The sequence below is a fragment of the Lagopus leucura genome, unplaced genomic scaffold, assembly GCF_019238085.1.
Source record: "Lagopus leucura isolate 7727_CA_CO unplaced genomic scaffold, USGS_WTPT01 Super-Scaffold_100014, whole genome shotgun sequence".
Classification (NCBI taxonomy): domain Eukaryota; kingdom Metazoa; phylum Chordata; class Aves; order Galliformes; family Phasianidae; genus Lagopus; species Lagopus leucura.
Genome location: NW_024962268.1, coordinates 1,094,271 through 1,150,856, shown reverse-complemented (window position 1 = coordinate 1,150,856; position 56,586 = coordinate 1,094,271). Strand labels below are relative to the sequence as shown.

General features: G+C 44.0%; 1 protein-coding gene across 1 annotated transcript; it reads left to right on the top strand.

The window, feature by feature from the left end:
• Window positions 1-357: 357 nt before the first annotated feature.
• On the top strand, window positions 358-54,399 carry DMRT1 (doublesex and mab-3 related transcription factor 1). The gene is made up of 5 exons (XM_042875396.1): window positions 358-645; window positions 2,482-2,668; window positions 20,611-20,894; window positions 30,670-30,832; window positions 54,263-54,399. Exons 1-5 carry the CDS (start codon window positions 379-381, stop codon window positions 54,397-54,399), a joined length of 1,038 nt encoding a protein of 345 aa, XP_042731330.1. The 5' UTR covers window positions 358-378.
• The last annotated feature ends 2,187 nt before the right edge of the window (window positions 54,400-56,586 follow it).

The following is a 56,586-nucleotide window of genomic DNA, read 5'->3' as shown; positions in this document are numbered from 1 at the left end:
CGGAACCACCCTCGCGCGCCGAACCCCGCGCGGGCAGCGGGGCACGAAGCGGGGCCGCGGAGCGCCGCCGGCGGGGGCTCCCGACCGCTGCGCCGTGGCTCCGCGGCAGGGTCGCCCGGGACGCCCCGACGGCGCGGCCGGGTTGGGCGCGCGGGGCTGGACGCGGAGGGCGGGCAGGGCGGCCCGCTCCGGCGCCCGGCCCGCCGGGGGCGAGGGCTGGTGGCTAGCAGCCCGGGGGCGGGGGGCGGCGGGCGGCGGGAGGCGGGAGGGGCGAGGCCGGGCTGCGGCCTCCCGCCAAAACGCGGGGGGTGGCGGGACGGTACGCGACGGGACGGGGCGAGGCCGGGCAGAGCCGCGCCGAAGCCTCGCCGGGCCGCCATGCCCGGTGACTCCCCGGCTGTCAGCAAGCCCCCGGACGGCGCCGGGCCGGGGGACAAGGCGGGCGGCCTCGGCAAGGCGGCGGCCCAAATGGCGGCCGCCCCGGCGGCGAGCAAGAAGCTGCCGCGTCTGCCCAAGTGCGCCCGCTGCCGCAACCACGGCTACTCCTCGCCGCTGAAGGGGCACAAGCGGTTCTGCATGTGGCGGGACTGCCAGTGCAAGAAGTGCAGTCTGATCGCCGAGCGGCAGCGGGTGATGGCCGCGCAGGTGAGACGCGGGGCGGCGGAGCGGTGCCCGCAGCGTCCGCAGCTCCGCGCCGCGCGGCGGGGCCGGGGGGAGCGGGGCAGGGGCCGGCCGGTGAGCGCGCTGCCCGCAGAGCCGGGGCCGGCCGGGTGGAGCCAGCCGCTGCCCTTCCCGACGGAAGCAGGCGCTCGGGCGCCGTTCGATGTCTGTTTGCACGCGGTGTCCTCGACGCTGAAGTCGGGCTGCTTCACCTCTGCGCTCCGAGTGGCAGCCGAACGCACCCGGCAGTGCTTGTAAAACATCTGACTGTGCTTCTGCTTTAAAAGCGGCTGAAACTGAAGTGCACTTGTGCCCTTCCAATAAGTGGATCTGTGCTAGAAGTTGTAGTTAACATCAAATTGGGCTTTCTCTCCTCTTTGACAACTTGCTTTTAGCCAGACAGTCAACCAGACATTAGTAGCTCTCTTCCACTTGCAGCTTTTGTGTTTGCTACATCTGAGCGTGTGTGTCTTTAGTTGAGCTCATTTCTAAAAAGGCAGATTTTTTAAACAGTGTTTTCAAAACTTTCTGTGTGTTGTGTGAAGAGGCTTGGTGTGTAGCCAGGTACACCTAAACCTAAGTGACAAACCTGTGGTGTTTGGCAGCAAAGCAGGCTGCGTCCTGTCCTGCGCAGGCCTGTTCATCAGATGATCACAGGGCTGTCAGACCACGCAGGTGACATCTGGGTTGCTGCTCCCTACCTAGCTGGGAGGTGGCACTGAGGCACTCCCTCCCACACTGAGTCGTGTTGGAGTGGGAGCCGCACTGCCTGTACTCCTTCAGATGTATCCCTGCAGCAGTCCTTCTGCACCAGAGGAATGCTGCAGGTCAAGGCTGTTGACTTGTGGGGTCAGAACAAGGAGAGGGGCTGAGTTCCGCAGTGTGCGCACACCTACATGCTCTGCTCTGAAAGTGTTTCACCAGCTGTCGCTGATTTCGCTTTGGTGGTATACTACATGTCTGTGTTAGAATGGCATTGCTGCTGAGAATGGCCAGGGGCCAGAGGGAAATGCTGGGGAATCATCCAGGAGAACTTACAGAAGTGGTTGCAGCCTGCAGCTTGGGGCAGATCACTTGGGATTCGGATGCAGGTGGAGGCCAGCAGCTGTGTGGCAAGGTAAACGGAGGTGGCTGTAGGCAAGCTGTCTGTCTGTGTGCTGGGGCTCGGCATGGGCAGAGCCATGCTGGACTGCCTTGCTGCCCAGAGGTCTGCTGGGGAGCCCTCATTGTCTATTGAGTACAGCACATACAGAGCAGCAGAGGCAGGAAGGAGGCAGAGAGCCGTCTTGCAGTGTCCCAGTGAGGACCGATGCACAGCACACAGTAGCAGCAGTTCCTGCTTTTTCCCCAGCACTGCTGTTGCTCCAAAGCCTGTTTTGCCCCAAGCAAGGTCTGGGTACATGGTTTCCAACAGGGAGCTGCAAGGCAGCCCAGCCTTGGGGCAGATCATTTTGGAAGAGCAACAGATTGCATGGATAAGCCCTCATGAAGAACTGCCTTAACAGTAAAGCAGACCCATTTCTTGTCCCCGAGAGCTGTTTGTCAGCAGAGTGGGGTGCTTCTAACAGTATACTCTAACTAAGAGCAGCTATACAGTCAGCTTTACTGTATGAGTAGCCCCAGCATTTCATGGGTTCATTCAGAGGTATTTGCATGGAAAAGGGGTTTTAAATGGCTTTGTAAGTTCTCTTTTATCTTCCCATACCCACTGGCTGGATCATGATGTCAGCACTGTAAAGTATAGAGAAGAAAAGCCTTGGGTTTGAGCCTTGCTTTGCTGCCATTATTGCTTGTGCTCTACATCTGCTTTCTCCTCCCCAGGTTGCACTGAGGAGGCAGCAAGCCCAGGAAGAGGAGCTGGGGATCAGCCACCCCGTGCCCTTGCCCAGCGCCCCAGAGCCAGCTGTCAAGAAGAGCAGCAGCAGCAGCTCCTGTCTCCTGCAGGACAGCAGCAGCCCTGTGCACTCCACAAGCACGGCAGCAGCAGCAGCAGCAAGCGCACCACCAGGTCAGTACCGGTGAGGGGCCCACTGCTCCTTGCTGCCCAGGCAGCACTGCTGCTCTGTATGCTGCCTGGTGCAGCTAGCAAGAAGGAGGAAGCCAGTGTTTGTCCATCGTGTTTCATTATTTCCACTTGAAAAATAAATTTAGCTCAGAATGGACCAGCTCAGAATAGCTCAGAATTTCATGGTGTGTGGACCTGCAAGTAGTGATTCACAAGGAGTTTTTCTCTTTTCTCCCCAAACACATTTCCTTCTCTGTTTCTGCCAGTCCTGGCAACCACTTACTCCCTGGCTGCTTGTCTGCAGAGATGCAAAGTTCCTTGTAGTGCAGGAGCTGTGTAAGGGTGCTGCCATCAGGTGTGGGTCCCCCAGTGCCATGCAGCCAGGTGCGATGAGCCACGATGGGCTGGTGGCAATCCTTCCACCCTACTGCACAATCTTTGTATTGCATTTGACCTTTGCAAAAACAAGCAAAAAACAAACTGTATTTGTTCACAGGTGTAGTAAAACTATGCCTGAGCACAACGAGGACTAAAAGGCGCTGACTCCAGGCAAGTCTTTTTTTTCTGCAGAGCTTCTGCCTGATAGGTAGAGCAGTGGAATATACAAGAGAACAATATTGACATCATTGACTTCTGTTGTATAGACAGTTGGTATTTCTTTTTGAAAAGAGTGGTGAAGCATTAGAATGGGCTGCCCAGGGAGGTGGTGGTGTTACCACCTCTGGAAGTATTCAAGAACCGTGGAGATGTGGCACTGAGGGCACTGAGGGACATGGTTAGTGGGCACGGTGAGGAGAGGCTGGTGCTGGACTAGGTGATCCTAGAGGCCTTTTCCTGCTTAATGATTTTGTGATAGGCAGAAAAAGGAAAAGAAAAAAAAGACATAAAAAAAAAGAAATGCAGTTCATTTTTAATCATCTGTGCGGATGTTAATAACACAGGTGAATATTCTTTTGAGCTAAAGAGATGTTTCTGAAGGGGTCAGTGCCTTGCATTAAGTGATAACAGCACAGCACCTGGATGTGTGTCCTGCTCCACAGGCCATTTCCAGTAGTATTGACTATTGGATTTAGATGATCTGAGAAGTCTTTTCCATGATTCTGTTATTCTATTATTCTTTCATTGCTGTTCTGTCATTTTACTGGTACTGTATACGTAGGCAAAGCAAGAGACCCAGTCTTTAGCAGAGAATGGAGGAAGGACAGTGGGAGTTATCTGCATATATTGAATTAAATTGACACAGCACCAAAGAAACGAGAGGTGGCTTGGTAGGCTAAGGTGTGCATTTTGTAAGAGCTGACAGTAGTTAACGCAGGCAGACTCCAACTTTTCTTGGCAGTGGGAGCCAGCAGCTCCCTGCCAGCCCTGGAGAGGTCTGGGGCTCCTGGGAGAGCTGCAGTCCCTGTATGACATGTGTTAGAGATCATTTTGACAGAAGTAATTCTCTTCCTTGGGTAAGTTTTCGGCTTCACAAGAGTCGTTTGTCTTTTGAAGTCCACCACGCAGAGCACTGTTTGCCACTGGAGGAGTAATGTATGAAGGAGTCACACAAATCAGACATAGTGCCAGGCAGAGAGTCTTTCCTCACTGTATCCATTTTATCAGCAAATCAGAAATATTGCAGCACCTGCAGAGGCCGGAGACTGTTTTTCAGATGCCTTTGTGACATGCTGTTTTTGAAGGGAGGAAAAATGAATTATTACAGTTGTTAACATAGGGGTTTGCCATTTTCCTTCTGAGGCTCAGCAGCCGTGCTTGCTCTGGAGGGGCAGACTCCTCCTGTTATTCCTCCTGTTTTTTTCCGGAGAAACAGCAGCCATCTGGACATCTGTAGGGTGTTGGGAAGGGGTGGCTGAACCTCCTGAAAATATATTTTGCAGTTTCTGTGTGTTTTCTCTAAAAGAGTTACAGGCTGTTTGAAAACAACGGCTATTTAATTATACAGGGCAACAAGTTGTGACTGCAGGGCATCTAAAGCAATTGTCTTTCTTCCTGTGGGGCAACTGTATTTGGTTAGGCTAGCAAATATGTGAAACCTCAGGAAAAGGTGGTAGAAAAGTACTTAAAATGTGCCCTCGAGACATCTCAGCGCAATGTTTTTAAGCCTGGATCCTTCTTAGTTCCATGTCCGTTTGGTTTTCCATCTCTGCAATTTCAATATTTAGAAGTCACTGAAGGACAAAAGCGTGGTCATTCATGGGGGAAATTCAGGCGAGAGCTGTGCACACTAAATGGAGGAGACATGCAGCTTTGTACCTTTCCTCCCTTTTGGTCACATGTGGAGAGTCATGTTTGGCCTCTGTGAGATGGGATAGCTGCAGGAGAGGTAATGGAGAGTTCTGGAAAATAGATCTTTCTTTTTTCTTTCTTTTTTTTTTCCTTTGCTTTCATTTGGCTAATTTAGAAGCACCCAGAATAGATAGAATTACTGTATGCTCCTACATACCTGCTTCTTCTTCTGTGTTCTGCAGGGGTCTGTTTGCTGTTGGCTTCGCTTACATTGTTTACGTGCCTTTGTACTATCATTGGCTGACCAGGTAAAGGTACTGTCAGCAACTACAAGTAATAACCCTGCACTTGTTATTTCCCTTTGTTACATTTACTATGCGTGATGGAAACAAAACAGTGTTGTTCTTACCTTGCTGTATGTAGTTTCTCCCTTCATATTGAAACTCTTTGAGGAATGGATGAGATTTTATCTTGATAATTTTGTCTTCTTTTCTCTTCCTTTGCTTTTCTGTTACCTTTTCAGCATGATTGTACCTAACTGGATATTCTGTTTTTCGTTGACCTCTTGTATGATTCTTGTGATTTCAAACACTGCTGCTACAGGCTTTTAGTCATTGTTGTCCTGTATTGAGTAATGGGATGAAAAAGTGAGCTACTATAGTTAAAAGATATAATGGTCTGATTAAAAAAAAAAAAGCAAAAAATTTTATTTTTGAAAGAAAATCCCTTCAAGTCTTTATAGTATAGCATTACATGCAGTCAGAATTTCAGTTTTGTCAAGTAAGACTCATTTTGATCAACTGATGAGCAAGATCAGGAAGGTGCCATAAACATTTCACCATGAAGAGTGCTGAAGTATGGGAACAGGTTGCTCAGGAAGGTTGTGGAATCTCCACCCTGGAGTAATGGAGACTGAAGTGGATGATGCCTAAGCAACATAATCCAACTGTGAAGGAAGCTCCAGAGGGCCCTTCCAAGCTAAATTATTCTATGAATTCTTCAAAATGCCTACTTTTTTTCTTGTTAAGTCAGAGTATTGGAGTCTGAAAGATGTTAGCTGCTTTGCCTATCGTGGAGGCTGCAGGTCTTGGTGAGCCTGCAGTAGTTACCACCCTGTGCCCTTTGTCATTGCTTCCTCACTGCGTTCCAGTTATCATTTTCTCCTCTTGTACATGCTGCCAGTACTTTACCAGTTTCATTTGCTGTCTGCCCTCTGGTTCTGCTGACTGTCCTTCAATACTGAGAGTCACGAAGACCCGTCCATTGTTTCTGGTGTTTTAACCTAGCTTCTCCCATAGCCAACAAACCTCTCTGTTCAAATGAAAGAGCAGGATTAACAGGTTATTTTCATTTCTGACTGATGTCATTTTGTAATGATCTCAGCAGAGCACTGACCACAGCTGTGATATGTTCTATTTCTACAGAAATCACAGGCATTCTGCTCAGAGTTCTTCAAAAAGGCATTGCTTGTTAAGCAAGGGGTTGTGTCTGCCTCTCTCCGGTGATGGCTTAGCCGTACTTGGGAGCACCACAGAAGAGTTTTGAGCATCTCATTATAAAAGGACATAGATAAATCTGAAAGGATAGAGGGAAGGGTGACAGAAATGATGTATGGCTCGTAGAAAAGGAGACTAAGGGTGGATATAACAGTCTATAAATATTTGAGAGGTAATAATATGGAGGAGGGGGAGGGATTATTTACAGTGCTTGAGACAGCATAACAAGAAGCAACGGCTTGAAACTAAAAAAGACAAAATTAAATTAGACAGTAGACACTTTTTCTCCTAACTAGAAGTGCAATTAGCAATGGAGTGACCTGCATAAGGACAAGGAGTTAAGTGAAGCATAATCATGAGAGGTGTTTAAGAGAGTGTTAGCCTGTGTTCTGAAGTGATTAATATGAAGGTAAATTCTGATCAACATGCAGGTTGAACTAGATGACGGAAATCGCCTGCAGCTTTGTCATTTCCTGCTTGATGCATTGCCTGTGGACATTGTTAGACTGTGTTAAATCATAGTGTTGCAGGGTTCTGCATCCCTGATTAGATGTTTCCAGTTAATTCTCCAGTTAATTCTTGCTAAGCTTGCAGCTCTCATTTGAAGTTATATTCTTCACTGTCTTTGCAGCTTCCCTTGTGTGTAGGTGCCTGTGTTTCTCTAACTTCTGAAGTGTCACACGTGCTTATTAATCAAAGCACAGACTGCTTATACGCTGCATTTCTTCTGTATCAGTGAAAGAGATGAAGCTAGCGGTGATTTTCAGAGATGAGTCGCTAAAAGGGCACGAATTATTTTTCCCTTCAGGCTTTTATTGCATCTGAAGTTTCTGTGGATGTAGCAGCGTGGAAAGATTTTGAGAACTCCAGAAACAGTTGTGTTTGTTCGCTTGTGCAGGAGGTATCAAAGGTCTCATCTGAGGCTTTCTGTACCAGAGTCAGGGTCTGGGAGTCTTCTACAGGAGGGAGCAGAGGAGGCTGGGGCCCAGTCTTTGCCCCACAGACCTGCTTGCTATGGAGCAGAGCTTCTGTGGCAGGCCTTTGGCTGGTAGAGTAGAAGTAGAATCCCACAGGCAGCTTGGAATCCTTCCACATTTCAGAAGAGCGCTTTTCCCCGGAGAATTGGAAATAGAAAGTTTTGATTTTTGTCTTCTCACGTGAGGCTGAGGTTTCTGGGTATATGTCAACCAGCTACAGGTGGACCCTGTGCTTTTGGCAGTTGTCTGTGTGGAATTGATGTTAGTAGCAGCTATGTGAATTGCCCAAGGAACTAGATTCTCCAGTCTTCTCGTCCTGCAGAAGGCAAGGGAGTTGTTTGGAAGCCCTTGTTCTTTGTACCTTGGACGTTCCTCCATCATAATACTGACATTTGCATACATGCATTCACAGTTAGAGAATTATCTGTGTTGGCTTGTGGTTTCCTTTAGTCATTACACACACCAGGATAAAGACTGGAGCAGGAGTGGATGTACTGAGAGTTTTCTATCCATGGGCACATAATTATGCTATCTGCAACTAACCTCTTGTTCCTTTCTTTGTCCTTGAAACAGTTATTATGGCTTATCTGAATGTGTGGGGCTTTCTTGTTTTGAGAAGAGATAGAAGTGGGGAGTGAAGACATACTGCACGCTTCCTTAACTGAGAATTGGTGTGATTCCTTTCTTTTTTCTCATGCTTTCTAGTACCTTAAAGACTGCATTTTTCTGCTTTATTTATAAACGTGCTTTTATGTTTACATTAGTGCCTCATGTTCCATTTTCAGTAGATTTATTGTTTTATGACCTGGCGACTGAAAATGCAGTTTTGAAGACTTCCGAAATTTTTAACCTGTTAACTTTGCTGTACTTTTTCCTGTATTTTAGAATCTGCTGGCCTTAGTCGCTGTTATGAATAGTTCCATTATATAAGTAAAAACGTTGTTGCACCTCTTTGCTTTGTTTTCTTGAAGAGCTTATGAAGGGTCACTTCAGTACTGAGCTTCTTTTCTTGTGAAATGAGGGTAGAAGCAGAAGGGTTTTTTTGTTTTTGTTTTTTAATCCTGACTCTAGTTTCTGTTCATACCACTTGTGTTGCTTACAGCTTGGCCTACCATTTGCTGTTGGAGCTCCTGTAGTTACGGCTTACGTACCAAGCTGTACCGTACTGCAGTGCTACTGATGTCCCAGAACTCTGGCTGATGTAAGCTTTTGTAGTTAAGTTGCTGTGCTTTTCAGTTTGTCAGCTGTGCAGAAACAAAATTAATTAGTGCTCAGTTTGCATCTTCATGAAGGCAGGTTTTTTTGGGTCCAAATGGTGTTATTTCCATGCAGTGATCCTGTGTAAGAGTGATGTGCATGCATAAGGTTTTTGTTCACGAGGCTAGGTTTGATGGGTGTCTCTAGCAATTCTTCTCCTGGAGGTTGGTTTTTCTACCATATCAAAGTTTATAGCCCTCCTGATTTTTTTTTTTTTTTTCATTTCTATTTGGTCTTATTTAGTAGAAACCTGGGTTTCTGTCATCATACGGCTTATAATCAAGTGTGGACTCTAGCTAACTCCAGCCATCATCCTACTCCCTTTAGCTTTTTAGTGTGAGCCATAATGATTTTATCCCAGTCGTATTTCTTCCAAGGTCTCCTATCTCAGATATTTGTAAAGCCTTGCCTCCCTTCCAATGTCTCTTTGATCTCCTGTTAATGACTTAGATCCCTTTACATTTAATCCGCACTGAGTTTCTTTCTCCTCCTCTCAGTTTTGCTTCTTTGGACCTGCAGGTGTCTGGGCTATTTGTTTTTCTTTTTTTTTTCAATGACTATCTACAATTCTAATTTTCTTCCCAGATTTCCTTTCTCTTTTAATTCCTTCCTCTCTTTTCTAAAGTTGAATGTAAGTTTTGCTTCTGTTATGCACATAAGTAGCATGTTGCATGCCTGTTAAATAGCAAGTTAAATGTTTGTACAAGAAGAGGAATATATATATAGATATATATTTACACACGTATTCTGCCAGTGGTTACACTGAACATTAAGAGGAGAGCTTGCTTTTTGTGCTGCTAGTTTTCTGAAGTGCTAACTTTATTTGTGCTGATCCTCTTAGCTGTCATTCATGGTAATAATTTTTAGATTTGTAAATTGATTTGCTGTCTCAGTTCAACAAGCATACCCTGTAGAATTCAAATAGTGTGTTTCATTTTCATGGATTCAGAATAATGTTCAAAGATTTTGAATGCTTTTTCTTTACTTTTTTTTTTTTTTAACTTTCTTTTTTTTACAAACAAATATTTGAGTATAGTTGCAGTGACTGTCCTAGAAAGACTGAAAGCGCACATAACAAAGGAGCAAGCATTGTCCCACAGCATTCTTAGAAACATCTGCTGCATGTCTCTGGTTGGCTGCAGAAGATTTTGGAAGTGAAATTTGCTGCCACAGACATCTTATTGAAGGCCTGAAGCCTGCTGTAAGTGTGGAAATAAAAATTACTTTCTGTAGATTTTATTTCTTCAGTCATAATAGGAGGATTTTTAAGTTGCTTGCTAAATGCTTGCAGCAGATCATTTTTATGAAGTGTGCACTAAATGTGAACAAAATGTGCCTTCTCAGTTCTGCAGGAGTTGATGGTGGTATTTTAGTTCCTCTTTAGCTGGAGTTAGATTGGGGTTTTGTGTGTAACTGGGAAATTTATTATGCCAAGCTGAAGTCTCCTAGCTGGGATTCTTCCTCCTCCTATTTTTTTTTTCCCTCTCAAATTACATTTTCCTTTGAAAGAATTGTTTTGTGTATAGTAAGAATCTTAAAATTGTGAGGTTTTAAAATTGTGTCAGGAATGCACGCACTCAGAGTTTATGGCGACTTGGTCCATTATGGGATAATAATTCTATATGTGGAAGACACGGTTAATAGAGATGCTGACATTCTGCTTTCATCCTCAGCAGTAACTAAGGTCAGCAGGACTGGATAACTTGCATGCATTTTTTTCTTAAAAAGTAGAGAATTTGGGTGAGGATCTCTCTGATCCATTAACAATGATTTCCTGTAGACTTTTAACACTGAGGAAATTCCTAAGGCCAGGAAGAAAGCTGGTGTCATGGAAGTGTTTAAGATAGCAATTGGGGATGGATGCATGTGTGGCTACAAACCTTAAGTCTGGTGTTAATTTTTGTGAAGGCAGTGGAATTGACCCCAATGGGCTGAGATTTGTGGTAAGGGGAGAAATACAGCCATTAAGAGATGTTTTCAGAATGTGTATTACCAGAAACGTGTATCAAAGATTCTATTAAGTTAGTAACCTTTTATCATTATAAAATTGCTTGACAGAGGGAAATACTTTGATGCGAATTCTGTAAAGCATTTTGTTTTGTATCTCCTGATATCTTAATTAAGAAACTGAATTGACAGAAGATAAAAATTGTGTGAGTAAAATGGTTTTGAGGATTATTCTGCTGGTCTGAAAGTTCTGAATGGGCAGTGGGGAGTCTAACACAGTGATGTTTATAAATAAGTCTCACAGGAATCCAGTCTGAGCTTTGAACTCTGCAACACTTTTACTGACGTTCTGTAAACAAACGTAGAATCACTGCAGTGGTGTTTCTAGGTGATAGAAAGGCACATGGGCTGGTGGGCGGGCAGTGCAGAGCACAGAGTTCCAATGCAGAAAAGCTTGTTAGATGTTCAGTCACATGCAAAGAGCCATTTTAACGTTCACCAGAAGTGAAAAATGGAGAATTCTGTCCTTTCTCAGCATTGCTGCTGCAGAAGAGCAGGTTGTATAATGGTGGTTCCTACTGGAAGTGTATGGCCAATGACTGACGTGTGATGGGAAGGAGAATTTCTCTTGTGCCTGAAGTTGGTGAGGTGGCTGTAGGACTTTTGATATTCCTTGCTGGCCAGTCCACTCCATTATCAGGAACATCACTGAGCTAAATAAGCTGGAGGCTGAGAGAGGGTGAGGGTGGTGTCCTTTTTGCTTGCCCTCTGGGTTTCTCTTATAGTTATGGGCAAATACATAGCTGTGGTCTAAACCAGCACACTTGTGCTGAAGCTTGGAAGGCTTCGTGGTGGACACACAGGAAGATGCAACAATTTACTTTGCCCTTCAGTGACCCTCTCCCTTAAGATTTAATGAATTTCCACTATGACTGTTCTGAACTGGTTGTGCCTTTGAAAGTTCAAGTTAGAGCTTTCTTTTCTTTTCACTAGACGGGTTTTGACTTTATCAACAAAATGGTACCTTGTAAAAACATGGTGTGTTAGGGCACAAGCAAGACAATGAAGAAAACTTGTAAGTCTGGAAACTCCTGAATTGTCTTGAAATGTGCTGTCTCTACAGCATCAGTTTTATTCTGCAGTGCTTCTTCCTGGCTAATGCTGTTTTGGGGAGATGCACCATCCCCATGAACCCTGTGGAGGTGGAACTGGAAAAGCTGAACCCCAGGCAGTGCTTGCTTGTATCATGACTCCAGAGTCATCCTTAGGAGCAGAAAACAAGTAATATTTGTTCTTCAGAAGTGAAAATGGGTATTGTTCTGGCAGTGGAATAAACCTTGAGAAGCAGGAGAGCCCAGCCATTGACGTTAGTGCGGATAAGGCCAGGGCTGCAGACAGAGCTCCATTATGCCTTGCTGCTGATAAGGCCTGCAGAGCAGTTACACAGAGCTGTGCAGGCAATGGGCAGGCCATGGCCCACTGCTGAATCTGGGGTGGTGGGAGGGGGCTGGAAGGGTAGGTGCCCTGATAAGGAGAGAGAGGAGGCACTGGGGTCTGTCTCTGTGTGGGAAAGGGCAAGGAGCCTGGGATGGGTGCAGGGTTGTTGCACTGCCAGTCTTTAATTTACTTTTAATATGCATTTGATCTTTAAGGAGAATAATGTATCTGTCCTGGTTGGGCCATGTTCTTGGGTATGGGCTGAGATGTTTTGGCTGTGGTTAGTCTTGCTAGCCAGGAGACACAGCTGCCTTTAGTACATTTGTCTGATACAACTGATAACAGATTTTTTTTCTCTCTCCCTCTGGTAGAAGTTGTTCAGAGTGTACCTGAGCATCCATGCTTCTTTGGGTGAGTGATACCCAGGAGGAAGGAACAAGAAAGGCTAATTTGACTTCTGAGGTCAAAACAAGGCTGCAGTTGTTGGCAGTTAGGGAAGTGAGGGAAAAAGCACACTTTTTTGAGTGATTTGTGACTGCAAACATGGAAGAACTGCAAGTTTTGTTTTCTCTAAGTGAATAAATGGGGTACAGCCCCGTATGACTCCAGAGCTTGTCTCTGTGGCAGTGGGTCCAGAGCAATCCTCCAGGCTGCTGTGTGACCTGCTCTGTGCATGCAGAACACCATGTCTTCCTTGTGCCACTGCTCCGGTCTGCAGGGCCCCATTGTTGGAGAGCTATGCCTGGAAGCTGCAGGGAAATGTTATCTCTTCACAGCAGAGGATCAGCAAGCCATCTCTTAGGGCATGCATTCAGGAATGTTTTTGGAAACCCCCATGCCTCCTTTTCTGCTGTACTTTTAGGGAGAAGTCTTAATCAGAAAGCTGCACCTTCTACTGAAATAATTTATACCATGCAGCTTTAGGCTAAAGTGCATATGCAGCCCTTGAAGTTTACTGATTGTTACCACAGTGGCATAAAAGATTATCCTGTATTTGAGAAATTTATTCTGTCATACAATTCAAAAGCTTTCAAATAATTTTCACTGGAATTACCTAAGGGATAATTTCTTGAATATCCCTTTCAGATAGGCATGTGTCTTGAGAACATTCAGTCACCTAAAAGAGATGATGAGGGATAAAGGCAGTCAGTTTGTCTTTTCTTGTTTCTCTCCAAGGGTCAGATCTCACCTTCCTAACAGAGCAGAGTGACATGGTGTGTTGATTAACTGAGACTTATCAGCAGAAGCAAATAATGCTGCCATGCGAGACAGCATCTGGTCCTTAGCTGGGAACTTTGAGGAAACGGGAGAAAAATACCTGGATCTTTCTGTACCCACCTCTAGATCTGATATTACTCCAAATCTGTCTGTAACACCCAGGACTTCATGCTGCATTGACAGAAGCTGTGTGTTGGGAAGAGAACATGTTTAAAGCCTCCCTCTCTGTTTGCTGAACTGTCAGCAGTTGGGCTTCTGTGTGAAGGAACAGTGGAGGAGAAGCTTTGATGGTAGCATAGGAAAGGATATGAGACCACAACAGGGAAGCCAAGACTTTCTCTGGAGGCCAGTGTTCAGAGTTAGCCGTTTGTTGCTGTTACTTCCTCAAATTCACACAGAGAGAATCTGGCCTTTTGCTTTTCCTTTCCTTCTCTTCCTAGAGAGGTTTCCTTTTCCCCCTCCTCTTTTCCTTTTAGTTGCAAGGTGGGGAGGGGGAGAGAGTAGAGAAGGTATCTTTGTAATATTTTGTATGGTATCAGTGTGCAGGGTATATACAATAAATCATGCATTACATGCTGAGACAATTTACAGCCAGCTTTCATAGGTGCTGTGACAAGTGCTCAAAAGGTCAAAAAAGCTTCCTTAACAAATTTGATAAGATAATGCAGTCAGCTGTAACAGCATAAAGTCCTGGGGGCCATAGACCAGAATAGAAGAAATAATTATGCATGGTAATGGGTAATTACAGATAATGGCCTTTTTTGGGGGTGGCAGAAAATACACAGCCCCTCAGCCTTGCCTGGAATGAACATTGTGTAGCACATTAACTTTATAGCAAGCTAAAAGTTCAGCACTGGAACCAGAGATTATCTGCAACTTCTAATGGAAAATAAAGAGAAATACTCCTCTCAACCATCTTGTGAATTTGTTTCCTGGAGGATGTCTCTGCAGAAACTAGGTAGCGATGCCAACTTTCTTTCACATCTGAAAGAGCTCTGTCATGATTGTCTGGTGGGAGAAACACACTGTTCCAGTGTTTCTGATTATTAAGTTAGGGAGTGATTTCACAGCAGCCTTATTCAAGGCTACTGTCCGAAATCAAAGCCAGCTCTGAATTGAATTAAGGCATTGCAAGACTTAATATTGCCACACCAGCTAGTAGAGTGTAAGGGTGCTTTGTGTGCTGAGCAAGGGGAAATAGTTGGGTGCAAATCCGAAATTTGTTGAGGTATGAAGGCAAATGTTTCCTGGCTGAACAATGGATTTTTGGAATTTTAACAGCATAGCTGTCTTTGGTAGCAGAGGCTGACTGTGCAGATAGATTGCAGACACTGCTGTGATGAATACAGTCACTCTGAATTGAAAACTACAGCAAATGTAAAGTACCAAAAGCTGGAACCCTCCTCACTGGAAACTCATTGTGCTTTCCTATTCCTCAAATAAATGTGCTACTTGAATAGTTGCATTTCTTTTGCATTTTCAGCAACATACCTTTGTAAGCGTAGTTTCTTTGCAAGTGGATAAATAAGAACTACTATCTCATATATGTATCAAAGAACTCATGTCAATTGATGCAGGCAGTGAAATTCTCTTGTCATACTGTATGCAGAATCTCCCTAATGAAATACATGACCAAAGGTAGACTAATCAGCAATTGCAGCCACATCAGTGAGTTAAACTGTGCTACTGCATGCTCCCAGGCATTGAAACTGTACTGTATGTGCTATCCTGATTTTTAAAATAGTTACCATCTTGCTTCTGTCTGTGCCTTGTACTATGCTACGAATTCCTAAATGTGGTCCAGTAGCCATACCCTATATGCAATGCAATGCTGCCAGCCTTCTCTAGAGGCTAAGAAAGTTAAATAGTACAGACCTGCTGTGCATTTGATCTCAGCATCAATAACTCACCCAAGCATATGTAAATTACCTGTTTCAGGGTATTGCACAATGTATAACTGGTCCATATGAGGATGAGCGTGAATTCAGTGTTTGCATTTCTTGGTTTGTAGGTTTAAAAACATGTTTGTGTATTTGAGATAGAGATATTAAAATTTCCTGAAAACTTCCTATCATCTCTTCTCTGTCATCTCAAGAAGTAAAAAGGGAAAGAATTATCATTTACAGGCTTCTGTGCTGATTTTGTCATGCATATTTGCAGTTTGTGTAAATTGCCATATTTTTTTGAAGTAGATGGTCTGAGACTGGCTTGCATTACCTGAGGACTGGACCACTGTTTTTCACCATGCTCTGCTAAGTGAAGGTGGTAGCCTGTCTCAGGTTATTGAACATATAAGATCCTTATCTGTGACTGACCCTGAGAACTCACCTTCCTTAAAAGACAATCCTAGCCATCCTGAAATGAATTACTGGTTAACTACTACTAATATGCCATAGAACTGGAGAGTCGCCTACAACACTGCAAGATCAATAGCAGTATTTACCATGCATCATATTGATCTTCTATGAAGGAGTGGGTCGTATTTCATACTGCGTACATAGTGCAAAAAAAGTAGCATCGGTTCTCTACATGAATTAAGATGTAGAGAAGAGGAAAAGAGCTTGGAAATGTAAAGGCACAACTGCATGAAGGGATACCATTATCTCATTGCCGCAGTACTTCTTATACAAGGAGGGCTTCAGACATCCCTGTGCTGTAGGCTTAGTGTCCCAAAGGCAAAGTGAGAATTCTAACAACTTTGGCTTTGTTTTACTTGCCAGTTTCTGCTCCTCCTTACATGAGCTCAGCCCCATAATTTTAGCCATGCCCTAGCTGCAGCTTGCAAAGTGGTAAAATTTGGGTCTGATGGCAGGTTTTTTTCTCCAGGTTGCTTCAGAGACCTGGAAGCCCTTCCTGGAGTTTTCTAAAGGAAGATGAAGGCCACCAAGACCAGTGTAAAGGCCTTGTTCTAAAAGAGCAACTAGAGGGGCAGAGTGGGAGTCTCTTGGCACAGCAGCAGTTCCCTTGTTGAGAGCTTAATTCCTGTCAAAAATTGCTCCCTTCAGAGCAATGAACCTCAGGGCTGCCCCTCACGTGCAGGTATTGTAATGCGGCAGGCTCTGAAGCAGGGGAGGACCTTCTCCTTGCAAGCGGAGCTATTCATCTGTGTTGAATTACATTTTAAAAAAAAAAGAGCTGAGAGCTGCCTTCTTGACCTTGGTATCCTCTCCTTGCAGGCAGAAAACGCAGGCAAAGCCTAGCAGCCTCCTTTCAGTAGGACAGATTGCTTGAGCCTTGCGCAGTCAGAGGTGAGGCCACTGAGGAGGTTCTCCCAGGAGGTGGATGTCATGTCCAGAGCTGCCCACAAGCTAAAGACCAACCAAAGAGCCCCGTGCTGCACAAATTTAGTTACAGCCAGTGTTAGAAGGAGATCTGCTCTGATCTACAGATTGTGTCCATGTTGTGGATGTTGTAGCCCAGAGCAGTGCATTTTCCCCACCTGCTAGTTTGCAGACTGCAGCTGTGAGGAAGCAGCGTGGTGCAGCAAAAACTCTATTGGATGTACAATAAAATTAAATCTTCTGGAGCAGGTCTCTAAATGTCTTTTTTATTGAAAGCATGGTTTGGTGATGCTCTTCAGCTGTTAATTCTGCTCCTGCTGGCTCTTAGCACTTCTTTGATGTACTGGCTGTTCCAATCTATGCTTCTTTCTGAGCTTGTATGGCTCAGAGAAATTCTTCAGGACTTGCAGAGCTTGATCCATTAGTAACAGAATTCTTCTGCTTAGCATGCTTACAGTTCTATATGTTCTATACACATTGTATATATAAAATATATTCATTAGTAGTAGGAAATAGGGATTATTCAGCCAGCCTGAAGGTGTAAAAGCATGGTGCTTTATTGCAGCAAGGCTCTCAACTGTGTGCTGGTAGTCATTGAAGAACTGCAAATACTGGCATGTTCAAAACTATGTTCAAGACTGTGAATGCTTAGAGTACCCCTGGAGTGCTCTGAACTTGCCTGACATGTCTGTGTGGATGGCATAAATATCATGTCTTGTATGAAATGTCTCTCTTCTTCCAGGTGAAGCATTGAATCTTTTCCTGATGCTGCCAAACAAAAGCAGAGACTTGTCATATGACATCAAAGAAAAACTCATCTCTTAAGTTCAGAAAGAAAATGTGAATTGTGGCGTGTGGCAGCTTTCTCTTGCTCCTTGGTGGATGTTGCCAGTCCATCTTCAGGATCGTAATGTGGCTTGGGATTTAGGAAGAATAAATTCTGGTCATCTTCGCAGCTCCATCACAGAAGTACTGAGATGGTGCTGTCTATCTCTTCAGTTGAACTTTTTCTTTTTCCATAGCTTTTGCTTTCTCTTCTTGTTTGTTGGGAGCTCATGTCAGTGGTGTGGCTATAGCTCAGACTGGATGTGTGTCAGAAATGTTGTACAAGGACTGTGGATTCCATTGTTTCTGAGCTCTGAACCACTGGGGGCTGCTCCACAGCTAGGTAAAAGAAAAATGAGTGACAGCAACTGAGCACGTACACACATCTGTAATTGTGGCCCCAACTACAGATAGAAGATAGAAAGAGATAAAAGGCAAAAGGCATATTTTTCTCATACTTATCGCAGCAAAGGACTGCCACCCCTGCTTTTTTCTACAGGAAGCAACCGTAGAGCTACCATCCAGCTGAAGATCACAGAGACATCAAGGATGCTTTTATGATTTTTAGGATGATTAGAAGCAGATCTCTCGTCTATGAAATATTTTCAAAGGGCTTTCTTAAACATAGCAAACTCTTCTACATTCTCATTTTCTTCTGCATCTCAGGATAGTTCTCCTTGGTTGAGTTTAGGGAGCTCCTGTCTTCCTTTTATCTCTCATATTTGTAGTATTCCTAAGGAAAAGTGTTATTCCTTCCAATGACGTATAGCAGGTGGAAAGGCTTAGCAGAGATTTTTAGAAGAGATTGCATATATGTGAAGCATGACATACAGACTTCAGGTGTCTCCATCTCATGTGAAGTCGGTATCCCAGCAGGAAAAATTTTACTTCTGTCTTCTAGTTTACAGCATGAAAAGCAGTAGAGTTGTACTGCAGCATTATTCAGGAGCTAACCCTGGGGAAAGGAGTCAGGCTGGTGCTCTGATTTATCAGGAAGAATTGCTGGCTTGCAGGTAACAGTGGTCTAAGTTCTGATTTTGTCAAAGATGCAGACAAAGTGGCCTTGAAGCAGAATGTCATCCATGTTAAAATTTCATTAAAATATGAAAGCACAAAAACAGTAAGAAGTCTTTAGTGGCGCTGCAGGCTCTTCTGTGTGCAAATGTGAGAGATACTCTGAAAGTAGCCAGCTTGCTGGGTTCTTGCTCAGTTAGGGGCAGGTGGTGGAAAGACCAAATGCGGGATACTCTTTGCTAATAAACATGTATAGTTCATTGATTTCAGCAAAAAATCAGCAAGAGCTGAACATGGGATGGTATTACTCATGACTGCAGAGATTTTGCTACAGCTGAAGAAATGAAAAAAGTTGGATCATAAAACAACAGTAATTGATAAAACTATTCATTGGATCTAGTGTACAGCTTAATACACAGTACCATGGAAACTGTTATTCCAACTGTGAGAGGCTGGTAAATGCGCAATACTGTTTTTACAGGTAAGTAACTAAGGTACACAGATAAAAAGAGAAAGGAACAATATGAAACAAACAAGACCTGCCTGACATCTGTCTCTCAGGCATTTTATTTGGTTGCTGGCTGTTCTCCATGCTGCTGCATCTTCATACTGACAACCCTTGATATCTCATTGCCTTTCTTTAATCCACATCCTTTTTCTCTTCATCATAGAGTTGGACAAGGAAAAGCACGTACATAGGTTGCTCGATAAGTAATGCCTCCTATTTATTTGCGTGGAAACTACAAAAGATACAAAGAGCATAATAATACTATTTGATAGAGCAAATTCCCAGCTACAAAGCACTATTTTTTGACATTGCCACCACCATTAGCTATTCATTTTTGCCAGTACAAACAAGAACAAGAGTCTGCATGCTGTGTTCCTCAAAACCTGCACCAGTAGAATTGACCCACTGTCACTTTCACCACTGCTGAAATGCCACCCACCACCTCACTGTGCTCACATCCACTGATTGGTCTCCACAAAAGTTCAGCAAGTGTCAGCGAGTGTCCTTAGGTGCCATTTTTTCCACATGGAGGAATTCAGTGGCATACCTTTTCTTCATACGCACTTCCATGTCAGACACCATTCTGTCAGACAGCCCCTCCGCTGCCATCTGTCACACAGCAACAACATGTAATGGAATATTGGTGGGAAAGTTCACCTTCTACTGCTGTACCACCAACATCTGCTTCTGTTGTAGTGAGCCAGCATCGTAACATAGGAGGCATTGCTTTCAGGGGAGCTCTCATAAATGTGCGTTTGCTATATGGTTAGAGATTCTAAGCTTGTAGCTGCTGTCTGTTCTATCTGGCTTGGATGGGCAGCTGATGGAGTGTGTCAGAACTGGGCTGCAAAGCAATACCATGAGAACTTTTTCATCCTTGAAAGTATCATAGGGCAGCAGTTGATATAGAAATGAAGAAAATGTGACTTGAGGCAGCCCCAAGGAGCTCCCCTTCCTTAGAGGATGCAGTGGAAATAGACCTTTGCTGAACAGGCTGCAGGAGTGTAGCTGGATGGCCTTCAGTCTAGAGGCACTGAAGAATGCAGGTAGCAAGTCGTGAGTAATTCCTCCTCTTCTTTTGCCAGTGGTGTGGGAGCTTGTTATGCTCTGTGAATTTGTAGTTAAACATTAGCTAAATTTGGGTATGGGGGCTGGCAAGGACTAAGGGCCTTGCTGCTCAGGGTTAGCATATGGGCTGCTGGGGCACCTTGGCTGATAGTGCTGTGCATTCCCTGCTGCAGTTTTGCTTAGCTTTATGGCTGTTTGCCAGTTCTAAGGACATGCTGATAAAATGTCTTCTTGCCTGCAGCATGCCAGGCAGAGAGGGATTAGTAAAGAAAGCATTTTGCATTAACAAGGGACTGACTTCCAAGGAATTCAGAGATGTGGCATGCAGTTATAATTCAAAAAGAATAGCAGGTTACATCATTAGCTACTGTATATTGTCATCGGTCCAGCTTATGCTGCGTAAGGACCCAGCATACTGTCTTAACCCTCAGTTGATTTTGCTTTGCAGCTTGTGCAATGTGTAGAAGTGTTGTTCTCAAGCTCTGAGTGAACATCAGCCCACTTGAGCCTTCACCAAATATGCAGCAGTGTTTCTCTTTCAGCTTCCATCTCTTCCTACGTGTTACCCTCTGTCCAGCCCTCGGGAGGAGCAGTGGTGTACAGTGGTGTATAGTCCACCAGAGGGTGGACTATATTGCTCTTCATGGAGCCTCCTGTTTCATAATTTTTTTAATTTTTTTTTTTCCAGAGGGACGGATGCTCATTCAGGACATCCCTTCCATCCCCAGCAGAGGGCACTTGGAGAGCACGTCTGATTTGGTTGTGGACTCCACCTACTACAGCAGTTTTTACCAGCCATCCCTGTATCCTTACTATAACAACCTGTACAACTACTCCCAGTACCAAATGGCAGTGGCAAGTGAGCCTTCCTCAAGTGAGACAGGGGGTACGTTTGTAGGGTCAGCCATGAAAAACAGCCTTCGAAGCCTCCCAGCAACATACATGTCAAGCCAGTCAGGAAAACAATGGCAGGTACGATGCTATGGAGGTGTTGTGTGGAGGAGTGAAGTGGATGATGATCTGATACTGACTTTGTGTGTTTAGTTTAATGGCAGTGCAAAACAGAAACAAGATTATGGGATGGGATTGGGACCCTCTGTAAGAAAGTTAGCCAAAATAGATGGGTTTGATGAAGTACAATGTAAGGCTTAGACAGAACACTGCAGACACAGGTTAAAGGCACCCTGTTGATTTTGTCTTATATACACCATAGTAGATGATGGGCTGCTTTCAAAAAACAAAAAAAACAATTCCAGAATTACCCATCATTGCATCCCAGGAGCTTCAACTGTCATTTCTGAGAGGCTTTGCTCTTCAGCAACCTCTTTTTTAATCTTTCAGGTTTCACATCCAGAACACTGAAGTAATTCATCCCATCAAGTTCAAGAGATCATGATATTCTGTAGCACTGGTGGCTGTCATTTGGATCTGGCATGAACTGTTGTTAATGGTGTATGCTGTCAGTGTCCTCTCTAAGGCTTGGGATTTCAGCTTTGATAGATCAAGTCACAGGCTGTATCTGATAGATTAGCACCAGAGCTTTTTATATCAGTTCAGAGTTCTTAGTGTATATAAGTTCAAGTAAGGTCTCTCTCTCTCTAGAATTTGATAATTATAGCATCCCACTCAGTACTTGTATAAGACTGAGATAAAGATGAAATTACCAAAGCATGGGATTCTTGTTAGAGTAGTTGAAGTCATTCCTGTGACCATGAGTGCTTTGTTTGGCCTTGGGCTGCAATTAGGCATTTTCTGTCTCAAATTCAACTCGGGAAGCTTCATCCTCTGTGTATGTCCATGTCCCTTAACTGAGAGCAGGAAAAGGGAGACATCTGCAGAAAGCAGGCATTGAAGAGGTACAGCTGGCATTCTGCGAGGGCTCTACTGTAAAACCTCTCTACAAAGTAGAATGAAACATCTTGTTTCTGAAGGGAATAGTTGGTATTCCCTTTTGGTGACCAGAGTTGCTCTAGCAATTCAAAGGACATTTTAGCTTCCAATATTGAGAAGCTGGAGCTGAGACTAGGGTTTAATTACAATTACCAGGTCACATTACCCTAAGTCAGGCTTTCTCAGCATTGGACACCTTTAATTTCCTGAAAAGGAGGAATCTCCTGGGGCAGCAGCTGATAGGACCATGAATTTTGAGATCTTGACTTTACAGCAGACTGCATTTAATGTTATTTCATGTTCCTTTCCATTTAGTATTATTTCATGTCCTCTTCTCAACATGAATCCAGTTGTGTGGGGAGAAGACATATCTCCATTCCTTCAGCTGTGTTAGCCCACACTGTAAGAGCTTTCTTTTTTCAGCGCATTGATTGTCTTCACCACAGTGACCTTCACATCTTTTCAGTAAGATTAATCAGTAGCAGCCTCTGTAGTTGCTGAATTTGGTCACCAGACCAAGGGGAAAATGAGTCAAAGCAATAGGATTCTGTGGGTGGTGATGAGGCACGCTGGCAGTCCTTCTTTAGGTTTAATTCTGATTATGGTGTTCTGGCATTGACCCCGCACACTGGAACACAGTAATTCAGATAAGAAAGTTATTTCTCTGGAGCTTTTACATGATGTTATGGTAGGAAGAGCCTGGTGCTGCTGCTTGAAGACACTGTTGCTACACAAATGAGGGGCTGTTTTGGCGTATTTCTGTGTGGTGAAAGTAAAGCTGTTGCAGGCTTAGTGCCTTGCTTCACAAGTCTTCCAAGCAATAGAAGAGTGTGTGCTTTTGCTTGATTAGCAAAAACAAAAGTAAATGCTATGTACTGACATGCTATACAGTGATCAGAACCCGTGAGGATGTGTTCTTATATGTTAAGTGTAGGATTGAAAGTGGTGTCCTGTCAATTCTGTTGACTTAATCTGAAGATAAAGCATTTGTGTAAGTCTTGGCCTAGAGTCCTTCAACTTACTGTGAGCCTGCCTGTTTCTTGACACCCACCTAACGTTTGACACCTACCATTAGCTTTTAATGTGACTGTGATGCACTGTAGCAGGTTGCCTAGAAGGGTGGTTGGTGTCCCGTCCCTGGAGACTTTCAAGGTGAAGCTGGATCAGGCCCTGGGTAACCTCATCTGGCTGTGGTTGTCCCTGTTCATTGCAGGGGAGTTGGACTAGATGACCAAAGAGGTCCCTTTCAATGCTACGGATTCTATCATTCTGTGATTCTGTGAACCTGTGAATCAAAAATAACCTGTTTTCTGATTCTATAATTTTGTGACTGAGTATCATAGACATTTTATGCGAATAGCTGCATTTGTTCTTGAGGATACCCACTAAAGAAATAAATGCAATTGCCTACTTTCTGTGCATTTTACTCTCACCTTGCAAAATCTGTAGCTAACTTGCACTTGGGTCCCATTCCAGTTAGAGGCATGTGAAGGAAATGATACGGGAAAAATGTGATTGTTGTTGGAGACAACTGATTTTCTTCCACCAGCAGGCTCAAATCCTCACATGCTTATTTCCAGCTTTCCAGCTTGCAGGAGAAATCATGTTTTACATGATTTATATAAATTTACTGTAATATCATCCTTGATTTGAATTTGTTCTAGGGCAGTGTTATGGGATTCCTTACACTGTTGTGATAACAAGTCTGTGCAGAGGGTCTAGAGGTAAGACTTAATGCCTGCAGCAGTAACATCTCCCCAGCTTCTAAATGGCCTGAAACCAGAACCCACGTCTGCTGCTCAGTAGCACTAGATCTAGTTCAGGGTCAGGGTTCTGCCTCTTACGTGATATTTCCCAGAGACTGATCTGCAAGAAAGATTGTCATTGCTGGGAGAGTTACGAATCACAGGATTTGCATAGCGTTATGCTAGCATAGCACTGCACAAATAATTATTAAAAGTTTTGCAGTGAGTGCTAGACTACTAATAGTTGATGACAGCGGGTGTGGCAGTGCTGAAATTGGAAACTCTGTGGGGTCCTAAATACATTTTGTTGTAAGAATGAGATCTCAGCTGCTAAATATGGTTAAACTAGCAAAGGAAGATCAGTGAGGGGTTTCAGGGAGTTTTAAAGCACAGTCTGTGAGAAGAAAGGAACTTGTTTACACTTTGAAGGGGCTTGCTGGCAGACTTATGCATGCTGCTTCTCTGTAGAGAAAACGCATAGCTGTCTATATGAGCATTTTTCCTGGACTGCTTGTACTGATTGGTTTGTTTTGGGATAGAAAAGTTTTCTTAACCTGTTCCAGTTATGGGTCTGCTCGTGTGGTTGGTGGTGCTGACTGCTCTGGTTAGGGTTCTTGTTTTTTCCTCCTTTAACCAAATAGTAGCTGCACAATGCCTGCCATGCAGTTTACTGGGCTGTAGTAGATATGTGTGGGCTGCATGATGGAAGGGCTCAGGCAGTATGGACAAGACTCCCACCACATGAGCTGGCAGATGCTCACTTGTCCTGGAATAGCTGCAGCTGCAAGGGGAATTGTGTACTTAAAATAATGTAACTTCTGGGTGCAGGCAGGCCTTGAGCAGCCTGGCTGTCTGCTGTCGGAGAATTTAAGGAGCAAGGGACAGAAGTCAGGGAGGAAACATGTGAGCGTATGTGGGAAGGGATGGGGATTAATGCATCATTGAGCCTTGGGAAATAAACTGAATCACTGAATCTTTAATGTAGATTAATGTCAAATTTCATTAGTCTTTGTTCTTTGCAGAGAGGCTCGTGTACTTCCGTGGATTTGCAGAGATGTACATTTTTGAGATATTTCTGTGTGGGTTTTATTCATTTGTATATAATCACGCCGGAAGTTGTATCCAGTGTGATTCGTTAAACGTAACCCCAACGTTGGGGTTGGACTCGATGATCTCTGGAGGTCCCTTCCAACCCCTACAATTCTGTGATTCTGTGATTCTGTAACGAAGCTGTAACCCTTCAGTCAGGTTCTGCTGCTTCTCCCAGCTCTAGAGCATGTGATGGGGTATGCTTGATGTTTGTTGCATCTTAAGCAAACACAGGCTTAAATGTGAAAGGAAGTACAGCAGATGTGGTTACTATGTGTCTCCTTTCCCTCTCCTTCTCTGTGGGCAACTGGACCCTGCCACGTGTCTCTAATTATTGTTCATTACCATAGGAATTTATGCGCATTCAGTCCAATTAAATTAAACAAGTTAAATGAGTTCCCTAACATGAGTATCACAAGTCAGTGTATTGATACGCAGTAGAAGCTGACGCTTCTGCACTCATCTGCTGGGACTGTAACTGGAAAAAGCTGAGGTGGCTCCAGCCTGTTTTTTAACCACAGAAACACAACAAAAACCTGGATGGCAAAATCCTAATCTAACCAGATTTAAGTTCTCTAGGGTGGCAGTAGCACTGGTGGCATGTGATCCACAATGTAAGGATAATTGTGACTCCTTGTGCATTGGTGTCCCCCTAAGAACTGTTGAAACCTTGCTAGTTCTAAAGATCTGTAAGGTGCTGAGTGTGCCCCCACACCTGGCACCAACGCAGGACTTTCTTGTGTTACCCTGGTAGTTACTCCTGTTGTTCCTACTTAGGGCAAGGCTTAAGGTTGGCCAAAAGGTTTTGGACAAATCTCAGAATTTAATATAGCTTGTTTAATGCTGAAGGTTTTTGTTTGGTTTCTTGATCTTTCTTTTTTTTTCTTTTTTTTTTCTTTTTTTTCTCTTTTTTTAATGAACTTTGTTTTCACTTCCAGAACCACTGTTCTTTAATTCTTTCTTTAAAACAGTTCAGAGGAAAACTATGAAAAACACATTGAGAGTCACACTGAGAAATTTGAATACATTTTCTAATATTATTACTATTTGGAAGTGAAATAATTCACATGGCTGAATTAAAGAACAGTTTTTAAGGATTTCTTAAGAAGACATGCAAAACTCTCTTTTGCTAAGTCCGAAGAAACATGTCTGTGGCAGGGCAACTAGCAATCTGAACTCCAATGGTAGCTACTTCTCTTGTAAAGAGGATTGCTCTTTTTGGCTTCCACAACCTGTTTCTGGCTCAGTTTTTCCCTCCAGTAAGCCTGGCCTTCTTAAAGAATTCTGCAGAAAAACTCCAGAAATACATGTGAAATGTGTAAAAATGTTTTTTTGTGCATGTGTGCATACATACACATTGCACAAGTCACTAGTCACAATCCTGGTTTTATGCATAAGCAGTGTATTATATACTGTATTCATAACATACCCTTCACAGTATAGATTTATGCTAAAAGTATCCTAATGTTTCTGACAGCTCATGTGTGACATGAATGTAATCCATATTTCTTGGAGGAGCTAATCTAAGCAGTTTGTTTTCCAATACTGCTGATAGGGCTATATCTCTAGATGTCACAGCAGTTGAGATTCTGATGGTAACATATTGTTTATGGGTCACTGCCTTTGTCTCAAAGAATAGGTTGGAACAGAAATAGCAAAGGTTAATTAGGTTTGTCTATCAAGGAGGGACAGATATAGATTTCTCTTGTATTTTCTATGCTAGAATCAAAGGAACTTGGGATAGAGTGTCGTAGTCTGTTTTTCCTCACACTGTAAAAGGTGCTTAGTTGGTTTTATGAATGAAACAAAAACACCTTGAGCAGTCTGAGTACAGCCATGTTTGCAAGGGTCGGCTCATGGGCAGTAGCATTACAGGTGAGAAAACAGTGGCACTCTGCTTCGCAGCTTGGGAAACAGAGGCACAGAACTGTTGTCCTGCCCAAGGTCACACAGCCAGCAAGTGATGGAACAGAAGTCCTTAGCATCTGGCTTTCTGCTCCGCTCCCCAGCAGCTGTCTTCTCACCTCGCAGTAAAAATTACCTTGTGAATCTGTTTACAAATAACTTGAAATAAATGCAACATGCGATTCTGTGCCCCACAAAATTGTCTTTAATTTTAAGACCAAGGAGGAGATTGTGCAAACTCTTAACAGAGTTCCTGTGGTGTTTCATTAATTTTTGTGTTTGTTCTAACTTAGCTGTTGATGAGTCATGGGTGATGCAGATGCCAGGAAAGCATGGGCCAACTTATAGAGCTCTCCCAGCTCATAGTAGTAGACTGTGACCTCTTGTTGTTCTGAATACTTTGCGCTGTTTATCACCCAGGTTTAGCGTCTGTGACTTCATACTTTTTCATCTTGAGAATAATGCATGTAGTCAGGACCAGTTGAAGGTATTCATATCATACTAGGTGTATCACTGGTTTTCTTGCAAGGCGGTTGCAGCTGCCACAAATAAAGAATTTATTTCACAAATAAATAATTGGCCATAGGTTGATCTGTCTGGAATCAGTCATCTGGGAAGAGAAGGCCATTTTCTTGCTGCCAAGGCTGGGAGAAGGAGCAAGCCAACAGCTGTGCCTGCCTCACCTCTTCTCTCTCTGTTTACCACCATCTTTGCTTATTTCTTGTGGTTATTCCTCCACAAGGAATATGTTCAGAGGTTGTGCAGATGCTGCCAGGAATCTGGGAGGAGCACCCTGCTCTCTCTCCAACTATTCAGCAGATTTTTTTTGCAGGGCTCTCTGGAATGTCCTGAACCATTGCAGGGGCATCCTGTTTGTGCTCCTCAGGCTTCTGATACATGCTGTATCACTCTTGGACACTGCTGTAGAGCTGCACTGGCTGTATAGTTATGCTTCTAGTGGACAAATTGCTGCTTCTTGTTTCCCCATACTGATTCTGCAAGCAGACAGAGAAGGAATTTCCAATGTGCGCATTCTTTTTATAAGCCCTCTTTATTTGTTCATAGGTCATAAGTGTATCACTGCTGCTTGCATATGTCCATTAATAAGTTACTGAAAGTACACTGTGTTGTACTGTTCAAGGGGACTTGTAAATGCTGATTGATCCAGGTGTGCTTCTCAGAGGACATGTGCCTCCCCCTGAAGTCAGTGAGGTGAATCAGCTCTTCATCTTGTGGCTGGGGCAAGGCATGAGTGGTGTGGTGCTGGAGGGAAGTGCTATGTAGAGGAGGTAGGCAAGGTTTCCACCCACCAGGCTGCCCAGGGCCCCATCCAACCTGGCCTCAAACTCCTCCAGGGATGAGACAGGGACAGACAATGTGTTCCAGTTCCCCACCACCCCCAGTGAAAAATTTCTTCCTAATCTCTATTCTAAATCTCATCTCTTTTAGTTTAGCACCATTCCCTCTGACCCTATCACTGTCAGACTGTGTAAAATGTCAGTGTCCGTTCTTTTTAAGCTCCCTTCAAGTATTGGAGGGCTGCAATAAAGAGAAAGCTTGAGCGTTCTCCAGGCTGAACAAGCCCAGCTCTGTCAGCCTGTCTTTATAGGAGAGCTGCTCCAGCCCTCTGATCATCTTTGTGAGCTTCTTCTGAACCCAGTCCAACAGCTCTGTGTCATTCTTGTGCCTCCGACCTGGATGCAGTTCTACAGGTTGTGCCTCATGAGGGCAGAGATGAGGGAGAGAGAATAGTAGTGCTGTGAGACCAGGCACCATGGGCAGCCATGGGTGTAACTGCCAGGCTTGTCAGAGGAGAGGAGGGAGTGGGAAGACATGAAGTTGCTTGATGAAAGGTGTCTGCTTGGAAGGCAGAGTGTGCAGAATTTGTGTTATGCCCTTTCACATCCAAAAGCACCCCTTGTTAATCTGGAGAGTAGCTGATGGTAGGATGGATCAGAGTGGTTCATGGGACCATCCAAGCCCTTGCCTGTTTTGACCTCATGGGAGGCAGTGATGAAGTCAGCAGGAGATGCCAGAGGGCAAGGCATCTCCTTCTGTCATCCATGCATGACCTGGAACTGAAACCCTGGTGTTTTCCCAAGAAATGACCTGTGGAGCAGCACCCATCACAGCACCCAGCTCCAGCCCTTGGAAGGCTGCACTGGCCTGAATTAAAAACAACCCACATAGCCGCTGGCCTCCACTGGTTCTTTTTTAACTCTCTTTCTGGCTGTAGCACTCAAAAAAAGTGCAAAGACTCTGCAGAGCTGCGGGAGTTAATACGGATCAAGTGCCCCTTCTCACTGGGTAATCATCTCCTAAACCCCTTTTTAATGCAGCACTAAGGTCAAGAATTTTTATGACTGGTTGTTTTTTTATTGTTACTGTAGAATAGGATTGCTAAGCACTATAAAAAGGAAACCTTATGGTTCAGATTTACTGTGGTGTGTATTCTAAACAGTTTAATAAAACAAAACCAAAAGCTTTTAGATTTTCTTCAGTGGTTAATACACAAGCATATTCTTTGCAGAGCCAAGCTTCTGACTGCCGGTCGGTCTGTGGTTCATAGACTTGGTGTGGGTAATAAGATTATAAAACATGTCTCTTGCTAGCCAGCTACCACACACTAATAATAATAGTAGTAATAATTCATTGAATCCAGAGATTTTAGGTGAGTTGTTTTTTAAGAAATGGAGAAAAAAACTCTGAAAAAAAGGTTTGAAAGGAAACAGGTCATTGCATATGCTCTGCAGAAAATGCAAGCAAGAATGTGATGGTTTCTGTGCCAGGGAGCCATTCCTCCATTTTGTTACAGCTAACATACCACCATCTCTATCAGGTTACCTTTTTTTTTAACTGTATGTATGCAAACATGCAGGAGAGGGAGGTGAACATCTTGAGAATGGGATGCTGCCCATAGTCCTGCCCCAGCAAGGGCAGAAGGACTGTGCGTAGAAATGCAGCAGAGAGGACTTTGCCTTGCAGAGGTGATGTCTTACAGCATAGTTGACATACTTTACTGTTGGCACTGCTACCTTTGTGCCTGATACAAAACTTCCCATCTTTCAGTTGTTCACTGGCCAGAAAACTTAGGGAGATATAATCAACTAGCATTAACTTTCCTCGTGAAAATCATCAGCTTGTGAAAAACTTGGTGCTTTTGGTTTCCTGAGCATTATGTGGCCACAGAATCACAGAATGGCCAGGGTTGGAAGGGACCTCAAGGATCATGAATCTCCAACCCCCTTGCCATGATACATTGTAAAGTTTTGGAACAAATAATAGTAGATGGTAGGTCTTCTGCAAAACAGAAGCTAAAAGCACTGCCGCCTCTCCATGAAGATGACTTTGAATCCTTTGAGGGTGTTGGAGTAAGGTTTGTTTTCTGAGTGCTGCCAACTTGACTGCCTGATCTGGGAAGGATGAGGGTTTGTCTGGCCATTGTCAGACTCTGAGGTGACACAGCACGGTGGTTTGTGCTGTTACGGCTTTGTCACAGGTGTACTCTGTAGGCTGCCCACCACTTGGTTGCACTGTGTAAGCAGAGAAGATAGTTCTTCATCTCACTGAATTTTAAAGAAAACACTGTGGCTGCATGTGCATAGCGCTGTGATTCAGTTGGATGTGTCTTGCACAAGTCAGTCAGCAGAACTGTCTTAGCTGTCCTGTGGGCTCCTGGTAGAGAAGTGTCACTGGTCTGGGACGTCTCTGTCTCCTTGGGACTGTAAGGCTAGGTGGACTCCTGCCCTTCTTTGAACACTGGTCAGTGCGTGTAAATGAAGGGTTTGGAAAATTTCCTGTGGCCCTGTTAGTGGTATAAGTGGAGGGCTTGTGAGGAATCTCACTGTGGTGTTATGTGTCCATGTGCCAGATGCAGCTTTAACTGAGGTAAGGTCTGCTTGCTGGCTTTACTGCTGCTAGATTTCTTATAGGACTGGGTCATCTCCCCTGGAACTGGGTGGCACTGACACACAGCAGAACTGTAAGGTCAGTGCATAGGGATTTGGCTTCTGCAGCCCCCGTAATTGCCTCCTTCAGAGATGTATGCCCATGGGGCAGAGGGTGTGGACACAACACTGAGGCTTTCATGGGCAGCTGTTGCAATTCTGTCTCTACAGATGAAAGGGATGGAGAACCGCCACGCCATGAGCTCCCAGTACCGGATGTGCTCCTACTACCCACCCACCTCATACCTGGGCCAGGGGGTTGGCAGTCCCACCTGCGTCACACAGATACTGGCGTCGGAGGACACACCCTCCTACTCAGAGTCGAAAGCGAGAGGTAGGTGGATCTGCTGGGGCTTCAGGTACCAGTTTGACCTGGCATAGGTATCCTCAAAATGCGGGTGGGTGGTGGGAAGGAAAGTAAGTGTCAGACAGAAGGTGCCACAGAATCTGTAGGAGCTGATTTATTTGTGAATGGTAGTGGTAAAGTGGAACTATTTCTATATGGTGAGGCAAACTTGTATTTCAGAAGTCTTGTAGTGTAGAGCAGTTAGTTACACAGAATCACAGAATTGTAGGGGTTGGAAGGGACCTCCTGAGATCATCGGGTCCAACCCCCCTACAGCAGGTAGCACAGGTAGGCGTCCAGGCAGGTCTTGAACATCTCCAGAGAAGGAGAGTCCACCACCTCCCTGGGCAGCCTGTTCCAGTGCTCCGTCACCTCACTGTACAGAAGTTCTTGCGCACATTTGTGCAGAACTTCCTATGCTGCAGTTTCCAGCCGTTTCCCCTTGTCCTGTCTCCATTCACCACTGAAAAGAGTCCATCCTCGCCATTCTGCCCCCCACACCGTAGATACTTATAGACCTGGATCAGGTCCCCTCTCAGTCTTCTTTTCTCAAGGCTGAACAGACCCAGTTCACTCAGCCTTTCCTCATAGGAGAGATGCTCCAGGCCCTTCACCATCTTCGTGGCCCTCCGCTGGACTCTTTCCAAGAGGTCCCTGTCTTTTTTGTACTGGGGAGCCCAGAACTGGACGCAGTACTCCAGATGAGGCCTCACCAGGGCAGAGTAGAGGGGGAGAGTTGATGTACATTTTGTGTACATTCTTTGTATGACAGGCCTCTAGAGGTGGTTCCTGTCTGTGCTCTTCACAAAGCTATTCCAAAAGAAAGATGCTCCAGCTGTCTTTCTCGTCTTTTCATAAACGGTGTTCATAATTTCTCCCCCTGGATCCACAAGCCCTCCATTGAGCCTCTGTTCTCTTCCTTCTGAACCACCTGTGGAAATTATTCTTGTATCCCAGCAGTATCATTACACCCTTTACAGACTCACCTCTGTGTTTGCTTTCCGACTCATCACATCATAATGCTTTGCTTGGAACTATTACAGATAAATGCTTTTTCACATCAAGTGTTCCTGGCTATCTCAGAGGTCCGAGTTCTAGAGACAAGTTGGTGAAGTTACACTGTGGTGTTCTGACAACATTTCTCTTGTTTCCTTAGTCTCATGCTCCTGCAGGGTAGAATGCCAACATAAATGAAGTGGTCCTTCTGCAGCAGACCAAGCTCCATGTAACTGCTTCCTTCTCTGGAGCAGGCGGTAAAGGATAATAGAGAAGAAGAAAAACAGAAAGAGTTGAGTGACTCTACTTCTTGTGTCCAGAATTCTCTTTGCTACAGCTTTTGAAGGTGTCCTGAGTTGATTGCTTTTGAACTATAATTTTCAGTTACCTGCATGGACCTACACTCCATGAATTGAGCTAATTCTTCCAGATGCTTTTTCATGCTTTTTGTCTCTCTGTAACAATGAATTTGGCAGTTTAATTTTATGTGGTCTATGGGAAGTATTTCCTTTGGTTTCCTTCATGCCTGATGAATTTTTGTGACGTTTATCCTTCGTATGAAATGACAGCACTGACAACGGCATCCAGACCCATTTGCTTCTTTTATGCACTTATACATTGAAGATAATTTTATCACAGAATCGCAGAATAGTTCAGTTTGGTGGGGACCTTAAAGATAATCTAGTTCCAACCCTCTTCATGCGTAGGGCTGTCACTCACCAGATCAGACTGCCCAGGGGCCCATCCAACCTGAATTTGAACACCTCGATGTTTGTGGCATCCACAGCTTCTCTGAGCATCCTGTGTCAGTGCCTCACAGGCCTCAAAGTATGAATCTTCTCTTCACACGTGTGTGTGGATCCTTTCTTAATGTCTGATGAAAGGATGCATGTTACTTAAGTCCCTTAACTGTTACCAGTCATGACCTTTTTGTTGCTGATGTTGTGGTGTCTGTTGCATTTGATTTGTGGTGAAAAACTTTGTTGTGGTTGTCTCCTTAATGACTCAAAGTTTTGGAAGATGAAGTGTATTTAAGTTGTATTTGTGGCTGGTGTAAATCAGCATTGAGCCCTTGAATTCAATTCAATTCAATAAGCCTGGGATGATTTATGCGAAAGTGGTGGCTGCTGTTTCAGAGTGGCTGTTTTCTGAAAGTCTTCCAACTAAATATGACGTATCAGATAAATGGAGAAACAACACATGGTGTGATAAAACCTGAGGCTTTTTTCTCCTTCTCCAGTAGTTCTAAATGGCTTAGAGAAATCAGTGATCCTTGGTTCATTTTCCTTCTCTTTTCTTCAGTTTTATTTTCTTCCCCTTTCTCTGACCACCATTGAGCAATGACGTCTTTCTTTCTGCTGATTGGTCAAAGAAGCATTTGGCTTTATGCTCAACTGCAGTTGACACTTTTTCTTGCATCCATCACTACTAACTCACTAAGAAGTCTTACCAGTTGAGTGTTCTTACAAATAGACAAAAGACCTTATACCCTTTGTTCCCAAATGCACTTCAGTAATTTTTCATCACTCTAGAAAAAAGTTGTGCGTAATGTACCACTGATTTTTAAACTGCATAAATACTGTATTTTCAATAATCCTTGACTGCTTCTCCAGACAATATTCCCCACACAGATATTGTTCCCTAAGTTACACCATCAATCAGAAACCGACAAGCAGTGAGATGTAATTTACTGAGATCAAACAGCATTTTCCAGACTCTGAAGAAGTGTTTTTCCATAGCAGGGAGGTAGTGGGTGAAAGAGGCACAAATATTTTTGTGAGAAAGTTGAGCGTGTGAGTAGGACCATACCTGTTTCGTGGCCTTCTTAGAGACATCCTCTTTTTCATTATGCCTATTCTTGGAGGAAATGACTGCTTTTACTTTTTCCCTCTACAAATAACATAATATTCTCAGGCTGTTAGTCAGTGATTTACTTTTCACAGCCCCTAGAGAGCGTGAGGCTTTTTGCCTCTTCGTTACCATTTGTGTGGATGCTGAGTCAGCCAGCAGACTGTCAGTGGAAGATCCCTTAAAGTACTGACTATCCATGCTACATGTCATCCCATTTAGAAGGCACACATGCATTTCTCCATTTATTGCTGGACTGGTCTTTCTGTACAATGCTAGACTACTTTATATGAACCTTCTATGGTGTTGGTGATTGCTACTTTTTAAAGACAACTCTAGAGCATGTTTTAAATGAGCAACTTACATTTTACTCTTTTAATTTTCTGTGATTGAAGTGATGACCATGCTCAGAACCATGTTTTCTTTCTATGAATTTATATGCATAGATTTTAGGTCCAGAGTGTAATATTAGGAGCATCTATTCTTACACATTCTATAATGCAGACTGTACAACTTCACTTAATAGCTCTTGCAGCAAGCTTGAAACTATTTTTTAATAAGATCTGTTCCCATAGAAACTTTACAGGAATGCAGTAATACGGATGAAAAATCAACAGGTCAAAAGAAAAAAATTAATTTTGCAGCCACATTTTTAAAACTTCTGAAACCAGTCTCTGCAACACAAATGGTTATTAAATTCCCAACCACAGATCAGAGATTGTCTTAGACTACATGCAGTCTATTACCCACACTTCAATTGTAACTTCAGGTTTATGGAGATTTTGCCAGTTCATATATTCTCAGTATTTTAGCCAGACCATTTCATTAATTTTGTTCTGCTAAGTTAACTGTCTTTTTAGTCATGTTGAAAGGAAGGGGAAATGAGCTAGCAGACCACTGATTTACACTTTCTTTGTTTTTACAAATGATGCAAAATTCTCAGTAAGCTCTTGACATTTGTATATGAGGTCATACCATGTTACAGAGTGTTGCATATCGTAATGGACTGACATTTGCTGAATGGCAAAAAACCATCACTCAACTGCCTTGCAATTTGAACATGTTCTAAGTAAAATGGCTTTGCTTCCAACCAGCACAGCTGCTACCCTTCTGCAAACTGGAAAAAAGAGGGAGAAGAAATTACAGAAACCAGTGAGAAATGACAGAAGGATGTTTTCAGAAGGCTCTCTTAGATCATGAGGTTATAACATGTACATAATAATTTCTAGATAAAAGAGGAATTTTTTAGTCTACTTTCCAACGTTTTTCTTTTCCTTTTTTTTTTTCTGCTACCTTGCTAATTTTTTTCAGAATGAGCAATTAGAAAAGAAGGTATATGAGTGGTTTTTACCAGTCTCTGTGTATACAGATCATGCTTTAAAGCATGTCTTTGTTTTGCAAGCCAAGCTGAGAGCTATTTGTACAAGAAGTAGAGAAATGAGAATGCGTATATGGCAGGCACGACAGAGTGTCCGACTTATAAGAGCCAGTTGCCTTGATCACATTTTTTCTGTGAAATACTTGGTTTTGGTTTTGGTGGGGCTTTTTCAGGATTGGATCAGTGCCTAGAATTGCCAGGTACCTTCAGCTGGCTTTGGATGAGGCCAGTCCTGTCTTAGATTTGTGAAATACCTGCACAAGACCTTAATTCGAGACGTCATGAGGTGTATGCTTAGATCACAGCTGGGTGCCTAGCTCTGGACCCTATTTCCACTGAATTAAATGTGAGCCTTTGCTTACCAGTATGAAGGTGTTTTCCAGGTTTGGGACAGAGGCAGAAAAAAAAAACATTTAAGTAGAAGGATGCGGAGGAGGCACATCATTTTATTTGCAAACATCTTTTATTTGATAACATTGCATTCTCTTAAAGTTAGCACAGAAATCAAACTCATTTTTGTTAATATTTAGCAAATATGCTGAAGAAGGTGGCTTGCATTTAAAATGTTGCTTTAGTTGCTGAATGGAGTTGAATTTTTGTTTTCTCAGTAGTGTCTCAGGATAGCTGGAAGCGTGTAATGCAGCACTGAAGCATGACTGTGTTTCCAGCTTGAACATAAAACAGGAACCACATAAAGCAAGAGTCTGAAACTCCATCCAAACACAAATGAAGAAAGCTCACATGAAGCATTCGTTTTGATATAGAAAATGTCAAAATTTTTGCTTAAATCAGCAAACAGTGTTTGTTTTTCAGGGGAAAACATTTCTAGTAACAATTGTTCTTCTTCTTTTTTTTTTTTCTTTGTCACCAGCACAGTTCAGACACTTTCCAGATACTTTTCAAGGGGTCAATCCTACCTAGAGTCTAATAACTGTTTAACAAACTCACTAGTTTTACAGTTGCAGAAACTAAGGAGTAGTGATTGAACACCAAAGCAGAGACTTCTCCGGGGTCTTTGTAGTACACTCCTGCTTCTATGTGGCTAGGTGCTGTACTGGGAACACCAGTGAGCTGTTGGAAAAGCCCACCCAAACTATGAAGCAGTTCTGTAGAGTCTCTTCCAGTGGTTAAACAATCAAGGGTATGTCGGAAATTGGCTCCCTGCTTAAGCAGAAAAGTTCAGTAAGAGAGATGCTGAAATGCAGTGAATGTAATATGCCTGATAAATGAGAGATGCCCTGGGTTAGGATATCTCTCTTCAAGTGAGGTTGCAGTGTGCAAGAGTTATGCCCCTTTTTTAGGTTTCTTAAGTACAGTCGTCTTCCATAAATATGTGCCCTTGAAATTCTGTGCAAGATAAGAATCACATTCATAGTCACAGACAGCACCTGGTTGTAGGATCAGAGAGTTCAAGAAGTCCTGGTATGCAAAAGGTCTGAGACAGTGCCCTTGCATTTGTACTGTTTCAGTGGATGTTTGAGATACGGAGGCAGCATGCTGCAGCAAAGCAGGCTGATCTGCTATGACTGAGAAATAGCTTCAGAGACTGGGGAAATACCCTTGCATTTAATTGCTCTGTTAAATTTGCTGCCAGCTGACAAGATGCACTGGCAGAGCTGTGGCAGTAAATGCTTGGAGAAGTGAGGCAGGGCAGTCAGAAACAGTCCAAGTTTTTCTCTGTCTGGTCTGGAACAATTCTGTGTAAGTGAAGAGTGACTCTTGCTACCCACAGGCTCCAGGCCTTGTAAGTCTGAGGGATACCACTTCTGCTCCTTTTCTGCACATCCCTTAGCAGAATGCCAGTAGAAATGCATCCTGGATGCAGAGGGGCTTCAACAGCAGAGTATGTGAGGAGTATATCATTTTGCTCCTAGAATGGATGCAGTTCAGCAGCATTTAGCTTGTGTGTATTTCTTATGTGTATGTTCGTGGATCTTTTTCTTAAAAGCTGACCTTCAAGATGGTCCAAGAGTGTACCATCCCTTAGGCACGAGGAACAAGCAGTATTCGCTGAAACTTGAGTCTGTTTGCTACTAACTATCCATCTTACATCCAACTTTTACAAATAAATATTGATACCAAACAAGAAAGGAAGAGATAATAATCTAATCCTGCAGATCCTTAACAGTCAGTTGAAAGATCTATTTTTGTCAGCAGGTCACTCCATTTTGTGTAGTTGTTTCATCCTTTTTGTGCTTTCTCATTGCTGCTGTTCACAGTCCCAGATGGCTGTTCTGTGCTCACCTTCCCTTCGGTGCCCATTACAAGAATGCTAGGAAGGCTTGCAAACTTTGGACCGCTTCTGTGTGCCGTGGTTTACATTTCTGTTTGCGTTCATGCAAACCACAGCCTTGTCTGCTCTTCTTGCTTGCAGCAGTCTCGTTTTTGTGTCTTGTAACATATCACTGTTCTGTGGCTTTTTTAGAGTGGCAAGGTACAGTATGTTGGGGGCCACCTGTGTATGTGTGTCGAAATATACACAAATAGATATGTAATTAAATAGGTGTATATGTATTCCTCTGCTAAATAAATCTGCTGTACTCAGACACTTCTGCCTGCTTTCACAGAACTTGGGCTGCATGGATAATCTGTGGAATTAATTTGTTGTCAGTATAGTGTGAGAGCAGAATTGTGTGAAAGCTGGACAATATGCTGTTATTCTTTGATTAGATCAGAATAGATTTTGGGCAGTTTGTAACATTTTACAGATGTTTTTAGGGTAATGACATTTTAACATGTCATTTTCTTTCTCAGTGAGAAGCTGAATTTTAGACTTAGCTTGGGTTTGGAAATATTTTTTTTAAATCAAGCAAGTTGCTAACCCAGATTTGTGACATTTGTACTCATGCCTCATTGTTTCGTTAGCTGTGGCAGCAGCATTCAAAATACATTTGAGAATGTGAGGCATATTTAATGTAAACTCGAGTGATCCATTTTTTTTATGTGTGGTTAAGCCTTTTTGTAAATTATTGATCTGTGTTGTGAGGTTGGATTGGTGAAGATTTGGCCAATGTAGTAAGTATGTAATAAGTATCCAAGGTCTGACTGACAGAGAGGGAAAATCCTGGAAAGGAATGAATTTAAGCATCTGCTTACATTGTACTCTGCTTCGGTTTATTCTTGATTCAGAGAGTCATTTTAGTAATTTCTTCTTGAAACACCTTTCTTCTCTGCTCACTCAAAACCGCAGAGAAAGAACACAGTCATGCAGCAAACTTGTCGTTGTGTGGTTGCAGAGTTATAGGTTTGATTCATGAAACCTGCTGCTCACTGTGGGGAAGAAGCTGGTCCTGTGGCAGTGGCTGCAGGGGCTGTGGTTTGTTTTTTTTCATGCTTAAAGGATGCTGGATCCTGTTCTAAAAGCTTGCACCATGGGATTTGGGCTTGGTGCTCTGGTTTTATTATGGAACTTTTTCCCTAAGAACAGAAATTCATGGCAATCGTTAGTAGTAGAACAAACTTTACCACAGAGTGGTAAAACAAGTTGAGATGTTTTGTCACAGCAGTGACAGCAGCGTGCTTACCAAGGTGTGGTTGGTAGCTGTAACAGTGAAACTTGCTCCTCTCGTTGCTTTGCTGTCATATGCAGCTGCATCCTCCTAGCCCTGGTTAAGAAAAGGGAGAACTTGGGCACATTCTGTGGCACATTCTGTGCAAAAGCGTTTACAGAGAGTATCTTGCCTTTCATGCCAGCTTATCAGAGCAATGACCTAAGCTTCTGCAGGCTCTTTGACTAGTATAAGGCACTTCTGTTGGCAGCCCTGCTGCAGATTGTGAGAAACTCGAGCAAAAGATGTGTTTGCTGCTGATTTCCTAATAAGAAAAAAAAAAAAAAAGGCAAATCAGAGTTGCTAAGTTTCTGAAAGCAGCCTGGATGGCAGGAGGCAATGAGCCAGACTGTGGCTCTTGGCAAGAGCCCACAGCACTGGTCCTGTGCAGAAGTGATTTTAGGAAGGAAGGTGAGGGTTTCCCCTCTGTGCAGGTCTCCTGGCCCTGTGCAGCACTCTCTGGGTGAGGTGAGACTAGGTGAGGGGACCAGGGGGAACAAGGGATGTGGGCACAGTGGCCCCTTCCTCCATCTGCGTGGCCACCAGTGCATGTTTGCACGGCCCATGTAGGGGGATGCCTGCATAGGGTTTGAGCAGGCCTGCACAAGTGGCGCTGGCTACTTGATAGGCCTTCTTAATTTGGCAGCTATTGGCCCTCCCACCCAATACTTCTAATTCTAAGCCTGGGTGTTACCGATGGGTTTATTTCCAGTGCTCCTCGCAGGCATAGCTTAGGCCAAGTACAAGTTGAATAACCTTCAGGAAAGCTGTGCTGTCCTTCTGTCGGCCGCTGTCTTTGAAAATTGCCTGCAGAGTTAGTGAGCAGGAACAGTTAAGATTTACAAACAATGATGAAGCTTGTCATGCATCTTTCACCATTCATCATCTGGGTGCCGTGGCTGGGCGGTGAAGTGTTCTTCATAAAAACCAGCTCAGTGTGAAATACACCTCGCAGCAATGTTTACTGCTCTGAAACTCGTCAGCAGCCCTTTATAGTAAATCCAGATTGCGATGTGACATTACAGTATATCATTGCAGAGCACGCTGGGGTTTACACTAGGAATGAGTGCAGTTCACACCAGATGAGATGTCGAAATTGAGTTATGTAGGAATTTGGCTGTTATATGGGGATAGCTTTTGTTTTCCGAGGACTGAAAGTTAGCTTTATATATATAATATATATAATCTACACATACCTGCACCTGTGTGTGGATGCATATATGGATACAGACATACGTACACATAGATATATGGATACACACATGCTATGCACACATTCTCTGTGCAAACACTGCAGATGTACAAAGAAATTACTCTGACAGGACCCTGCCTTTTTTTTTTTTAACTGTCTCCCTATTTTTTAGAAGTGTTGCAACTTAGCTTTTCAGTGAAGCAGGCTTTTATTTTCAAAAAACACTGTTGAAAATACCATTCTTGGAACAACATAGTTTGATTATTGCTGGTTGAAAATTCAGAGTGATAAGTTTTCTTACATTTTTCAATTACTTGTGTTATGTTTTTTCTGCTTGTTTTGGGTTAGCTGTTATTTTAAAGGCATGGGGCTCCTATGAGGTAGTGCTCCTGGGGCCAGCCAAGGGAGGTGGCTCCTGAGACAGTGTGGCTGGATGGGGACCATCAGCATGGAACTGCTGGGCTGTGCTGGTGGTTTCCTCCCACTACCTTGGGCAGAAGTTCTGGGGGAACTTAACCAGAAACTTGGAGATATGGAAGAGCAGAAGTATGTTTGGTTGTATGCTGAAATGGTGGTTCTTCCAACTAACTTCAGTGCCTTCATCTACAGTATTGGCTCCAGGTTGCTAAGAAAGGGAAAAAAGAAAAGGAAGAAGTGAGATAGTAGGCGTTTTTGTCCAGCTGTGTGAGAAAGATGGCAGTGCAAAAAGTAAATGGGATATTTTGTATATGAGTATATATGAGTAGAAGGCTGTCTAATGTCTGGATTATCCTACAGGCAAGGACAGCAACCTTCTTCAGTGGGAGTTAGGTACTTCGGTGGTAGTTACCTGATTAAAAATAAATGAAATGAAAGGTGGGAGATAAGGAGTTTCTGAGTGCACCTCGTGACATTGTTATTTCACTGTTATACTGCAAAATCTGGAAGTTAAGTTGAATTTCCTTGTCTTTAGTGTGCCGTGACTGTCCTCTGTCTTTGAAGCATAGGTGTCATGTTCTGGACTTGTGACAGAAGTCTTTTGGCTTTACTGTGTTGCAGTTCAGCCAGAGGGAGAGGAGGTGTGTTTGAAATACTGTTACATTTCATTTTAGATTTTTGGGATCTATGTTGAGTGTTAAATATAGTACAGAAGTGGAAAAGGGAGTATGACTGCAGTTGGCACTATCAAAAAGAGAAGATAACTATATTTCATTTGTCCTCCTTGCTTATTTTCAGCTTCTGTCGTTGTTTTTCCATTGAGTGCTCATTCTGCAGTGAAATCGTACTTTCTGGCTGAGAACATTTTCCACAAATGTGTTTATCGTTGCTAATTTTGCTCAGTTGATTTGTTAGGCTTTTTTTTTTTTTAACTATAAAGTTTATCATTTGGCCTGCTGCAGACAGCATAAGGCTAACGCCTCAGATACACTAATCATGTAGGTCTGTAGGCTTCTAGGCATACAAATAGCATTGGAAGCTTGTTCATATTCAGAATTAATTTCATGATACAGTGTTAATCTCACCTGCTTCTGCATCAGAGGCTTTAAAGGATCCCAGCAAGTTTCTTAGAGATGATGTGGAAATGAAAGTTCAGAGGTGTTGAGCGTTATTTAGGAGTATTTTTACTTTCTCCTTTTATTTTGAGCGGGGAAAGTTTGGACATCTTTTATGTTACTCTTGTGGCTTGAATTAGAGAGGTGTAGAGTAAAGCTGTCACTTATAATGTACTGTTTTCAAGCACCAGAAAAGCATACAAAATCAAAGGAACATATTTCTTCACAACCCAGACTGCTTTATGTGCCTGCTCAGTTTCTAGTAACTTTGCTAAGCCGCAGTCTTCAGATATTTGTGGTAAATGGTGGCTTGACATAGTGAAGCTGTAATAGCCTCAGGGAAGTGGAGGCCCTCAGTAATACATATTCAGGATACTCTTGTACAGATCGTCATTTTATTTGCCACATCTCTGGCTTGCCTCATTTCTCATCTGTAGTAGGTTGTACGTAGATTTAAAGACACTTGCCAGTATTTGGAAAAATACTCTTGAAAGGTGCCACATAAAACAGGTGGGCTCGTGGTATATTGTGCAGTGATTGTGTCTGTTGTTGCTGCCCAGACATCCCCAAATTTGAGTTAAATGGAGAAACGCTGGCTTGGACCAAGAAAAAAAAGTATGCTGCATGTCGGGTTAAGTCACTTAATTTTATCTTGCTTTCCCATGCACGTACAAAGGTCTCCGGTTGGGGGTGGCATTTCTAACAATGTCCCTGCAGGAAGCAAAGCAAACATGCCTGTAGCGCGCTGTAAAAATACTCCAGAAGGAAATTGCTGGGAGTAGGGGGGCTGGGGGGCGAAACATCACAAATAAGCCAGCAGTACGTTGGCTGATTATAATGACTGCCTTGTAGCATCCAGGAGTTGTCAATCATAGCTTAACGTTTATAGAAGTGAAAAGTCAATGTCTAGTTGTTTAATTTGACATGGCTCTCGGGTTGAGAAAGTGTAATCGCTGGAGGGGACAGTTAAGTAGCTGTGCTCCGTGTCAGCCTGTCTCGCTCCGACTGCTGCACTAAACGCTTTCCTGATGAGCGATAGATTTGGTTAAATACCAAGATAATTGCTAGCTACAGCATCCAGCACTCTTTTAATGCCTTGTACTACATCTGTATTAGCTCTTGCCCGAGGCTGTTTGAGGTTTCTGCAGCAAAGAAGGCATGTACGCTCAATTACATTACTCTCCTTCGGTTTTTGAAGGGCAATTGTTGCAGAGCTAAATAGGTTGTAATAAATTACATTCTTTTCTTCCAAACCTGTTGCAGTAAATCAGACATGCAAATGTTACAGCTGCTTTTTCCTTTTAAGTGACATTTTGTTAGTCTGCCTTAACACCCAAAGGATTATTTAGACAAAGTGGCTTTTCATATGAAAAATTAAAAACTACCAGACTTTTAAAATTGTCTGGCAAAACCAGCAAACTCGTTTTGCGTGCTACAGAAGTATTTGCTTTTCCTGGTTGGTTCACATCTATAAATCAGATCGCGGCGCAAATGCACTTTGCTTCTCAGGGTGCACCATCAGAAGGGACTGGAGGGGCACTCCCACTGCAATTAGGTGGGTGTCAGCATTTCCACTGCCCTCATAACACGCTTGGTATGGTAAGGAGACTTGAAATGTCCTCGCTACTTTTGTCAGAGTGGCTCAAGGCAATCTTGTTGCCTGCTTATATCTGCGGGTGGCTGCATGGCGGTGATGCAGTGCTGTGATGCTGCTGCACAGTGATGCTACATGGATGCTGCACTGCCTTGGTGCAGCTCTTGCCTTCTGAGCGTGCTGCTGCTGCACCAAGCACATGCCAGGTGCTCCCTTCTATCTCTTTGCAGTACAGCCTACGCTGCACCAAGAGAGCCTGCACGTCTTGTCACCTGCAGAGGTACAGTTCGCTTCACAGATGTACGAAAGGGGCTAGCTGAGGCAGAGGAGAGCATTTGTTTTTGTCCACATGTTTTATCTTAAAATTCTGAGCAGATTTGAAATTATAGAATCACAGTATCGTAGTGGTGGGAAGAGGCTTCTGGAGATCACCTAGTCCAACCTACTGGTAAAGCAGGAAGTACCTTTGGTAGTAGCTTGATGATTGAGCACTTCATTTTGCCAAGATTAATTTTGGAATGTAACGCAGAAAAAGCAGAAGCCTATTTACCATTTAGAAGTAAAACTAAAAATTGTGATTTTGCTTAACACCTTCAAATTAATTCCCACTTTTCCATAGTTTTTTACAGTGTTTATATTATTGCGCATTTACAATGCCCTATGCTTGATATTTGTCCCACAGTGCCAGTTAAATCAGTTAAGCTTCGTAGGTTTGCATCCCCGTGCTGGGGGTAGCATGCTTATTTACCCCAAGCATACCACTAATCACTTAGTTGGTTGCTGAGATAGAAGAGTGCTTTTAGTCCAGTTTGTCACTAGTTTTGTTTCTTTTCTGGACGTGAAAGAAAAGGAAAAATCAGTGAACTCTTTCTCCTGTTCCTTTATAAATCATTTTCCCTTTCAAGTTCTGTCCTAGAGCACTTGCAGAAACTGCAAAGAATATTTTCTTTTCCCGCTCTGAAACAACAATTTGCACACAGTTTTTAGCAGATTTTTGTATTGGCTTTTGGCTATGTAAAACACATTTTGATAGGGTGTAGTCTGAGCCAGATTTGAGCTAGTTGTATGCCCTTAAGTATCATTTTAAAGCTCCTGAATACTACAAATCAAGACTTTACTGTCCTCATTTTTTTCTCTCCCTCCCTTAGATAAATACAAACTTGTAGCTCATTAAACTGTGTTTACCAAGTAAGTCATATATATTTTGTCCCAGCTCTTTGCTGCGGTGCAGGTGTGCCTAGTGATTTTAGTTTGGTTGGATTTTATCACTAGTACTTCCCAAGACATGCTGCAGGCGGATTTGTGCGAACGAGGGAGGCAGCACCGGCCTGCTGAGAGGGGTCTGCTGTTCTTTTATGTGGATGCTTCTGCAGGAGGTAGCCGAAATGAAGTTGTAACATAATGAACCCTAATAAAAAGAGGTGAGGAGGGAGGAATGCATGTTGGCTCTTGGTTTGGGAGTAGTTCACCCCTCCTCAGCCATGCTCTGACCTTTGCGCTTCTTGCTCTAAACTGTCCAGCTTGGATCAGGGGGCACCCGGACCTGCTGATCTGCATTCACCTGCATTTTTGGGTACTTGAAAACCCATCCTTCCCTGCAGCCTAGAGCAAGTCCTTCTGTCACCTCATCCTTGCAGCCCAGCTGGCCAAGCTGAAAAACCTCAGGGGGAGCATGCAGAGATGCTCCTCTGCACAGCCTCCCTGCAGGGGGCTTCCTTCCCCCAGAAGGCCCAAGGGACCCCAGTCAGCTCCTGTGAATGTGGACAGGCCTGGAGCCTCGGGCTGCTGCTTCCGGAGAGCTCTGGATGAGGACCAGGCATGCTGGGAAGACACAGCTGTTTTCATCAAATGGGTTTTGCTGCATTCATCTGCCGTGTGCCCACGGTGGCATGGCTGGGAGCAGGCCTTCCAGCAGTGCTGGCACAGCCAGCTGGGGCAGGCCCCACCTCAGCAGCACAGGGCTCTGTTGCACGCCGGCATTTCACAGGGTGCATTTAATGCTGCTGTTGTGTTAGTGGAAATAAATATAAATATAACACAGTGGGTCTGTCATAAGCCTAATGTTGTGTGAAACTTCATTTAACTCATTTGACTACCTTAAGAATGCTTTGTGTTCAGTTTTTGTCCCTATTTTCTCAAGTAGAGTGACTTATTGTGACAAGGTTCCTAAACTTCAGAGTGTATAAATCTCACTTTAAAATAAGTAGCAACATTTTTACTCTGTTTATGTATATACCTCTCTTTTGCTGCAAATTTAACCAGTACTTGTTGAACCATTTGACAGCAAGTCTGCTTGACTGGCTTCTACATTAAAGTTAACACTGAAAAATAGTAATGCCATGGTAATACTAATTCACTTTAATGCCTCCTCAGCATTTAAAACTGTAGATTCACTTGAATTCTAACCTGTACGTGTAAAGGCTCCTTCATTTTTCCCATTTACTCAGTTTTGAGTGCAGTTGTTTGTGAGTTTAGTCTTGCTCATGCTGAAATCAGTGGCAAGCCTCCTGCAGCTTTTGCTGGCATGGTGTAAGTTGCGGGTCCTTCTTTGTTCCTTCCCAGCAGAGGAGATTACATTATGAGAACATTAAAAAAAGTCTGTTCTTGACAAGTGAAAAATCCATTGAGTCTACTGCAACAGATCACTTTCATTAGACTTAGCATTTTCTCTGATTATCTAGTAACCTCTTGATTTCCAAAAGCTTGCAAGTCATATTCAGAAAAGATAATTAAGCCATACAGTATTGCATTTTATCACTGAGCCTGTATTTTCTACAGTTAAGAAGGTCAATAAGGCTGAAAGAGCTGAAGCCATCATTATTAGCTGCTTGGTTACTCTTTGAGTGTTGTGACTGATGACAGCTGGCATGGATTTTGTCCTTGTTTTATAGGTTGAAAGTGACATCATGAGCAGTAAAAGTGTAAAGAACTGTGACCAAAATTAAAGCTTAAAGTTAAAATTTATTTGGCTAGTCTTGATGTTGCACAAACTGTGATAGACTTCTTGTTGTTTTTTTTTTTCTGGGACACCAGTAAAGATTAACAGCTTTTCTGGCACAGGAGCTGGGAAATAGTCAGCCAAAGCAGTGTTAGATTTGGATTTCTGCATGGGACACCAAGAAGTTATTAGTGGTTATTAAAGCTATTTTCTTTCTCTAGTATTGCTACATAGGGAGAAAACTTGTGCCTTGTCCTCTGTCTTGCCATGTATTCCACTGCTTGATAACGTTAATCTGAGTCTGAAACACTCTTTTCCCTTAAAATTACCATTGCTCTTCAGTCAAACATTTTCCTGCCACACTATTGTAAATTGCAGTGTGCTTTCTAGGTGAGATAGTTATTAACAATGAACTTGTTTGGACGATCTTTAAAGAGGTACACAGAGCAAAACAAAGGCAAGATAAGCTGTCATGATGCACGGGGACGAGTGAGAAGGGAGAGTCACTCTCTGTCTCCTCCAGCATGCACTGACCCAGATCTGCAAGGTGGATTGCTTCAATATTCACAAAAAGAGCCATCCATGACTGGCTTCTCAAAAGATGGGGTTGGTTCCATGGACCTGGCTTTGCAGGTGGCTGTGCAAAAGGGTGCCAGGGCGCTGTGTTTCCTGCCTTACTGCTGTGCCTGGGAGTGGTAGAGGCCAAGATGTTGCTGACCTCCTAGCTCTGCAAGGCAGATTGGTGCAAAACTAGTCGTGGTGGAATGAAGTACCTACAATGGGTGTTTGGGCACATGTTCCTTCCTCTGGCAAAATACTTGTATGTTTCATGAAAGTGATTGATAGATGCAAGTTTCAGTTTTATTTTAGAACAGAGTTCTTAATTCTTTCAAGAATGAGAAAAAACAGTCCAGAAAGTGGATTCAGAGCCCTTTTTTTTTCCCTATTGTTCTGTCTTGTCCTTTGAATACAACACATCAATGTGTATCTCTTTGCTGTTGTGTGTAGAATTGTATGTGACCTTTAGGAACAAAAAGATCCCAGCTTTGTCACAACCTTGTTTAAGTGATGAAGTAAATGGCTTTTCTCTGAGGTTCCATGCTGCTCACTTCATCCCTCATAGCCACATTTTTTTACATCTTTCTGGGGCACTAATACCTGCTTGTATGTTTGGGTGGCTACTCTCCCATCTTGAATCTTGAACTGATTTGGTATTTTTTTCCAACATAAATTCCTCTCAAAGCATTGTCCATTCAGTGATTTACAGAACAGCCTTGCAAACCAGTGGGTTTGCCCAGCAGTGGAGCATGCTCCCTGGTGCTGAGGGACCATGAATGTCTGAGGGAAGCTGGGATCTCTGAGAGCGCATCTGCTGATGGTCGTAGCGAAGACTTGTAGCCTGAAGAAGCATGTTTATCTGTGCAAAACATAGGGAGCTGGGTATTCTGCAGTAGAATAATTTCTCTGGTGTAATTCCCAGTCTGAGTGCACAAATACATGCACAGGACAACACAGGGGCTTAACTAAGTGAGGAATGGAAGGGATGGAGAAAAAAGATAACTATTTTTTTGTCACAGTGCCTTTTCTTTGGAGGATTAGTACTAGTTTAGAAATACCTCAGCCTGTGCCTTCATCTTTGCTCCTTTGTGATGGGGAAATTGTTGTTCTGTTGTGTAGTCATACAGAATGTTTATACTTACAGATGACCCAATCAACCTTCCATAAAGGTGCACATTTTAGCCATTAACTAGAGTGGAAGAGGTTTATTTTATGTTGAGATAACCAGTTCTTGGAGTGTGATTTCCTTCATGTCTTCCAAAGCACCAATTTTCTGTGTTAAACCATTAAAACTGTATGTCTTTAAGGATGAAACTATTAATCAGAATTTTGGAGTTGAATATAAGATTAGATGCTTTGTGTGGGATTGTACTGATTCATACCCTGCTGGGACGTGGCTCTGGTAGAGTGAGCATTTGTGGTGAACATCTTGCCCAGGAGGTGTGTGACCACTCAATTCTGCCAACCTAGGCTTAGCACTAGCAAGCTTTTTCCTGCTGGGCTTTGCACATTGTCTTCAGATCAATTCAAAGCAAGTATACTCATCTTCATATACCTGGTTTTCCTGAGTGTTTTGTGATAGTTCCTCTGTTCTCTGCCTTTCGTAGCCTCAGGCACCAGCTTAGTCCCATCAAGTTCACCATGTAATGTAAAACTGGTAGAAGTAAAAGGTGTTGGTCAGTCAGTACTGTTTCGATGCATATTCTGTCTGCAGGTTCTAATGGCAGTTGCTTTGTAATTGGTTGATATTGTTGTGAGGTAGGATTTGGAGCCTCAAATAAAAACCCAAAACCTGTGCTTCCAGAATGTCTTCCTTGCATCCTTCCTGACCAGCTGGAGGTGGGTGAGGACTGGAAAGTCTCTTTTGATTGTTTCTCTTATTATTGTAAGAGAATTTAAAGGCAGGGGTGAGGGAGTTCAACAAGAGGATATTTTCTTCAGCTTCTGGTTTCTAATTACATCAAGTTATAGCCCCACCTTTTTAGTTGCTAAAAGTACAAGCAGGAACTGGAAAAGAATGAGATAATCCATAGTAAAGCATGCTGAATAAAGATCTCCATTCAGATCTTTACCTCTTATCCTGAGCTTCTAATGCCAAGAATTAATGCTATTTGAAAACACACAATGAATGTGTCCTACTGTGGGCATAAAAGATAATCCTAATTATTTTAAATGTTAGGAAGAAGGGTAGGCATTTGAGAAGGGGAAAAGGGCTTTACTGTGAAATAGTATATCTGTGCTAAGAGACACAGGCTGGACTTGGTTTTGATTGCATTTCCTTAGGCATGTTTTGTCTTTTTTTTTTTTTTTAATGAAAAGGCAGCTCTGCTTGTTCGTGACACTTCTTACAGCAGGATAATTTCCATTGGCATGCATTGCTGGAACTGGACTATTTGCCCTTGTATTAAAGGCATGCAAAGCAAAGAGGGAGCACCGCTCTCTTTTTGTTTTTAATTTGTCTGCATTACAGTCAACGCCGAATAGTCCACAATGAATTGATCAAAATGAAAACTGCAAAGATATTTCAGCTGAGATGTGTAACATGGAGTAACTCGCATTTCAAGGCAGATCTATAACTGAGTTTTCATTAGTGCCTCATTACTGTTTTAGCATCAGTCTCCCTGTTAGACCAATAGCTCATCTTACTATGTGCTCTGCATAATGCTTCTCTTAAGGAGCCTACATCCATGCTAGAGTGTGATAATGAGCTGTAGCAAATAGAAACTGCTGGTGTCAGGGTGAGGTTCCAGAGTTTCACCCTTTTGGAAGCACTGTCTACTCCAGGTCTGAGAGGAGGGCCAAAGTATGAGAGGAAGACAGTCACTACAGCACACCTGTGGTATGTGAGGAGGTATTGGTTAGAATTCTCAGTCAGTAAGAGATATTTAGTCTCAACATTCATGCGGAGACAGAGTAGCACAAAACAGCTAGGAAATACTGGGGATTCATTGAGCATTCACTGTGTTCAGTAACATGAATTTCTGCAGCTTTAAAAACATGATTCCTTTTGTTCAGAAGAAATTTTAAAAACAGCTGACATATGTTTTTCTCAGCTAAAAACTTTCCTCCGTTAACACTGGTTTCTTCATTATAGAGTAAAACAGTCAGTCCTCTGTCCTTTCAAACAATGCATTCATGGCATACATGGAAAGTTCAATGGGGACAGATCTTTGTTTTGGCCTTCTGTCACCTAACTCTTTTAGAGCTGGAATGCTTGCAGCGTTAGGCACCGCGAAGATGACAGGTAGCAGAGCGCAGTTGGTCTGGGAGAACTGAGCTTGGTATTTTTGTGTGTGCTTGCATTGGGATTTCATTTGGCCCATCTTGAGATGACATACAGCAAAGTCAGGACACTGGCACTCCTGCTGCTCCTCTAATGTTTCCTTCACAATAGGAAAGTAGTGAGTTTCTCTGTCTTTTCTGTGTGTTTCTTTCTCCATAGCCGAGCCAGTGTTCATTCTGATGATCCTCTGGTTTTGCAGGAGTTACCAATTTTGTGTTCTGTTTTGTTCTTTGAATGAATGCTTTGTTAAGCAGCTGCCACGTGTTCTTGCATTTGATGTACCTTTGCAGGCTGTTTACTGGCAGCAGGTGGTAGAGCCAGCCCTGCAGTGTCAGTATGAGCTGTAGAGTGATGATTACCACCAACTTGAGTGCAGATTGAGCAGTATCTTCCAACAGAGTCCCATCCACAGTATTTCCAGGACACTAACCCAGCATTCCCTCAGAACATTGCCAATCACCCCAGTCGCCACCCATTGCCAATCGTAGCTGCATGGAGATGCGTGTGCCTTGAGGTGGTAATCTGAGGGAAATGCCCCAGTTCTTTTTTCTTTCCGTCTACCCTTCACACAGCCAGCAGGTCTTGCTTCTGATTATCATTGTCACTGATTTCTTAGGCCTGCTGGTTGCTAAAGACACTTCATATAGGATTTTCAGGGCCTAGAGTAGCAATCACTTCTTGCACATTCATTTTCAGTGGTACTTACGAAAGGAAAATTATTTTGCTGTAGAAAGGAAGAGACCATGAAAGACTGAAAAGTTCCATTTCTGCCTCAAATCAAAACCCTGGCCTGCTTCAGTTGTGCTCCACTGCCTCAGGACAGCAGCAACAGCTTCGTTTGCCCTTCTTCCTCTGAGGGTGAGCATGGATGTGCAGGTTTAGGTCTACACACTAGGAAGAAGTATATAGTCCTTAGGAGCAGGTGGGAAAGGCATACATATTTTTCTTTTCCTTGAAAAAGGTGAAAAAGCTTTAAAAAATGGATTGTAACTCTCAACCTTAAATCTTTTAAAATTGCCTCCTACTGAGAGTTTAATAGTTTTTTAAATGTAAGCTCAGGAAAATACTTACTTTTCAAGCTTGAATATCCTTCCGCTTTCTCAGATCACTGAAAGTGTATTATTCTTTTCAGTCCACTGAATTACAGGGATCACTCATGTTAAAAGTTAATGCAGTTTCCAGTGTCAGAAAATGTAAGGTTTTGTGGTTTTGGTTCGTATCCCTTCTCACTTCTTTTACTGTGTGATATTAGCTGATATTTTTTTTCAGATTCATATGGCTCAAAAGTATTCAGGTTTCCCAAGTGTAAAAGGTAATTAGATCAAGGAGTGATCTTTAAAAACCATCATAGACCCAATTCTGGTGCTGTTATTTACACAGATAAGGGCTGTGTAACTACAGTGGGAGGATCAGCCACAAGCCTCAAACAGATGAAGCTCGTACATTTAAATCAAAAAGAACATGGGTTTTGTTTCTTTGAACTTGGAATTTTTACATTTTATTGCCGTGTGATTAAAACACTGGAACAGAATTGCTCATTTCTTTCTTGCTGCCTTTTTATGGCTACAAGTCCCAAATCAAGTATCTTGCTCTCATTATCAGCTACCAACCTACCTGTTGGCTGACTTTGATATCTCCCACTGAATGCAATGGAAGTGAGTCCAAGCAAGCAGTGCAGGCTGGGATACAGGGGTAGGTCCCATTTGCAGAAAAGAGACCTCTGTAGTTCAAGGTTATGTTTAAAATCTGGGTGGCTCTGCTTACATCCTCCTGTGCACGTTCAGAGATTAACGTAGCTAGCCCAGGCTTCACAACTCTGAAAACCAGAACCATTTTGACTGTCACTAGAAGAGCTGCCTGTGTTATTTAGATCAGTTGCCTCCAAGCTCTGAGATGTTTTGTGAAACCAACCAACCCAGTGGTGACTGGGAATGTTCCTGTGCTAATACCCCTTCCATCTGAGGTTTCATTATGATGTCAGGTACCTCATGAGAAATGCTGGGAGACTGGTGGAGCTCCACTGGTCCAAAAAGCTTAGGAACCGCTTCCTGGGGTGCTGAGAAACAGATGTGGGTGCCTGTCTACAAAAAGGCTGACGTCTGTATCATTCTCCATGTTTTTAATAAATTAATGTAGAGCTGCTGGGTAAATAGATCATAAAAATGAAATTGCAGTTTTACTGTCATAGGGTTTTAACACTGGTGCCATGTAGCATGTTGGGTGGGTTTCTCACTGCACTCCCTCCCTGTAGGAAAAAGCTTTCTTTATGTTTGTCAGAAAGATTTATAAATTTTAAAATGTGCCTTTCCGTCACTCCAGGCACATGTGTACTAAAGATATTAACAAATCCTGTCAAAGAAATAAGCCACTTGCCCATCTGGCTACTCAGGAGTTAACAAAAAATTATCTCTAACTTTAATCACTTCTTTTATACTTCCTGGAGCTTGAGAACAGGGGGATTCCTTATTGCTTATCCTAAGTATGTTGGGCTTTGGTAGATCAGGGCAGAACGAGGTTGCAGAGTTGGAGATTTGAGCCACTGAGGCAGTCATTGGTGGTCAAGCCAGACTTCTACTTGTTTGCGTCATAATGCAAGGTGCCTTGTAGAGAAAGGGACATTTCCTGGTGCCAGATATGGCCAAATTCAGCGGAAGCTTGTATTGCTGACTGGCAACAGCTGTGGCATTGTGTGACCTGTGAGGAGCTGATCTCTGGAATGTTTACACCAAGAGAGATATGGACTGCTATGTATTCTGTAGGAGCTTTTGCTCTTTGGCATCCTGGTGCAGACCTATGTAGAGAGCACCTGTGTTCCACCATTACGCAGTGGTCAAAGCATGAACCACTGCAACAAGCTACTAGCCTGAAGTGTTAAGTGAGGTGTGCTTCAGACCAGGGGAGTGTGGGCTGCCCAGTGAGTATGTTTGGGCTCTGGTAGCCTGTCTGACCAGGTGAGCCTGCTTCCCTCCCACAGGAACAGGAATGCTCCTCCATTCTCTGCACTTTTCCCCTAATCTGCATGTTTACATCTGGTTCAAGTAATGGGAGCTCCTCGGCAGTAAGTCACAAGCAGAGGATTAGCAGAGGAGGTGAAGTGGAACGCTGACTGCATCCTCATCCAGAGACTGAGAAGCTTATGTCTTCTCTTCCTTGGGCTCTGCCACTAGCCCTGCTGACAAGTGAGGAGATGGGTAGGAAACAGAACGTTATCTGCTACCTGAGGGTAGCAGAGGAGGACCCAGCTTCCTGTTTCCACGTTGGTAGTAGCATTCACAGGATGTGTGAAGTGTTCAGCAGTTGCTTTGTCAGTCTCTTACCTAAGCACTGCGTTCTTTCTTATCTTTCAGCTAGGAGATGAAGGTAATATAAGATTAATATCCTACTGGGCAAAAAAATGTTTGTTTTAATCAAATCTGAGACAGCAGTAGTCTATCAAAGGAGAGGCCACACAAAATCAGTGACTTAGGTTCCACCACTGCAAAAAATGGGCAAAACTCCCTAAAAGTGTCTGAAATTACCACTTAATGTAGCCACAGACAAGCAGGTGAAAATGGTATGTGGGGCCTCAACAGCATACCCTGTAACCAGCGCTGTGTTTAAAATGAGGACGAATCAGGGAGTTAAGCTGCACTTGGAAGTTACTACAGAAGCAGACTGCCACTGCCCTGCAGAAGTGAGACGTTTGTGATCTTCAAGATAAGGTTTCTTCCTTTTGTAGTAATGGGGTACATCCATAGGACTGCTGCTTATTTCCCCTGAATCCCCGTGACTTGGATGTGAGTCGAGCCCAGCCCTTTATTTGTAATGGAACTGCTAGCACCTCGTGCTGGAGGGGGAGGGCAAGGTTGAGCCTTCCTATTCTCGTGCAGCTGTACCAGATCCATCATAGCTTCCAAAACACAGGCAGTGGCTGTGAAGTGCGTTCTCTTTTTTGAAGACCACAGTTGGGAGGTAGTACTCTCCTCCAAACAGGAAAATCCAGAGCACGGTAAGTATTGATGCTAAGGTGTCTGGCCAGTGGAGATCCACTGCAACATAGTTCCCTCCGACTGTCCCAGCCACCGGTGCATTCTGCTAATTACACCATAGATTTCCCTATTGATGAACAGAACTGTATTAACGCAGAAGCAGGGATGTTGCCCTCGCTGCCGCTGTTGTACACGGAGCCGGGCAGATGCTGGCCGTTAGTTACACAAACATTAGTATTAACGATTGGCCATTTGGAATCGGTGACAAACTGCCGCCCGCCGGAATCCTGAGCCTGAAACCAATCAGGAAGTTAATGAGGAGAGAAATTACCACTGCAGCTTCCCTTTAATTATATTCACGGCAGGCAGGAAGGGAGTGCTGGAGGTGGATCTCAACTCATCTAAGGTTAGGAAGGTCAGAGACCCTTTTACTCGGTTTTGTATCTACTGCAAATTGCAACGTTGCAGCCGTTCCGAGCGCTGCCTTCTTTCTGAGTTCTCCGATGTCGGCCCGGGGCAGCGCTCCGGGCCCCGGGGTGCAGCGGCGCGGGGCTCAGGCGCTGTGTTCTCTCCCCTCACGCAGTGTTTTCGCCGCCCAGCAGCCAGGACTCGGGCCTGGGGTGCCTGTCCAGCAGCGAGAGCACCAAGGGAGACCTGGAGTGCGAGCCCCACCAAGAGCCCGGCGCTTTCGCGGTGAGCCCGGTCCTCGAGGGCGAGTAGGCGCGGCGCCGGGCGGCTGCTGCGCGGCGTTCACTGTTGCCTTGTTCTGTTGGGGGTTGCGGGGGGGCGTTGGGTTTCTTCTTTCCGGGTTGGGGGGGGGCGTCGACGGCGGGGCCGGGCCGGGGGGGGGGGGTCGGACGGGGCGGGGCGGGGCGGAGCCGCACGGGGGCCGCAGCCCGGCCCGGGGCGGCCGTCGGGTCTCGGCCCGCTCCCGTCGGGGCGGAGCGCCCGGCGATCGGCCTCCCCGAAACTCGATGCCGTGAGGTGTTCGTAATGGTTCCTCGTAGGCTGCTGTTCAGCCCCGTACGTTTTCTTCTCGTATCGTCAAATTAACGCGTTTTGCATATTACAGTTGAGTGCCTCGACTTAGATTGCAATATAAACGGCGAGCAAATAAGTCTCAAAAAAGTTACGTGCGTTTCTGCGAGTGTTATTTTGTTAAGAACGGCTCGCAATGTCCTCTTCCTGTGTTACAGAAGCCAACCTGAAATGAAACTAGTCTGGAAAAATTCATTGTTCTCTGTAGTTGCAGCTGTACCTGAAATAAAAATGTTATTGATGACTGAATTTTCTTGTGTGTATATTTGGTGAGCTGTATTAAAACAGAAAAAAAAAGAAATTACTTGTATTTTCTTCGCTCTGTGCTTTGAAAACATCTATTTGATTTCACCCCCATCTGTTGTAATCAATAACCTGACCATCTTGTTTTTTATTAAATGCACTTACTCTTAATTTCATCCACCAGTGGTTTTAGAGAGAATAATGTGGAGTTACCTATATAGGTTTGACATTATAAATCACTTCTTGAGGCTGAATCGTATAGTGGTATCGATTGATCCTGATATATCACAGAAATTTACTGTCACTTCTGTTTTCAATTAAAGATACAATCAGTCAGATAATGACTTAATTGGATTTTACAGAAGATTGAGTTTTATTGCCCAGTGCTTTACGAGTTTAGTTAAGGAAGATCATTTTATCACACTTGTCAGCCCGCTCCCGCGGCCGTGTGCCCTTCTGCCTCTGCTGTTGCTATTGTGACAGCGGCACCGCGAGTCTGGAGGGCACGCAAGAATAATATCGGGGTGGAAATGCCGCACGGCGACGAGGAGATGGGAGTGGGCGGCCAGGAGGTGGGCCTTGCTCCTTTCCCCCCTTTTCTTGCGATTCTGAAGGCTCTGTTTCTTCATTTACGGAGGGGCTTCTTCGGCCCTTTGCTGCTCCCCAGGTGCGGGGTATCGACAGAGGGATGGACGGGCGTCCCTAACCCGGTCCCAGCTTCGCTCCTGGGACTCGGGGTTCTCCTCGGCTGTGCCCGTCGAGTCTTAACGGGAGCGGCTCAGGGCCGGCTGGGGCGGCTCGGCCCCACTGCGCTGCCCGCAGCCGGATAGCGAGGCGATAAGAGTCGAGTGCGTGCTGCTACAGCCTTGTCTGCAGCAGTGTGTGGCCGGGGTGGTGGGAATATAATTTGGGAAGAAGCGCGTGCAGCATCCTTCAGAGCACGGGAGAATAAATGCCCACCTGCCCGGATTTGTGGGGGGGATAAAAAAAAAAAGTAAAAAATCAGATCCGCCGTGGAGAAAATTGGGGATTTAAAGGCAGGAGAAGAGGGGAGGAGGGTGAGGGGGGAACGCTCATCTCGGGGCACTCGGGGACTCACTGAAGCGTGCGGCCCGACGTCGGGAGCAGCTTTGGGCTTCCCAACGGCCCGCACGCCTCGCCCTGCCGGGTACGGCGAGGTAATGCGTTTATACCCCAGGAAAGCGGGGGCTACGTCCCCTATGAGCGCCGCGGCTGCCGTGTGTCGGGGCAGCGCGGCTGCGGAGTGGCTAGGTCCCGTCCCGTCCCGTCCCGTCCCGCAGGAGGATGCGTCCCGAGGCTACTGGTGCCGCCCCCGCTGCACGCAGCGGGACTTCAGGCTCTCCCCTCCCTTCACCCCCCCCCCCCCCTGCTCCCCTGCCTTTAAATCCCCATTTTTCTCCACGGCGGATCTGATTTTTTACTTTTTTTTTTTATCCCCCCCACAAATCCGGGCAGGTGGGCATTTATTCTCCCGTGCTCTGAAGGATGCTGCACGCGCTTCTTCCCAAATTATATTCCCACCACCCCGGCCACACACTGCTGCAGACAAGGCTGTAGTAGCACGCACTCGACTCTTATCGCCTCGCTATCCGGCTGCGGGCAGCG

Excerpts from the sequence above, each read along its gene's own strand:
- DMRT1 (XM_042875396.1), top strand. The coding sequence starts at position 379 with ATGCCCGGTGACTCCCCGGCTGTCAGCAAGCCCCCGGACGGCGCCGGG. Across the intron at positions 646-2,481 it reads AGCGGGTGATGGCCGCGCAG|GTTGCACTGAGGAGGCAGCA; the intron begins GTGAGACGCGGG and ends TCTCCTCCCCAG. Across the intron at positions 2,669-20,610 it reads AGCAGCAAGCGCACCACCAG|AGGGACGGATGCTCATTCAG; the intron begins GTCAGTACCGGT and ends TTTTTTTTCCAG.